General features: G+C 38.0%; 1 protein-coding gene across 1 annotated transcript; it reads right to left on the bottom strand.

Moving 5' to 3' along the window:
* Window positions 1-26,644: 26,644 nt before the first annotated feature.
* On the bottom strand, window positions 26,645-59,802 carry Ets (transcription factor Ets). Its single transcript, NM_001043437.1, is given in 2 exon segments — window positions 26,645-29,509; window positions 58,859-59,802. Coding segments are annotated over 2 exon segments (1,170 nt in total). The 5' UTR covers window positions 59,779-59,802; the 3' UTR covers window positions 26,645-29,259.
* Window positions 59,803-72,089: the final 12,287 nt, after the last annotated feature.

Consider the following 72,089-nt stretch of genomic DNA (forward strand, 5'->3'; position numbering starts at 1 on the left):
TTATTAAATTAACGCTGTTTGTGGGCGACATTCAGTTGGAATTGCATTTTTCTGTAATACATTGCTTGCGGTCATGTTGGATATTTCTCATGCTGCTGTTGCATATGTTCAACAATTGCAGGTGTGAGCCTTAACTTAAGAACCATGTATAAAAGTTTTTTTTTTTTTATTTTTTATTGCTTAGATGGGTGGACGAGCTCACAGCCCACCTGTTGTTAAGTGGTTACTGGAGCCCATAGACATCTACAACGTAAATGCGCCACCCACCTTGAGATATAAGTTGTAAGGTCTCAGTATAGTTACAACGGCTGCCCCACCCTTCAAACCGAAACGCATTACTGCTTCACGGCAGAAATAGGCAGGGCGGTGGTACCTACCCGTGCGGACTCACAAGAGGTCCTACCACCAGTAAAAAGTACTAGAATATTGTCAAAAGTAATGTATTATAACAGTTTTTTTTTATAATGTATAAACAGGTATTGCAAAATATACTACCATATTTTCCACGTCAAGTCATCTCATGCAAGCTACACGCATCTCAGTATTTAATTTAGTAACTTTTTTCTTTATTTATTTGGTTGATACTTAAGATGTTTTAAGCCCATAGACTTTAATCACAATTTGGATACCGCCATCCGCCTTGAAAGTTTAAAACAGCCTCAGTTTTTAAGTTTCTCGGTTTTCATTTACATTACACGCATTATCATCGCGGAAGCTAATGATGAACATGAGCTACGTGCGTATATCATTAGAAAGATTTATACATACGTGCCGGATTTTAACACTGGGTTATTATACCAAGCCTCTTACCTTTGAAGCCACGACAACTTCTGAATATCCCACAAGCTCCCAAAAGTTGATACTCACACTTCTTACATATTTCCACTTCATTACAAACACACGCCTTCGAGTACCCAGTATAGGATAGCAGTGGTTTCAATGCATAAGTCGATGTGGTACAGCGCGCACGGGTAGGCGCGATCCTCCTGCCTATTTTTTCCACGAATCAGTAATCCGTTCCAGTTTTAAGGATAGGACTGTCATTATACTATACAGTTAAGACTTAGACCTCATGTCTCAAAGCGCGATGTGCCATCCTCATTATGATGTCTCTAGCTCGTGGTCACCAATTCATATCAGGTGGAAAGCTTTTCTACGCTTAAACATAAAAAAAAAATGTATTTATTGAAAACCAAGCGTAACTAAATGGCCAGTAGACCCCATCGTGACTCACTCTATTTCACTATAGAGCACTGTTTCGCTCGACACCATTTCGTAGAAGCTGTAGAATGCAAAAAAACTGCGCAATCCAATTGGCTCCAAACGGAAAAAGGGGGAGTGCGGTTGCTCCACAAAAACGTACGGACGACAGCAGGTTTGTTGTTGTTGTTGTTTGTTGACAAGAAGTCGTCGTGGCCTAAAGGATAAGACGTCCGGTGCATTCGTGTTGAGCGATGCACCGGTGTTCGAATCCCAGGCGAGTACCAATTTTTGTAATGAAATACGTACTCAACAAATGTTCGCGATTGACTTCCACGGTGAAGGAATAACATCGTGTAGTAAAAATGAAAACCGCAATAGTAGTAGTAGTAGTATTTTGTTAAAAATGTTCTTTAGTTGTTGATACGATGTAAATCTCAATGAGCTCTCTTAGACCTATGTAACACAATTGAGATCGACAGATTTGAATCATACTTAGCATAACTGGGCTGGGAGCTCTTCTACTCCTTGGATATTAAGTGAAATTGTCCTATGGGCGTTGGGCCAAACAACAAAATTAACATTTTCATAATTGGTGACCTTGAACACTCGTGAACACGTGTACCATTATTTCGCATATTTCTTTCACGAAAATATCATTTGCCGTCCAATTTCAGAGCATAAAAATTTACGTTATCAAAATTGTTCATCGCATAAAAGCTCAAACGATTTAATATGAATAATTCTATTCGACAATCAATGCACAATCATTTTCAATATAAACTAAGTTTATCTATATAACTAGTCAGGTCATAAGTATTGTCACACAGTAAAAACTTTTCTTTTAGAATGCTGGCCACAAAAAAGTTTATTGAATTCGAATTTTGAATTGTTCATGAAAATAAAAATGTATACTTTTAGAATTTTACTCATTTTTAAATATGGAGTGGACGCTCAAACAAGACCGTGTTGCAGTTATTGCGTTGCATCGTTGCGGTTACGCGCCAATTCAAATTTTTAACATACTGAAAAATTTGAATATAACCAAAAGATTCGTTTATCGTACCATCAAACGATACAATGAAGACTCTAGTGTAGATGACAGGTCAAGAAGTGGTCGCCCTCGGTCTGTTAGGACTCCAGCAGTGATAAAAGCTGTGAAGGCGCGAATTCAAAGAAATCCCAAACGTAAGCAGAAACTGCTGGGCCTTCAGATTGGGGTTAAGCAGAACCACGGTGAAAAGGGTGTTAAATGAAGACTTAGGGCTTCGGGCATATCGAAGAAAAACCGGACATCGTTTGAATGCTCGTCTAATGGACCTGAGACTGAAGAGATGCCGCGCTTTGTTGAAGCGGTACGCGGGAAAAAAATATCGGGAAATTCTTTTTTCGGATGAAAAAATTTTTACCGTAGAAGAGAGCTACAACAAACAAAATGATAAGGTGTACGCACACAGTAGTGAAGAAGCGAGCAACCGTATTCCGCGTGTCCAACGAGGTCATTTTCCATCCTCGCTCATGGTATGGTTGGGAGTTTCTTATTGGGGCTTAACAGAGGTACATTTTTGTGAGAAAGGTGTAAAAACGAATGCAGTTGTGTATCAAAATACAGTCCTGACGAACCTCGTGGAACTTGTTTCTCATACCATGTTCAATAACAGGCACTGGGTATTCCAACAAGATTCGGCGCCAGCTCATAGAGCGAAGAGCACACAAGACTGGCTGGCGGTGCGTGAAATTAACTTCATCCGGCACGAAGACTGGCCCTCCTCCAGTCCAGATTTGAATCCGTTAGAGTACAAGATATGGCAACACTTGGAGGAAAAGGCGTGCTCAAAGCCTCATCCCAATTTGGAGTCACTCAAGACATCCTTGATTAAGGCAGCCGCCGATATTGACATGGACCTCGTTCGTGCTGCGATAGACGACTGGCCGCGCAGATTGAAGGCCTGTATTCAAAATCACGGAGGTCATTTTGAATAAACTTTAGTGTCATAAGAATCTATGTTTTGTTAAGTTCATTCTGGTATATGAATGGTTCCATAATGAATAAACTTGTTTCAATTATTTTACATTAAACATGTGACAGAATTTATGACCTGACTAGGTATATATCATAAGAAGTTTATAATATTTCAAATGTTTCAACGGAAACAAACCTTCTTTTTTCAGTTGTACTATGTCTCTACGTAAAATTGGTAGAGTGGGTAGAGTCAGAACTCAATAACGTAATCAATCTAGTGAGAGCATCGACTGCCGACACATTCTTCGGGCAATCATTTCGCGGAGGGGAGGCGACCCTTATTGGAATACGGTGCGTTTTCATTATTGTATTAGACGGGATTGTGTAAGAATCTAGTTTGTGTTTTTTTTTAATAGTTGGACAATTTTCGGTCTGTCGCGTCAGTTTAGCTTGTCGTTACGGGTGGAGTAGATAGCTTTAGGAATTAATGATGGCTCTTCAGAATATATTTTATGTTGGTAGAGTTATTAGTAAGTTATTCTATTTTCTATCTCTCTCTGTCTATTTTCAGACTATCTATTGACCATTAATAAAATTGAATTTAGAACGTCCATAAAAATACGTTGTATTAAATTCCGTTGTAAGTGCTGGTTCATAAAGACTCTGACTCCTGGATTTACGTCAAGCTTTACCTCCCAATTGCTGAAGGTTACACGGAAAGCTTGGTTCGACTGTACAGGCATACAATTCTCAATGGTAGGATTGCTTGTCTACTGCTGCTGCATCTTCTGATACATTACTGTAGTATCCAGGGTACAATAGCATTATTCCAATTGACTCTTGTCTCAGAGTGGACTATAGTTACTGCTCAGACTCAGAGAGCTGATGAAACTCATTTGTTAAAGCTAGCAACATGCTCAAATCCCTTATTACACTGATTGTCTTAAGTATTTTGTTGTGTTACATCATTGTGTTCAGTTTCTGAACGCAAAAATGTCAGAAAGCAACGGCTGCCATGACACTTTCTCTTTCAAATCCAACCGCTAAGAGCAACGCATCAATTTTATATTTCTCTTATATTAAGTCTTTAATTTGTCATATAAAGATAAAATAAATCACTCAAAGCAATAAATACAGTCCACACTCAATCACCGCAACGCAAACAATTGTTTTTGAAGTGAAAACTTCTTTAGAATCGTTGTGATTTCAAACCGGATGCAACGGAAAAAACGACAGGTAAGAGACACATAATACAAAAATGTGTAGGATGAAGCCAGCAAATAATGAGACAGAAATATACATACTATTTAATACAGCGCCATCTGTGAGATTTTTTAATACTAACGTGTGTATGAAAGCTCTTGTAGTGAATTTTAATTTAGGATTATACGTGAAATTAAAATATCAATTCACAGAGGGCGCTACCTTACAATTATTTACTAATGACAAAATTTTACATATACTTAAGACGTTTAGGATAATTGTATTTTAATTTTGGAAGGTTTCACTTCTACCACGTGTGAATTGCACACATTTTGTTTTTTTGCATTTCCAATTGATCAGACATTGGAAACGCACAACTTTCCACAATGATCACTGATTAGCAGCGATCCGGATACCGGCGCGCGTGCAGACAAATCACGCCACCGAGGGTTTCGTGAACGTTTTCGCAAATCAACTAAATCACTCTTGTTTATAGGGTTCAATATTGATTGGCAAAGTCCAAATGAAAAATGTGTGATAAGGCTTTTTGTTACAAAACCTTGACTGCCAGTTAGCATATCGTAAGAGATTCAAATGAATTTCTTTAAACGTTAATAAGAAGATAATTATGTAATTCGTAGTATTTACAGGATCACGTGAATGCACTTTTCACCTCAGGACACGGGTTCGTATTTTTAATTACATGGTAATGACTATTGTCCCACCAATTCAAGCCGAAACTCAAAACTGCTGTGATATAGAAATAAATAGAACAGGAACAATATTGGCTAACTCTTCCTTGTAATCGACGAGTTCAAGAATCAGAACCAGTGCTTCATGAGCCTAAAAGCACAAAAAGCAGATCCGGAGGATCGGACAGATGCTTTGAATAACGGCGGCTTTGCGTTGCTCCGTCATAGAGTCATTATGCAATTTGCGGCCGCCTAAATAAGAGGTTTACTGAGTAACGCCGATTTTTTTAATTTTCTTTCTGACGCTTTCTTAAGATACTTACATAATTAGACAATAATTAGGTCATCGTGAAGATCAACATTCCTCAAATCATCCGGTAGAGTCGAGCGAGTAGGAATGCGACTCGTTCGCGAAATGTACTAACGTGAGAACGGAATACCATCCCACTGTCGAGGGTGACAATAGGTACTTCGGATTCAAGTCCAAGGGGTATGGGCGGACTAAAGATTTCATTGCTATCGTGACTAATTCTAAACGAGGTACTAGCAATGGTGTCGAAAGCGCAACCCCTATTGAAGAATTCTATCCATTTCTACCACTAAGTCGTCGTGGCGTAAAGGATAAGACATCCGGTGCATTTGTGTTGAGCGATGCACCCGCAAAATTATAACTTGCGTAATTACTGGTGGTAGGACCTCTTGTGAGTCCACGCGGGTAAGTACCCTGCCTATTTCTGCCGTGAAGCAGTAATGCGTTTCGGTTTAAAGGGTGGGGCAGCCATTGTAACTATACTTAAGACCTTGGAACTCATATCTCAAGGTGGGTGGCGCATTTACGTTGTAGATGTCTATGAGCTCTGGTAACCACTTATCACCAGGTTTTTTTTTATTGCTTAGATGGGTGGACGAGCTCACAGCCACTTAACACCAGGTGGGCTGTGAGCTCGTCCACCCATCTAAGAAATAAATAAAAAACATCACAGCTTCTGCGTTGCGGTTTGAAAGGTGTATGACAGTATTCCCCTTGTGATGTCTATTAGATCACTTTACACCAGGTAAGCCTACAAGCAAAAAAAACGACCACAAAAATATTAACTGTGAAATACCATCTGATTTTTTTTCCCGAACATACACTCTATCTGCGAATCCCAAACTCGCGTTTTTCATCCAATAGCGCGCTTTGAATTGCGTCGACTGTATCCAGGAAAGCTCTGAAAGCCCTCTATTTCGATCAGTAAATTTCGATTGCACACCCGAACTATAATATTGCAGTGTATTTGTTTTTAACCTTGTCAATATTTGAAAAGTTGAAAGCCTTTTTTTTTCAAATTGTATCAAACTTGTTTGGTTTCACTTTGTTAATTTACTGGTTGTAGGTTTAAAAACCTAAATTAAAACGAGAGCTTACGAATGAAAATATAATTAGCCACCAAAGATGTGTGTGGTCATACTAGCTAATCCGGTTGATACTTCCTATTTATTTGGTTCGTAGTTTATGATGGTTTCTAAGATATAAATTTCCAAGACAGTTTTTTCTAAATTTATTTCCTTAAAACCTTATTGACATGATTACAAACATTCGTCGAAGTCTGGTGCTCGAATCTCATACGCAGATGCCTTTTTTTTCCTACCTGTCCTGATAGCCTTGAGAGGCTATTTCAGCTTCGTCCTAACGTTTGTAGGTGAGCTCACGGGGCTCAAACCGGAGAGTTGCCAACACTGACCCTAGCAAGAGCAGTGCTTCGCAGAATCTACCACCGTGTCGGAAACGCGACCCACTGAGAAGATCCGGCGAGAAACTCAGTGGGCTGTGTCTATGGGTTAGTTCGCCCGTCGAGCCCTTCGTCGCAAGCGACGGGTTCGACTAGGACGGTGACCGGTGCTTGTGGTGCCTAAAAGCACCGTTAATGGATCAGAATTTTTCTAATGAAATACGTACTTAACAAATGGTCACGATTGATTTCCATAGTGAAGGAAAAACATCGTGTAATAAAAATCAAACCCATGAAATTTTAATTTGCGTAATTACTGGTAGTAGGAGTCTTATGAGTCCACACGGGTACCGCCACTCTACATATTTCTGCCGTGAAGCAGTAATTCGTTTGGGTTAAGTGGACGGAGCAGTGGTTGTACTGTAAAAGCTGAGACTTAGAACTCATGTCTCAAGGTGGGTGGTGGCAATTACATTCTGAATGTCTATTGACTCTGGTAACCACTTAGCATCAGGTGACCCATAGCTTGTCTATCTAAGCAATAAAAAAAGCTTTAAAATATTCAAGTCGATCCAGCAAAGGATCAACATTACGGTTTATGTGCAAATATTTTATTGAATTGTTATACGGCAGTTTGTATAGTATTCAATCTTGGAGCACTATTTTATAGTCCATAATCACAAAACTATAATATTAAATATACGAGACGTCAGAAATAGTAAATTGAAAATATAAGCGCAAGACTCAAACTCAAACATCGAATCAAATGCTATTTCTGTAAATTCACAAACCCAATTTTGAGCCAAAACTTATATGAGAATGCAAAATTGAATCGTATTAGCAAGTAACAAATTTAATTTCAAGTTTCAAACGTGTAGGTTAGGTTTTGCAAGACGCTGACTCCGCGCTCGCTGCGATATTGCATAGCAGTTTGCAAACAACGTACTTGTATCGGGGACATTAGCTGTATACCTGTGGATGAATTCTTAGAACATACATTTCAAGTGGCATTTCGGTAGGCACCGGCTTGGCTCTGCCCCTGGCATTGCTGAACTCCATGGGCGACGGTAACCACTCACCATCAGGTGGGTCGTATGCTCGTCTGCCTACAAGGACAATAAAAAAAAAAGTAAGGAAGGAAGGCGATGCACGTTAGTAATTCCATGGGCACATTCAATCCTCTTCTGACAACTGTAGACTTATTTTACCGTCTTGCCCCCGCTGCGGATATATCAGAATTTTATACCGACTTCAGATTTCATTAACCGCCATCGGGTCAGCGTTATCCCGCACGAGTTATCTTAGACAACAAATTCTCCGAAACTTTACATTCGACAAAGAGAGCGCGAATCTTAATAACATTCAACTACAAATCCTTCAAAATGGATGTGGTATGTTACAAGCCTAGCACGGGGTCTGTATAGATGTCAGAAACATACACAACGTCGACTACAAGTACCCTAGATGGTAGAGGGAAATCTATATGAAAAATATATTTTTCAAATCCCATAATCAAAACCCAATCCCGTACTACTGTTATCATATTAACTAACCATTATAACACCACAGAACTGAGCCCTTTTAAGAGTGATGAATATGGTATCTTAAAACAAAATCAAGGTGTTTTTAATTTTCTGCCAAGTCAAACGAATAAGCAGCTCATCTGATGGTGAATGATCACCATTATACGTGGGCATCAGTAATGCCATAGCCAAGTTACCGGCTACCGCTGGAGACTTTCAAAGTTTGAAAAAAGACATGTTATTGGGTTTCTGTTCAATGAAAATGGGTATGACTAGAGGGACAGAAAGTATATGACACTTAAATGGTCCACAGGAACTGCAGTAGTAATAAAATGTCACATCCAATATACAGAGTGAGTCTCTGACATCGTTTGTCTGCGAGGAATAATTAGCAGTTCCCGCCCACCGACGGTGCTACGACCACCGGATAAATATGAGGATCAAGATGTCTTTGTATTTAATATACGACCAACCCAGCTGCAACTCAACATACTACGCTTAAACCATATTTTAACTGACATATGTAGAGTATTTTTGCCAAGACCAGCAGATCGGGTAGATAAATGTGCTCTGTATTTGACGTAAACGATGCTAGCATTTTAAACCGTTCCGTTTTGTATTTGTACAACGTAGCATTATAGAAGTTATCTGATAAGTGATGCGATTAAGTTTTTTATACATACATATAAGCAATCAGGTGACCTGTGGGCCTAAGTCTTATACCTAAATTGTATTTTGAATTCTAATTAATTAGTTTACCACTACAACCAAGAGTTGCACCGCACTTTGTCGTAGCCTTCTTAATATAATCGTCGGCAGCCTAGCGTCAAATAATTCGGTCCTTCTGTCTCACGGTTTAATTAACAGACGAGCTTATTTACTAAATAAAATTAAGTGCAGACCCCTGTGTCGGTATGGCCATACTGCTTTTATTACTTCCGAGAGTATTAGTGCAATATGCCAGTGCAGTCAACCGGATAATACTCTGACTAGGAAACTAGCAAACATTTCTAAATTAACTGTATTAGTGGGGATGCCTGCGTCTCTGAAGGTACTGGGACTAAACCGTATATCAGGAAATAGCTGAACGACCTGCTTTGCGAAATTTCCAACTCCCTTTTGTGATATTTCTGGAGCGCTATTGTGGGTTATCTCTCTTAGGAAGTTTAAGGTAGTACATTAGATTTATAGTGAAAATTCCGACTGGCTTTACAAGCATCCAGAGCCGGTAACAACCAGTTTATATAAATCAAAATTAAAACTTTCAGCAGTGATGGCCCAGCCCAGTAAAATCAGTGGTGGTAAGCTTGGAAAGATCCTAATTCCCCGGGAGTGGTAAATCCTGAAGAGTTATTTGCAGATACAATTTGTACCTAATTTACAGTTCATTCGTTTAATTAACAGCATACAACTGAGGTGGGTTGAATTAACTTAGTAAAAATTAAAACGCTAACTAATGATTTAAATAGTCTTAAAAAACACTTGTTTTTTTTTAAACATCGACCAGTGGTATCTTGGATGAGTGAAATGGTTACTGGAACTCATAGACATCATAATTGGAATGCCAGCATCAATTTTGAAACATGAAACCGTAGTTGTAATTAAGGACTTTTTTAACCCATACTGAATGAAAAATCTGAACTGGATGTATCTCAGGGAATCCAGTTTGATTGGGAGCTGTCGAGCTGATGGAACAGCCAATAGAAATAGCCATACAATAGCCAAGCAATAGAAACATGGATCTTATATCAAGATGGATGGCAACAGCATTCAGGATGGCACCATCCACTTAACATGCGGACGTTTATGAGCTTACACATCAAAACAAAAATAAAGTAATTTTTTTATTTATTTATTGCTAGATGGGTGGACTAGCTCACATCCCACCTTGTTTTAAGTAGTTACTGGAGCCCATAGACATCTACAACGTAAATGCGCCATCCATCTTGAGATATAAGTTCTAAGGTCTGAAGTATAGTTACAACGGCTACCTCACCCTTCAAACCGAAACGCATTACTGCCTCACGGCAGAAATAGGCAGGGTGGTGGTACCTACCCGCGCAGACTCACAAGAGGTCCTACCACCAGTAATAGAGGTCCTAAATCAGTATATTTTCTTCATTTAACCTTAGGTCTTGGATGTTTGTTTAACCATTGTTAAAAAATAACTAACGATTTTATTATAAACCGTACTATAATAAATGTTGAACGTTATAAGCCATTTGATTACGGCTATTAATTAGGTAAAAAAGATAAACGATATTTTTAAGACTTAATTGAATAAGTAATTAACTTGGAATTTCATGAATATGGGCAGTCTAATTAATTGTTATGCTAATTAGTTAGAAGCGGAAGCCTGAGGTGGGACACAAGAAACAGCATACTCATTACATTACTCTCTTTGTACACAAAGTGCCACTTGATACATCTCCAACTTTTGTTCATCACAATTAAATAAAATCAGGGATCTGAACCCTAAACACCAAAACAAATGGTTGCTTTGCGGCAAGAATTAACAGACTTGTCGTATCTACCCGTGCGGGCTCATTGTATGATCTATCTGATAAGTGCGAATGAGCGACCATAGATAGCATGTTGGCCGTTTTCTTAAGAATCCCTCAGTCAGTCGCTATTTTAATGATAACGGGAATACATAAAGCCTTGCTATTGAAAACACACAAATCACTGTCCATTTCAGTTTAATAAGTAACCGGTTTTAAATTGGTAGCGCTAAGCGCGACTTTTCTTCTGCTGACGGAAGCTAAAAAAAGCTTAATCGACTCACTTCCTCGAGTTAATCTCGTCGGGATTATCGCAGCTTTTGTGTTTCCATAACAAACTTAACGAATTTCGTTTATGAGGGAAACGATCCATAGTTGAAAGACGCGGTTTTCATATTTTTGGAAGCCTATTTAGACTTTCATTTACGCCACGTAAAATTGAAGGACACAAAAAAATAGTTATTGCCCTTGTGGACGAGTATGGGGCCCACCTGATTGTGACTAGTTACCGTCGTCCATGGGCTTCAGAAATTCCAGGGGCAGACCCAAGCCGCTGCCTACCATTAAGTACTCTCCACTAGCCTCGTTTGAAAAAGGACACGTCATAGCGCTCGGAAAACACCGTGGAGGGGAGCTCATTTCAAAGCTGGATAGTATGTGGCAAAAAAGTTCTCTGGAAACGCACTGTGGATGAACGCACTGACTTCAGGTAGTATGGATGAACTCTATTTCGGTGGCGGGCGGTGCGATGGTAAAAACGAGATAATGGGATCATCTCAAACAATTCTTCAGAGCACTCCCTATAGAACATACGGTAGAAAATACAATTCAAAAATCTACACCCAATAATTTAAGGTTCTTAGATTATGTATTATATTTGACAAGACGCAGCCACTTCGGACATGTAAAGTTGAACGAGAAAACCCTATATCTCTGTAGTCTGCTGTTCTTAAGTCTCAATTCCTACGCGAGCCCCATCCATCAAACCATCAAACTGGACCTATTTGGCTATTTCATGGCAGATATATGCAAGATGGTAAAAGTAGTCGTAGTAGTAGCTGGAGGAAGCTAGAATCTTCTGCTTAATAGGTCCATATTATATAACGAGTATCATCATCGTACTCAAATATAACATTAAACAATAAGTGCCTATATTTATTTCAATATTTTTCTGACCCACCAAAACGCAAGTAACCTCTTGAACATTAACAATGTCACGGAAATAGCCAAGCCATTAGCTATCGCTGTTGATTCCTCAAACCGTTTTGAAGAAGGATATGTCATCACCCTGAGGAAGGACTAAAGAGGGAAATTCATCTTTAAACCGGAGTTCAAGTGACAGGCGGTGAGATAACGAAGAGGACATATCGGGATCATCTCAAACAACTCCTCGGAGTATAGTATACTCCATAGAGCTATTGAACAAAATACAGAGAGAACAAAAGCTCCACCGCAAACCCAGGTTCCATTACTGCATCTATACCCTTAATAAGACTATGGTCGATGTTTTATTTAATCTGCTGTTGAGCCCCGCCCGATGATCCATCTTCTGCATGGTTTAATAAACAGAATATTAAAAAATATGGGAAAATAACGTTGTTTTTTTTAATAAGATTATATTAGATGCCGACGCTACAGAATTACGTTCTGCTGACGGCTGCAGACAGCTTGAAGACTTTCATATCTGTGCTATTGTGATATGTTAAAATATGTTTCAAATTAAAAGTACTGTTACGCGCCGGGGTTCGATATAAATAAAGTGTTCCACCAAAGTACAAGTTAACACTGTATTCTACACTTAGAACACTTAAAACACTTTAAAATTCTCAATTCGCTTGCTCCACTTCGCTTCAGGCGATCCGTTCGCTGTTTCGCTTCGAGTAGTTCCGATTACTGACTGACTACGTGCCATTTCTGCAACGCTTTTATAGTGGAGACGAAATCCCTAGAATCGTCGAGAATATTCCACAAAGTCTAGTATCGTGTGTTTCCGCTATCTGAAAATAGATGGCGCTGTACTTCTCGAGCGTTCTGGGTGCTACTAGATCCTTCGATATTCGTTTAACTATTTGGCGATAGATGGCGTTACTCTCACCGGCGTAACAGTACCTTAGTAATGAGGGTGTTTTACCGTCAACATGAATGAACCGCGTAGGTTTGAACGTATGGTCCAGGCAGCAACAGTACTGAGTGGGTCTGTGCTCATTGATGCAGAATACTTTCTTCGTATCAAATTATAGTCATCAACATAAGAAAAGCGAGAAAAGCTTGATATGTTAGTGGAACATCAGTTAGGTTCTCTAGTGGAGGACTCATGACGTAGATACGAAATCACAACTGTACACTTCGCAATCACTTTACTGTTACCAAATACCAAATAACTATATATCAAATATAACCGTCGCCATGTCGTCGATACATCACGAAGTTCCTTGATACTATGAAAATTAATTAAGTATCTCTTATATTGCTAAAATATCATAATCGCCGACTTCCCGATCCATGAACGGTGCTTTTAGATACCACAAGCACCCGTCGCTTGCGACGAAGGGCTGGACGAGCGAATTAACCCACATACACAACCCACTGAGTTTCTCGCCGGATCTTCTCAGTGGGTCGCGTTTCCGATCCGGTGGTAGATTCTGCGAAGCACTGCTCTTACTAGGGCCAGTGTTAACAGCACTTCCGGTTTGAGTCTCGTGAACTCACCTACATGTTAGGGTGAAGCTGAAATAGCCTCTAAAGGCTATCAGCATAGGTAGGAAAAGGAAAAAGAAATCGCCGACATATATATAATAGTTTTCAGAAAACTAAAAGTGGTATGTGCCGCTCAGTGGGCTTAGTGCGAGTTTTTTAACGTTCTCGATAGCGTAAAAGTTACCTAACTCAAATTTGTATAGTGTTGGAACGTTTGCCTACGTTTGCCGCTAGGGGCGCTGTTCCAACTGCATACAAATCTATGCCAGTCTCAGATCAAATCTCTCAGATCTATGACAGTTTGGCTAAAAGGACGGCCAAGGTCGCATATTCTGTCCCTGCAAAAAAATCTAACGACTTACATACATATATGTATACTGAAATATAATATAATCTGTAATTTGAGCTTTATGTAACATGATGCTAATTAAACTCCATCGCCCCAAGCTACAGGGTGTTGGATGTTTGTTATGTTACGTAATATTTTTATACGATTTTTCATAGATTATGTGTCGATTATTTTTTTATAGTATAGTATGCATGCAGTATCTATCTAAATCTAGCTATTAGGAATTATAAACAACAAAAAACATAATAAATAATTATGGTACAATTACCCATATATGTAATAAATATGTCAGCTCTCAATATGAAAATTAACTATTATTTCTAAAATTCAGTGCAACTTTTTTTTATTTTATTGCTAGATGTGTGGACGAGCTCACAGCCCACCTGGTGTTAAGTAGTTACTGGAGCCCATAGACATCTACGATGTAAATGCGCCACCCACCTTGAGATATAAGTTCTAAGGTATCAAGTATAGTTACAACGGCTGCCCCGCCCTTCAAACCGAAACGCATTACTGCTTCACGGCAGAAATAGGCAGGGCGGTGGTACCTACCCGCGCGGACTCACAACAGGTCCTACCACCAGTAATTACGCAAATTATAATTTTGCGGGTTTCATTTTTATTACACGATGTTATTCATTCACCGTGGAAGTCAATCGTGAACATTTGTTGAGTACGTATTTCATTAGAAAAATTGGTACCCGCCTGCGGGATTCGAACACCGGTGCATCGCTTCAATACGAATGCACCGGACGTCTTATCTTTTAGGCCACGACGACTTCTATAACTATACATACAACATAATACAACACAAACACCAACGCACTACAAAATCTTAGGCCAAGACACTATAGTTTCAATAGGTCGCGATTACCAATAAAATGGACCATAAGTTTCTTGTCTATGAAATATATTTCATGTAATATCCGAAAAGTGCGAGCAAAAGTATACATAAGATAAATCATGGAGTCACCAAATGTGAATAAGTCAAGAACCATCCGCATAATCCAAGTAAATCCGGGGCCGCAAGTGTGTGTGAACATTGCGTCTAACTTAACCAGAACTAATGTGTAGGGCTGACCTGGATTACATTCTCGACAGATTCTCTTCAATATTTTGTATTCGTCTATCATGTGTCCTCTAGCATATCTCTCCTAAAATTCCCTATTGATACGAATGTAACCACAAATAAATGAAAACAATGAGTGCTTAAATATATTATAATATAATGCTTTTGCAATGGGCGTCCTGATCGCTTAGAGCGTAATCTTCCAGGCTACCGTATATGAGAATGACTTACTTGCCAACTGGTCTTCAGATTGCAATTATTACAGATTGAATTGTAAAATCCATCAAGTCATAATTTTATGGAAGCAATGACGGGATCTATGGGTCTACGGAGTTTTTGTTCTCTCTTTATTTTGTACAGTACGCTCTATGTAGAGCACTCTGAGGAATTTTTTGAGATGACTCCGAGATGTCCTTTTTGCAATCGAATTGAATTCCTCAATTCTATTACTGGATCTATTACTGGTGGTAGGACCTCTTGTGAGTCCGCACGGATAGGTACCACCACCCCGCCTATTTCTTCCGTGAAGCAGTAATGCGTTTCGGTTTGAAGGGTGGGGCAGCCGTTGTAACTATACTGAGATCTTTAGAACGTATACGTGGGTGGCGCATTTACGTTGTAGATGTCTAAAGGGCTCCAGTAGCCACTTAACATCAGGTAAGCTGTGAGCCCATGCACCCAACTAAGCAATAAAAAAAAAACAGTTCTTGTTCAGGGCGATGACATGCTTTTCTTCTGACGATGCTTGAGTAGCCATCAGCAGCAATAACTTGACAGTTCCCGTGCTGTAATCACTGTAATACATCTCAAATACCTCAATATTCAGGTTGTTGCCTCAACAGCCCTATAACATAATAATATAATCAGTAAACGCGCGGAGTAGTATGTTCGCAGTTGGAAACACACACCGGGTAAGCTTTATTTAACGGATAAGCGGATTTGAACTTGATATATTATTCACTTGGCACTAATCGAAATAGACCCAACTAATTAATACATATCTCCAGTACTTGACTGTTGATGAAGCAATATTCAGTGTTACACACTAATGGAAAATGAAATAAGATTGTGAATTTTATTTAAAAAGGGAGTTGAAATAATAAAAAAAAAATTAGAAACAAATACAATATGTCACCATTATTTTTATTGTTCAGATTAGCTATATTGAGTCGTCCTAAATTTATAAAACAAATATTAAAGATCTGGCTACAAATTTAGGGTAGTCTACGGCATCTAAAGAAGAAAGTTATCATGGAATTTTATGAGTAACCTTACTGTGTGTAAGGAGTCAATCATTGATGGTTCCTACCAACACGCTGCATACTACGAAGGACCCTTTTCAAATCTCCTTTGAACGCAGGTTTTTTTTTTTGCAAACAAAATTCCTTATGGGACGATGCGGAGGGGTACCCTAACGGGGAAAAAACGTCCGTAACGTAAGATTTTTTTCTATTTAGTTTGTTATCATCAAAATACGTCGCTGCACATAAATTCAACAATTCCTGAATCGCGGTGACGAGATGTTACACTTGATAGACGTTCTCGTATTTCTCTTGCTAACTCATACTTACCTGGCGTAGGGAATACCGTGATCATGCAGGCGGTTCCCCCAGAGCGAGGCTGCTCCAATGCACTGCGGAGTGGTTAACTCTTGCGATTATTTTTATTTCACGGACGTTAGCAATGCCAGGGGCAGAACCAGGCCGCTGTCTACCGTTTAATAATCTTCACAAGCCTCGTTTAAAGAAGGACAAAACATCAGTATCAACACAAGCACAACATATGAATGTAACAAGCAGTTCAGCTCGTAGTGACTCTGCTTCGCTTATGGAGCAAAGAAGAAAACCGTCAATCCTAATTTATTGGTAACTATAATTTCTACTTTTCTTTCATTAATTTTAATGAATTAATTTTAGATTTCTTTATCTAAATTCGGAGAACTTATCATAAAGAACACACCAGAGGTTTGTTTTATGTTCTCCTCTGAAATTGTAATATGTGTATTGTTTCGCCGGATCTTCTAAGTGAGTCGCTATGCCGATCCGGTGGTAGATTCTGCGAAGCACTACTCTTGCTAGGGCTAGTGTTAGCAAATTCTCTCAGGTTGAGCCCGTGAGCTCACCTACCCATCCGGGCATAGCTGGAATAGCCCCTTAGGCTACTAGAAATATGACATAATTAAACACCAATCACTCAACGATTAGCCTGATCGCGCCTGCATTACCTTTAATAACAATAATAATAATTTTATAACTCTTCATTTAACACCACATGTAAATCGTAAGCATATAACACAAAAATAGTCGGTGACATAAATTGGCAGCCTTATCGCTGAAAGCGATCTCTTCCAGGCAACCTTGCAGGGAGAGGAAAAAGCAAATTGAACGGTGCTATATCTTAATAAACTTACATAAAAATATATACTTATATACACATGTGAAAAATAAATACAATAGCTAAATACAATACCTTTACTGTCATAGCTTTTTTTTGCTTTTTAGTTTCAATGCAGTCTGATTTTTTTGTTTCATTTAATAATTAATGTTAATAGAATCCATTTCAGAGTAAGAGAATCTAAACGAGATTCGATAAGTATACAAAATTAATGTAACATGAACTGTTATGAATTTAAATATGAACATTATTTTGATAAATGAATTTACAAAATCACTAACGCTGCCGGCTCCTTCCTTCATTATATTACCTATTATATTACAGCAAGTCTGCGAGAGCTCGCGACTGACACTCACTTTCCGCTAACATCAATTACACGACGTTAATTACAATCAATAAATTTAATAACGAACATTATAAAAATCTTACAAGCAACTCCGGATCAAACTCCAAGATTATGAACGATCAAAAACAGGCTTCACGTACAGAATTTATTCAATAAATCTCAAGATTCGTAGCGGTTCAGAATTGCAAATAAAAAAATTACAAATTGAATCGTCTTCGAGACATTTATCTGATGACTGAGTGTTCGACATCGTCCGTGTTGGAATTATAAATTATATATTTGAAAACAGATAACATTATACAAAGATAAAGTTTTTTCCTTTGAATTCGCGGATGATATCTTTATATGTATACTGTTAGCTGTACTCGTCCGCTTCGCTGGGCATTTAAAATTAACATTATTATTTCAAACCCCAACAAAGATTCTCATCATTAACGCCCCCTCAACTGGTGTAGGGAGTCCAACACTCATATAAATATTAGCCTATCCATTATGTTAATGTATTTTCTACATGGATACCAAGTTTCAAATCAATCGGATGCACGGTTCAGTAGTTATAACGGAACATCTGTAAAAACCACTATAAATTTATAAATATTAGTATAGATTTCTTCTGTGCGTGTGTGTTGTCACCTCCTAAACGGCTGGAGCGATGTTAATGAAATTTTCTGTGTACCTTCAGGTGGATTCAAGAATGGTTTAGATTTACAAATAAGCCCGGCAGATGGCGCTGCAGTCGGTATCTAAGTTATTTATCTTTCCTAGAAATAATTTTTATGGCAAAACAACGTTTGCCGGGCCAACTAGTTTATTAATAAATCTTGATCTATACTAATATTATAAAGAGGAAAGATTTGTTTGTTTGTTTGTTTCGAATAGGCTCCGAAACTACTGGACCGATTTGAAAAATTCTTTTCCATTAGAAGCCGACATTGTCCCTGATGAACATAGGCTACTTTTTTTAATTTTTATTTTATTTTATTTTTTTGGTTTCATATGTGTTTTAATGTTTCCGAAGCGAAGCGAGGGCGGGTCGCTAGTACATTATAAATACGTTTAAGAAGTAAGCAGTCGATCTCTGTACTGTCTGCACGGATTTAGTCTACCTATTATATAATTTACTTTATAAATATAATTGAACAAGTGCGTTTTTGTTTGTCCGCGATATTTGCGTTCGATAATCGGTTATGGATTGCCTTTGAAACTTGATACCGTTGTTGGATTTCCAAACAAAGCTTTTGGTATAGTAGTATCAAAATACGGCACGTGCCGCGCGGTGCTTCCACGAGTTTTTAAGCAAAACTTAATCGTCTTCAATCGCAAACATTCCCCGTTTATATTAAAATGTCTTTTAAAATGAAAAAACTTTTCATATTAATTCTTATTTTTCTAAATGACTATACAAAAACAAGCTATAGGGATGGTAAATTTATCCATTTTATGTAATATATATTTTGTGTGTTTTCAAAATATTATAATTGAAGTGAAACTTCTTTATCGGCGTTGGAAAAAAATTTACCGTCACATTTTTCGGTTACGCGTCACATTTTTCCGTTACGCGCCATCTGTTTTGTATTCATGTCTATGATAATAAAATCCTTTTGTTTAAACTTTATCTAATTTAACTTTTTGAAGTGAAACTTCTTTATCGGCGTTGGAAAAAAAATTACCGTCACATTTTTCGGTTACGCGTCACATTTTTCCGTTACGCGCCATCTTTTTTGTATTCATGTCTATGATAATAAAATCCTTTTGTTTAAACTTTATCTAATTTAACTTTATTTAACCAATTTCTAGAAAGTTGCATGTAGATCATTTTTCGAAAAATAAGGCCATAAATAAGTTTCACTTCTTACGTGTGTACACTAGTACACGCACACATTTTTTTTTGTATTCATGTCTATGATAATAAAATCCTTTTGTTTAAACTTTATCTAATTTAACTTTATTTAACCAATTTCTAGAAAGTTGCATGTAGATCATTTTTCGAAAAATAAGGCCATAAAGAAGTTTCACTTCTTACGTGTGTACACTAGTACACGCACACATTTTTTTTTTCAATGAATTTTTTTGTGCATTGCTAGCAATGGTAGTAAATTAGCTTACAGCTCTGTAGATGTGTAGTGGTTTCCGTTCCTCATAGACAAAAATAACACTACCCACCTTGTAAGATGAGGTTACTCCCAAATTATTATATATATTTTTTTTTATTGCTTAAATGGGTGGACGAGCTCACAGCTCACCTAGTGTTTTTTTTTTTTTATTGCCTTTGTAGGTAGACGGGCATACGGCCCACCTGATGGTAAGTGGTTACCGTCGCCCATGGACTTCAGCAATGCCAGGGACAGAGCCAAGCCGCTGCATACCGCTTAATACTCTCCACAAGCCTCGTTTGAAGAAGGGCATGTCATAGCGCTCGGGAAACACCGTGGAGGGGAGCTCATTCCATAGCCGGATGGTACGTGGCAAAAAAAATCTATGGAAACGCACTGTGGATGACCGCAGCGGCTCCAGGTAGTATGGATGAACTCTACTCCGGTGGCGGGCGGTGCGATGATAAAAACGAGATGCTGGTATCATCTCGAACAATTCCTCAGAGCACTCCCCATGGAACATACGGTATAAAATACAGAGGGAACCGAAGTCCCTCCGCAGACCCATTAAGTAGTTACTGGAGCCCATAGACATCCACAATGTAAATGCGCCACCCACCTTGAGATATAAGTTCTAAGGTCTCATGTACATTGATAACGACTCCCCCGCCCTTCAAACCGAAACGCATTACTGCTTCACGGCGGACTCACAAGAGGTCCTACCACCAGTAATTACGCAAATTATAATTTTGCGGGTTTTACTTTTTATTACACGATGTTATTCCTTCACCGTGGAAGTCAATCGTGAACATTTGTTGAGTACGTAATTCATTAGAAAAATTGGTACCCGCCTGCGGGATTCGAACACCGGTGCATCGGTCAACACGAATGCACCGGACGTCTTATCCCTTAGGCCACGATGACTTCATATTTTATTAAGGAATTTATTAAGGTACGTATTTTATTAAGGAATTTTATTGACGTCTACGAGATTCGGACCTCGGCAAGGAGACACTGCTTGTATTAAATACACTCGACAAAGTGGTTCGACCAAGACTGCCAGATTAATTAATTTTCCGAATACAGAAAAACATTGATTTCCGAGTTCAATTTCTCTTACATTTTAGCCATATCGTGTCAGTCGTTTCCACGTACCGTATTCTTTACGGTCTTATTCATAATAATTTATCGGAATTTTATAGGCTCGTTCTAACGGCACTGTCAAAAAGTGTTTTTCATAACAAAAATGAATAGAGCCATATGTTGAAGATGTAAACTGCCATAAGCAAATTGTTTATAATGAATTATTACTATTTTTTACAATGATATAACGTCGCCCAGTCTGATCGAACACTGATGAAAATTGAACTGTTCAAAAACTAAAGTGATTTCGTTAATTGCGATCTAAACAATCAGTGCTGTAAGTTCAGTTAGCTGCTGATTGCCAAAAGATTGCCAGTAGATTGTATATTGCCAAAACATCATTTACATAACCCTTTTGAGCAGTTTTCTTGTAACAGGCTCAAATGGAATAAGGTAATACGAATAAAACCTTTTTTATATGTATAAGATAGGTTTTAATACAATGATATTCCGATTAACATTTACAAAATGCATTCTGAAAATACAATTCAATACAATCTTATTAGTAAAATAATAATGAACATTCAAAAAACGTGCCAGCCCTAGAACCCTAATAAAAGCTACGCAAAAAGCTACTTTTTCAATTGCCCAACTTTTTGTTACCCCGTTTATTAGCAATTTGAATAAACACTTAATAATGAGCTTAATAAACTGTGAAATGTTTCATTTTATATTAACGTTTAGCGAGAATATAAATTTGAGGGTTCGCTGGTAACGGGCGATTAGTATTTTACCACCGTAATTTCTTGGTTTCTTGGTTATTGCGAGCGGAAAGCAAAACGAAGGGATACAACAAGTCTTAGGTACTTGTGGCCCCTGTGTAAGGTAAGGCGCGCTGTAAACTTGCACAGGTATCGACTTCCACTCGAGAAATGTCGCCACAACAAAGAGCCATTCCCGCTAGGATACCCGCTCATTCTGACCTGTTAGATCACTTGAAACCTCTAGTCAACTCTAGTGCAACGGAGAAACTTCGCTTGTCTCTGTAATTTGTACCGTCTCCCTGAAATGTCCGCTGAAGGATTGTTTGCGATAATTCCGACAAAACCTATTTTCACTGGTGTATTAACGGTGCAATCCAGGATTCTCCGATAATTTGGCGTATCGCGACGGCCAGCAGAGATTATAGAACCCCGGTAACCGTACTCGTCTAACTCGACAAAGAGGTCGGCGTGCAACCCTACCCATGCATCAGCCCGCTAAGTTTCTCGCCGGATCTTCTCAGTGGGTCGTGATTCCGACCCGGTAGTAGATTCATTTGCGAAGTAATTGCTCTTGAGTTGTTACATATCCTTCGGAGGCGCTCGGGCAGTTGTTAGCAAATCCCACCCCTTCTGGCTGAGCGTTTGCTCGCCCACCTGTCCTGGTGAAACTGGAAAGGCGTCCGGGCCACCAGTAATCTTTCAATCATAAAAAAAAAGATTATAGAGAAACTTGTTGTTCAGGGTAGGGTCAATGGTAAAATATATCGTGGACAAGGCTCCACGTGCTGGACTGATCAAGTAAAAACCCTTACCAAAACCGCACGAGTGCGTGCGCCAAGCCTCGATATGGAGAACAGCTGTTAAGACTTTCATTAACAAGGATTCCACATGACCACGACTGCTCTGCCTAGAGTAACCGACTATGATGATTCTTAATTTTTCGGGTTTCGTAAATATAAATTTCAATATGAAAGAATAATAATAGTAACAGGAGACAAATCACACACGGTCATCTGTGGGCTTAGTGCGAGTTTTTTAACGTTCTCGATAGCGTAAAAGTTAACTCAAATTTGTATACAGTTTGAATAGCGTCCCCAGCGGCAAACGATAGACCTTAATTACGTTAACGTTAATTAGGTTGCATTTTGGAACGAAGTTCCTTACGTTCCTTCGCAGGCTTGGAGGAGATAGGGATTATGCTGCGCGACCGAACTGAAAAAAATGTGATAGTAAAACCGTAAGAAAAAGTCCGTGGAATAAAACCGTTAAATGAGACGTGCGCAGGCGCGACAGTCGTATACACAAGCGAGTAGTGTATAATACCTTTCTCTTTCTTATTCTTTCTTTTCGTTCTCTCATCCCTTCTCTCTCTACTTTGTATTTATTTCTATTTCTATGTAATTTTATGTTGTCAAACAAAAATAAAGAGACATATTTTGTTATTTTAATTGATAATTTGAATTACGATTTTTTTTTATTTTACGTAATTTATTATTTCCTGAAATACTGAATTTCCTAAATACTTTCCTGTACTTAAATAAAAACTAATCAGCAAAATTTAAGAGAAAAATCAAGAAAACCTATATAAAATTGAGCACGATTTTTTTTTTCAAGTTGTGTCGATTCTACATTAGGCGAAGGAACTTCGTTCCTACCTGGTGTCCCACGACACCACATCTTTTTTTAAGCTATACGTTTAATAATTAGAAGGAGTAATTTAACATTATCAACTGTTCATTATAACAATCACAACTCATGGTATAATAAAATCGAAAACAGTTTAAGAAAATATTTTTGTTGATGAAAGTGACATCTAGTTGTCAGGAAATACAGCATTTTGTTTGTTTTGACTTAGTACACTTAATTCTCAACAGGTGTCACTTTGAAAAGAAATAAAAATAAATACTCACAGCAAGACAAGTACTTGTAATAATACTCGCCAGAATTTCCAATTATTTCTTTAAATTAAAATTATTTCATTCTTCTTGTTCATGAGCTATTTATCCAAGGTTGTCAGACAACTGCAAAGGCACAACTACTACAACTTTCACTACAAGAGCAAATCTGACCAGTGTGCTTAGTGCGAGTTTTAAAACTTAACTCAAATATATGTGGAGTTTGAACAGCTTCCCTTCGTTGCCGCTAGGGGCGCTGTTCCAATTCCGTACCACTTTGAGTTAACTTTTACGCTATCGAGAAGTTTAAAAACTCGCACTGAACACACAACTCTTCAACTGCTTGGAAACCGTTCACTTTCAACCCGTACTTGTTCCTTAAGCCACGCCACACCGTCCCAAGGCAATAATAATATATGTCTAATGTTATCATTATTAACTTTATTATTATTTTTGTTATTAAGTTTATTCTTCGAATAATATCATACATTTTTTTTTTAATAGGCCTTGTTCTGCGACTTCTGTTGTTTTTAAATTAAACTTAAAACACCATTGCCATCTATTGTGAACTTTCGGAAACAATCTTGTATGTTGATGATCATGACATCTATTATTAAGCTAATCCACTTTTTTATGGCTTAATATTAATGGAAATAGATGGCGTGCCTTTAAATTTTCAAACTTAGTCAAACAATTTTGTTTTTATTAACGGACTTCGAGGAAGAAGGTGAAACAAAATAGGCAAAGTTAGTCCTAACACAGCTTATTTCTACACTGGTGTAGTAATAAGAGTCTTTGCTGTCTTTCTTCCATTATGAAGGGTATGATGAGCATCTCTCTTCCGTGACCCTGACATTATCTCGTCTATAGTGGCGGTGATTTCTTACCCTTGGGTAAAGCGTAGGCGTATGTACGTAATACGACTAAGACAGAATTCGACCTCATGTCTCAAGACAGGCTCGTATTATTTTTATTGTATTCATATTATTACACCGGTGAAAACAATGCCATCTATCGTCAGATAGCAGAAACGAATATCAAAAGAACTATAGAAATCGAGAATGCCCGATAAGTACAACGCCATCTATAGTCAAGTGGCGGAAACGCATATCGAAAATACTCGACTTGTGAGGATGTTTTCGATAATTCTAGGAATGTCATATCGACTATAAAAGCGTTGCAGGGAAGGCACTCAGTCACCGGTCATCGCTCTCTTCAAACTCGTCGCTTGCGACGAAGGGCTCGGCGAGTAAATTAACCCACAGACACAGCGTTTCCGATCCGGTGGTAGGGCTAGCTAGGGTTAGTGTTAGTGTTAGCAATGACGTCAGCTTTGAGCCCCGTGAGCTCACCTACTACCTACTTAAGGTTACGCTCAAAATTAAATGGTCTCTCAAGACTTAAGTAGGATAAAAAAACACTCAGTCAGTCAATAATCGGATCTACTCGAAGCGAAACAGCGAACGGATCACCTGAAGCGAAGCGGAAGAAGTGAATTGAGAATTTTAAAGTATTCGTTAAGTATTTTAAGTGTTCTAAGTGTTATTACCGTTTCAAGTTGTACTTCGGTAGAATTTTTATTTATCCTGGACCCCAGCGCGTAACAATATGTATTCCGTTAGCACGTCCAAATGAAACACAAACCCTTTTTTAAGGAAAAAAGCAACTATGAAAAATTATAAGATAAAACGTTTGTTTAAAAATATAATGGATTACAATATATTTTAATATTAGGATTGTGTTACACATACGTACATACGAAATCGGTAAGCTGCGGTTTTGGTAAATCCAGTTATGATATTATTATTCGTTTTAATTAACATACTGCTCTGTAAATTTGTTTTAGCACTCGGAGGGCGAACCGTCGATAGATCGACTCTCTGTTAATGCGTATAAAGTTTTTTTTTATGATGGTAGGATTACTGGTGTACCGGAGGCCTTTCCAGTTTCACTAAAACAGGTGGGCGAGCAAAGGCTCAATCTCAATCTGTAACTATACTGGAGACCTTAGAGTATTATATCTCAAGGTGGGTGGCACATTTACGTCGTAAATGTCTATGGGCTCCAGTAACCACTTAACACCAGGTGGGCTGTGAGCTCGTCCAATCATATAGCAAAAAAAAAACTGTGAATTTATTGTGTGCATTGAATTTTGTGTGAATTGTATGAATTGATTCTATAGTTACTTCAGTCATTGTGGGCTAAAGACGCCCGGCGTACATACTCTTTAAGAGCGTGTTGAGATACCCCAAGCCCACTGAATTTCTCGCCGGATCTTCTCAGTGGCTCTATACTATATGACACTATAGTATAGCGTAGTCTGAAAGCAGCTTTAGAGTGCGAGGCCTCATGATACGCACTCCCATCCGCCAGATTTCTAGCCCGTCGTATTGCTTGATGTTTCAACTGTATGATATGACGGCTGTCGCATATCGGAGCACGTGACTGCGGCATAAATACACAGGATCACCATACCTCCCAGTGTGAGGCAGTGTGAGCTCACAGCATGTGCGACCACTAGGCCAATTAAATACAATTTTTGTCCCTTTTATCATTTAAAATTAATTTAGCCCCAGGCTGATGATGCTTTTAGTAGAATATTCAACAACAACTCGAGTTAAGTTAGCGCGTTTATTTAATTTCGTACAAAATTTATCTTGGTTGTTTTGTGCAAGCCTACGTTGTCGCCACTGTAATGTAATGTTATTTTGTTTCCGTAGTTATGCAGAAGGAATAAAGGCGGAAATACTTATCACCTTTTTTACTGCCTAAATTATTGGATGAGCTCACCTATGGTTATGTGTTTACAGAAGCCTGCAGATATATGAATATCGGAACTCACCTTGAAACATGATGCTGAAGTCTCAAATGTGTTGTATAGAGGCTGTCTCAACGTTCCGACCGGGACGCGTGTCTGCTCTGCGGCAGAAATAGGCAAAACAATCATACCCATACGTGCAGGCTTGTTCTAATAGGGTGTATACCACCAGTGTTTAACAAAATTTAAAAATGTTACATCCAGAATGCCCAACAGGCTGTACATCATTTCAATATTTTTTTTAGGTTTTCCATCTTTTTTTAAGAAGTATTAGGTTGTAATTCGATATAATACTTTCTGATATAATTAAAGGATTAAAAAGCTAAGAATATAAAAAAACAATTACATAACAATATTTTTTATTTTTCGTCACGAAATTATTTATCAATATAATAATAATATGAAAACTAAACTATTTACATAAATATCTTTAATGAAAAAAATGTTTATCTTTATTGTTTTCACTAACAAAAAATATGTTTTTTTTTTCAAAATAATTCATTAAGTACCTATATCTTACATCACAGCAACCGCTTGGATTTCGAGCGATTAAAAAAATGACAACTTTTTTCTCTTAAAATATACAAGTTTTTTTTTAGTTTTCCGAAACTACTCTTTGGCCAACAGATCTTTTTTATTGCACGTAAAGCGCCAACATCACTTATTTAAACTAACAAACTAAAACATAATAATAATATATTCATCCTATCACTGAGATTGACGAAAATAATGTGATGTTCCTTTAATGTTCATTTAATTAACCTAAATATGAACTATTTAAGTACATTTAATCATAATACGAGTTTATGGCAACCGCTGTTAAAAAACTTAACCTATGTGTGTGATCCTAATAATAAATCATAAATAAGAAAAAAAATTGGAATGTTTTCGAACTACCACAGACTAAACTATTTACGGTAACAACAAGAATTAAAAAAGATATTTTTAGTTTAATGTTAAATTTAATTATGTACTATAATTAATTACGTTACTAAGTCAGAAAATTCGTTTCTCTTGAACAACCTTGTATTGACGCTAACGTCGATAAATATATTAGAAAAAAAAACAATCTCTATGGACATGTCACCTTTGACAGCTTTCATAATTGACAGGTCAAGCCAGACGTACCGTATGTTTCACCAACAATATAACACGCACATTTTACAACCTTTGTTTCCTCTATAAGATCAAACAGTGAGCTTATATTAATATTACACTACAGACGACCGAACGTGGCACATTTGACAGAACAAACGTCAAAGATTTGACACAAGCTTTACGTATTTGGACTTAATTAATATAAGTACATGTTTATACATTTTCGGTGTCATAAATTAGCAAAAACTCACAGTTAAGTATTTGTTTCATTATAAAAATCTGTGAATCCTGACATATTTTAAATTATATTTATTTTAAATTATAAAAAGTTTACGTTTTTATAGAGACAGCGGTTACGCGGTCTCCATTTGTGAATATCCAATTGAGCGGTGTGTATTTTAGTACATTTACATACAAATTTCGCTGACGTCAGATTCGACTCGTCCTTTTTAGACTATAATATAATACGTATAGTTAATAGAGTTTTGTAAAATATTATGTACATGTAAGTCCAAAAGGATTATTCGGGAAATAGTAAAGGACTACTCCTAATATTATTTTGTTCGTGTTAACGTAATTTAATAATAACTCAAGTTTTTTTTTTGTTTTTGCGTTATATGTATGTTGTATAATTTGCTTATCGATTATACGTCATAGAGAGGTATACAAAATGATTCAAATGATCTCATTGAGACGACTAAAGAATTGACAAGAACAGTTGTACGGAAGGCAGATAGTTGATGGCAGTATACTTGTATACTAGACTTATTTATTATCAACAATAATAATATCATAAATATGCCACGTCACGATTCGTTGACCACCGATTCCAACAACATTTCAGAGAAAAACACCTATCTATGTGCTCATTTCTACATTCTAAGCAATTTAAAAACCATCAGGACATCTCTATATATTTATAATTAATCTTTGACAATTCAAAATAACACTCAGTTTGAGTCGTTTTACTAATAAATGTCAAATTGTGCTGTCAAAAAGCATCACAAGTTTTCAATGGAATTTAAGATAATAATATTTTATTAATTATCTTTTAAATTTATTCGATTTTATAAGAATATTCTTCGAAAATACTTTTAAATTTGTCTCTTTTTTGTCATGGAAAAATTCACTTAAAATGTTAGTAAATACTTAAAAGGACGGTAAAGCAGACGAGACTTACGACCCATCAGCAGAACAGAAACTATAATAATATGCTAAAATTAGAATTCTAGCATATTTTTGGGACTTTTATTCCGTGGAGCAATGCATCATGAGCGGACCGAGTGTCACATTTATAAAATTCATTTAAAAATACATGTATTAAACCTTTACAAAACATTCGTGTGGACGGACATCTGTAAACTAAGCGATACAATTCTGTCAAATGATGAATGCGAAATAATAGGTAGAAATGAGCTAATTTGCACAATTTTATTTAACCTATTTAATGTGTTACTCACATTCAATTAATTTAAGACGATCATCAGTTTAACTATCAACGACAAACTCCAAGCATCACCTCATGAGGCTTGGATAAAACGAACACGCGCATCAGTGACATCGAATCTTTAACATTAGTATCCCCGTTTACGTGCGCAGCATTGTATCGGGCGCCACTGTTTGAATACAACGGCACGTCTTGAGATAATAAGTCGAAATCTTAATTGGAGAGTAACAGTTTTCGAGGATTCAAACCGAAACTGGTGCATCAGTAAACGGGAGTACCAATATATCAATATCAACGAATGCGCGCTGACCATATTTAATTAAATACCTAGCGTTTGAAATTCGATAAAATTTGTACTTTTATTTTATCGATAAACAACATCGATGTTGCTCAACACCTCCCTAAAATATCTTTAACAATTCAAAACGCAGTTATAGTTTTCTTGTTCATTTTCTGATTTGACTTTGATGAAGTTTGGATTGTCCGTCTTTATGTCGGGGCCCTTCGGTCCGAACTGGTAGACCAGTCTCGCGGTCGGGACGGAGACCAGCACGGACTGCCGGTAGTGGTACCGCATCGCTCGGCTGAACTTCTCGAAGGTCATGTTGTCATTTTGCTTCATCTTGCCCCATAGTTTTGCGACTTCGTCCGGTTTCACGAATCTGAGGATGAAACAGAAAAAAAAATATGTTAAAATTGGCATATTACTTGATGTCATACCAGTAACAATGTTATTATAAATTGTAATGTGATACCTGACAATGGTTATAAAAAAAAAAAACGAGAAAAGCATGTTTGATTGTTTGTTTTTTGATCGCCCACCGAAAGTAAAATACGATCAAATATGTTAATTGTATGTAGGGCAATAGGGTAATTTATCTACGCCCAAACTCATGGAAACGTACGAAAATAAATATTGAACAAACCCATGTGTGTATATGTATTTTTTGCTGTTTCGAATCGTAAACAATAAATCGATTGGTGCACAATAAAAATAAAGTCAAGTTGAATGTATTTATATGTAATGTTCACATACAACAAATCAAATGTAATTAAATGAATTCCTACATAGATCTGTGAGTACAGTGTGTTTCTTTCTGCCCGAGTCGCAGGAAAACTGTGTTCAGCACGGCAATGCATGCAGACTTGTATTAAAAACCACTCAAAACTTCTCTGGAGTATCAATAGAGAACGTGAAGGAATCATTTTTGCAGTTCAAAACCTGATTCTATAATAGTTTTGGTGAAAACAACAGCAAAATCCTTATTTTTAGATTGATGACGAAACCCGCCAAGAGTTCGTGAGCTTTCCAAAGCCCGTAGACGCCTCGTGAGGAAGGATCATTTTCGTTGGCTACCCTCCGAAAACGGATAATGACTACATTGATAATATCATTGCTAGCTTGATTATTATTTAGTACCGCCCTGTATAAAGCCGTAGAGCATGTCAAGTTCTCATGCAAAGTGTCCAGATAATTGTGATACGGAGTCAAGGATAACCTCGTCATTACTGCAGGCGGTGGCAGGCACGTCGCTAAGAGGACTGCTCGGTTCTTACGCAACATTCGCGTTAGCTAATGATGGTAACTGTTTGATCGGTATTACGCCGTTATGTTTTTTAGCAAGGCGTGACGTAGCTACGACCGGCTCGAAGACTGCTTTGCCTCTTGCCTTAATAAATTTAAGAGGCACATCTTTCAAGGCTTAGAGTAATTGTAGTGTGGATGTTATTGCTAGATAGGTGGACGAGCTCACAGCCCACCTGGTGTTAATGTAAATGCCGCCACTCACCTTGAGGTATGAGTTTTAAATTCTCAGTATAGTTACAACTTTTGCCCGTCAAACCGAAACGCATTACTGCTTCACGGCAGAAATAGGCAAATGGTGGTAGCTAACCATGCGGACTCAAAAGAGGTCCTACCACCAGACTGCTTTGCCTCTTGTCTGAATAATTTTAAGAGGCACGTCTTACGAGTATTACAGTAATTGTAGCGTGTATAAGTGTATAAGATTTAAAGCACAAATATACTGTGTTAAAGGAATTTTGATGTGAAGCTTTATTTATTTATTGCATGGGCAAGTGGACGAGCTCGTGATCCTTTGGTTACTAAAGTTAATTCACTTTGCGGATGTAAAATTTTTACGATGTTATACCTTCATCGTATAGAAGGGGAAAATAACGATGGCACAAGGCTGGGAACATAACGTCTAGGAAGTCGTCATCTTATTAAGATCTATAATATTACTCGCATTCGGAAGAATTTCAGATAATATCTAAGGTCGTGCTAATCTATTCGTGTCTGTAATTAAGTGATCAAATCTCCGTGATTCAAGATAAGACCTAGTTCATATCGATACTAAGGGTTCCGAATATATTTTCATAATATGACTTTCATTAAATACGAACATTTTAATTTTATTGACGTTTTAGTGACAAGGACATAATTGGCAGCTGTCAAACTGCTTTCAAATTAAGCTTTGTACTGTAATACTCCTCAGTCAGTAGACATTCGTTAAAAATATGAAGGTTTTTTTGAATTTTTACGTGTCTACCCGTAATGTATCCCGTGGAGACATCCGGGACACATTAACTATGATTCCCACATTTAATAATCAAATAATCGAATTTTAGAGAGATGCATGCTTTATAACCGACATCATAAAAGGAAGGGCTTCTCAAATGAAGGCCATTTTTTAAAGACTATTAAAAACTGCATGCCTAGAGGGTACATACATTCACAGCGACTCAGAGGTGATTACGTGCTGCTAATTAAAATCCAGAACCAAAACCTCTCGTTAGATTTGTTGAACTGTTCAAATTTAAAATAATTTTTCAATTATTTTACATAATTAGGTACAGCGGAACCCCAAAGCAATTAAATATGGTGATGCAAAACATCGTAGCACGCGATCGGCCATTGCAGAAGCGTTTTATATTGAACAATCATCGCTGGAGGCCTTACTTGCGACCTTTCATTATCAGGACATTCAAGGTTCAGGCTGCTAGTCATGGTGAAAAACCTAATAAAATCGTACTTTTAATTAAGACCCAAGAATTGCTTTTAAAACTAAGAGCGCACTTCAGTGTTTTTAAAATTTTCTTCCAAAGGGGATTGTTACGTTGTATTAAATGAGAGTGGACTGTATTTATCTGTTTTAATATCTTTATTAGTCCATAGGTGACAAATTAAAGATATATGAATATATGAAATATGAAATCGATGTGTCGATGGGATATTCAACTTTATGCAAATATAGAATAGTTTCATTGCTTTTATTTCTTAGTACACAAACTCGTGTTCAGTTGGAAATAATATCTAAAGTAAATTTACATTTGTTTTTAAGCAGACAACCATCATCTATAAGTTTTATAATTTAATGGTCAAGTTTCTTTAACACGGAATAAATCATATCTGTTCAAGTTCGAAATATGCAATATTGACTGACTCGGTACAATCAATTATCATCTTTATTGATACGTACAGAAAGACAATTTTTATTGATGTAACTAAACTTAACATTACAATGTTCTAGTTTTGTTCTAAGAACATTCTTAATTTAAAATTTTGTTTTATTTCAATGGACCAGAAAGTAGGATCTCATCGAATTATTATTTTGAGTGTCAGCAAAAGTATTCAAATATAAATTGTAACATAATTATTTGATATTAAGTCTTTTTGACTATGTTAGACCTTTTTTTTCCCTACCTATACTGATAGACCTTAGAGGCTATTTCAGCTTCACCCTAACGTGTGTAGGTGAGCTCACGGAGCTCAAACCGGAGTGCTGCTAACACTGACCCTAGCAAGAGCAGTGCTTCGCAGAATCTACCACCGGATCGGAAACGCGACCCACTGAGAAGATCCGGCGAAAAACTCAGTGGGCTGTGTCTATGTGTTAATTCGCTCGTCGAGCCCTTCGTCGCAAGTGACGGGTTCGACGAGATGTTAGACCATTACCGGCACGTACGCCAATGACGGTAAAAATTACTAATGAAAAAACCCAAGAATTAATCATAAAACAATAGTATTTCTATAACACGTTCTGGGTAGTGAGTCAATTAAAAATATTTGTGTTAACCGCAAAAATAAAATGAATAACCGTTACAATACTCTTGACGTCAATGGTCTTGTTAGACTTACAGGCACTGGCCTCTGATATGGTTTAAATTCGCTTGCATTAATAAAATATTAAAGATAAACCGCATCGATCCAGCGGCTATCCCAAGAAACTGATCAATATATTTTTTACAAATCCGCTGACAACAGAGTTATTGACCTTGCGGTAACGATTTCAGTATTCTCATTAAAAATGTGAAATGACGGTAAATTCAGATATTTGTGTTTAGCAAATGAATATTGTTTCCTTTTCAAGTTAGAACTTTTTTTTTTGCTTAGATTGGTGGACGAGCTCACAGCCCACCTTGTGTTAAGTGGTTACTGGAGCTCATAGACATCTATAACTTAAATGCGCCACCCACCTTGAGATATAAGTTCTATGGTTTCAAGTAGTTACAAAGGCTGCCCCACCCTTCCAACCATAACGCATTACTGCTTCATGGCAGAAATAGGCAGGGTGATGGTACCTACCCGTGCGGACTCACAAGAGATCCTACCACCAGTAACTATGCAAATTATATATTTTGCGGGTTTAATTTTTGTTACACGATGTTATTCCTTCACCGTGGAAGTCAATTGTGAACATTTTTTGAGTTCGTATTTCATTAGAAAAATTGTTATCCGCCTGGGATTCGAACACCGGTGCATCGCTCAACACGAATGCACTGGACCTCTTATCCTTTAGGCCACGACGACTTTACTGTCTTTTTGGGTTGAGATTAGTTAATGGCTGGAACCTGAGATCCGTCGGGTCGGGGCACACTACTACGTAAGCACTTTAAGTACAATGCAATAAACTATAACATTAACCTTGCGTTTTAGGCTTGAAGAATAAAATGTGATTTTGGATGCTTGATGCGTAGAAGCGAGGTCAGGGCCTTGTCGTGTATCAGCTGCATCAGTGAGGCCAAGGATGGACAGGAATTACGTGACGCGAATAAAAAAAAAAACAGACGGCTCAGTGAAATTATGACAATTATTATCTTACTGCGGCAAATTATGAAGGAAATGTAGTATTCGTTCGTGAAGAGGACTTGAATTAGGATCTCGTGGATGCCAAACGGATAATGGAAATTGGGATGTGTAAAAATGATCGAAGAGTATAACTCCGAAACAGTATTTTTTTATTGCTTAGTTGGGTGGACGAGCTTACAGCCTGGTGTTAAGTGTTTACTGGAGCCCATAGACATCTACAATCTACATCGCCTCTGGAATACGCTTACTTGGAAAATTGATGCGTCTCAAGAAGGAGCTAGGCTGTTGGAAGGGATGCGTATTATTTTTGTAGGGGTTAGGCTCTGCGGTCCGCCACATGGAAATCGCCAGCTACCTCGTTAAAAGAAGCACTCCCGATCACACTATAACAACGACTACTACCCTATTATTAATTAGTTAACAAACCAATGGTCCCCGCGCGTGTTGATAAGCTATCATTAAAACAACGAGTGTGCTTTGACCCTACTGATAAAAGTTCATATAATCGCGCTAAAGTTTTAATTAAGTTCGAAAAAGCTTTTAAAAATAACATGATATTTGTTCTGTATATTTTTTTTATAATTTATCGGAGCAGAAAATTGTCGAAATTGATATGATGATATTAGAAGTACTCATGACAAAATAGTGTAGGTCTAAATGGATAATTAGGTCTTGTCTTTATGGACAGAAGCAGCAGTTGCGATATGAAAATCTCCTTTTTTTTAAGGGATTTTATGACCTGGTAACTAAGACCTTTAGGTCAAGTCTTATTTTCATTTTTATGAAAAATGATAATATGGAGTGAAATGAGATGAGATGATATGGGATGAAATATCTCAGTAAAATGGTGGTTATTTACTACCGAGACTTTTTCAATGGGCTTTTTGGAGGATCCCAAGAAGCTACGTCCAGCGGCTTTGTTTCATTTTCCCACATTTGTGCACTTTCACAGATATTAAAGGAGAAGGAATTCTCTGAGGAATTGTTCGAGATGATACCGGCATCTCGTTTTTACCATCGCACCGCCCGCCACCGGAGTAGAGTTCATCCATACTACCTGGAGCCACTGCGGTCATCCACAGTGCGTTTCCAGAGATCTTTTTTGCCACGTACCATCCGACTATGGAATGAGCTCCCCTCCACGGTGTTTCCCGAGCGCTATGACATGTCCTTCTTCAAACGAGGCTTGTGGAGAGTATTAAGCGGTAGGCAGCGGCTTGGCTCTGCCCCTGGCATTGCTGAAGTCCATGGGCGACGGTAACCACTCACCATCAGGTGGGCCGTATGCTCGTCTGCCTACAAGGGCAATAAAAAAAATATGCAAATCTTCCCCATGCGACATGTCATAGTTTCAATTGCATTGTAATAATAGTTTTAGTGGCCTTAAAACAAGCGCACTATTTCTTTGAAACAAAGCACAGGTAAGGTGGCGATACGGCCACCAGGCAACACGATACTCCGCACCTATAACCATTATAGATAGAACTAGATTCGTATTATTGCAGAAAAAAGAACTGCAAAATAACAAAACAAGATTCTTGGAAATCAGTACTAAAAACTAGTTCTAAGAAAAACGCGTGTGTAGCGAGTCGTTTCGAAAATCAGTTATTTCGTGAAAGAACAGATTCGTCTATTCAAATTAAAAAGAATCAAAAATTAAAAAAATCCTTAAAAATACAGTTTAATAGATATTCGAGTGGAAAATTTGCAAATTTTAACATCATTTACTTTTTTAGATGAAATATGTTGGACGTTATTTTCCAAAACGATATATAATAAGCCGACTGAAATGTCTGCACTCTTCGGTTTTTGTGCATTATAAAACTGCATTAAAAAAAAAAATTATTTCGTTGTACGGTTGCACTGTCTGCGGTTCAGACTTTCTTACAGTGCAATAAAATGATGAATCATCATTACTTGACTATTCATATTATACATCTTTCTATTAAAAACGTTTCAGGTGCAATATAAATTGCATTTATTTAATTAATAAGATTTTTTAATTTAAATCGATTAATAATATTCAGTTTACAAACGATACTTTTCAATTAGTAATTTAAATTCGTTCGTAGTCAGGGACACAGTCCGTTGATGGTGTGTCTAGTATTCAAGCCTCGGATTGAAGGAGGACACGTCATAACATAACGCCTGGGGAAACACCGACTGGGGATTTCACCTTCATAGTACGCGGGAGTAACGATCTCTATATACGCACTATCACAAGTTTCAGGTAATAACTCATTCAACAAAATGTAAATAATGATGCGGGGACACGTTGATATGTGTGTACTGATGTGCCACGGTCTACGTACAGTAACTACCAAAGCCCAGACTGAAACCTCAGCTCTGAATTAAATAGAAGCAGAAATTACCTTGCCCTTCAAACCAAAAAGCGATAGAAATAGCCAGGGCCAACAAACTAGACTGCAAATCATGAGTAGTCGAACCCGCGTCGGTACACACCTGCACCACTTTCAATAAAAAAACTATAAACACTAGACACTGCTAGATTTGATTCAACCGTGTGCCAATTCGCTTCCAAGAATCTGAGAAGCCGTTACACAGTGACGTCACCACAGACCTGTGTGCTTTGTATGGAGTTGGAACGTTTGCCTACGTTTGCCGCCAGGGGCGCTGTTCCAACTCCATACAAATTTGAGCTAACTTTTACGTTATCGAGAACGTTAAAATACTTCCACTAAGCACACAGCTGTGTTGGTCTATCACGTGACCAAAATTATTCGTCTTAATGTAGAATGTTATTATTTTATTGGTTCATAGTCAGCTTGATGTTTAGCAATTACTTCATCTCTTAATGCAGGTGGCATTCACATTGTGGACGGTAGTCGGATGGCTTAAGATCATGTGAGTCTGGTTTGAGGATCTACTGTAGGAATTCCTTTAACGGGCAAACATTTAAATGATATTTTAATTTTTTTTCTTAAACAATTAGTAAGTGTGCATTAAGCTAGTTATACTAACTATGGTAGACCATTAAATTATTATACTACCATTAGTATATAATACACACAAATCGACTTCGTAGTTTGAACACACAAATAATTACTTTATTCCAAACTCTAGTATTTCTATTGCTTGATTTAGTAAATAATTTCCGGTTTTAATAATTCAATTTGGGTTAATAGTGATTTTAGTTTACAGCATATTGTATTTGTTAACACAGTTAGATATTAGTACAAGGTTGTTTACACGCATATGGTTTTTTACTGGTGGTAGGACCTCTTGTGAGTCCACACGGGTAGGTACCACCACCCCGCCTATTTTTGCCGTGAAGCAGTAATGCGTTTCGGTTTGAAAGGTGGGGCAGCCGTAGTAACTATACTGAGACCTGAGACTTATATCTCAAGGTGGGTGGCGCATTTACGTTGTAGATGTATATGGGCTCCATAACCACTTAACACCAGGTGGGCTGTGAACTCGTCCACCCATCTAAGCAATATAAAAAAATATGGATGGGTACGTGAGCTGAACTTGAGGTTAAAAATCGGGAGAAAAGTATGCCTTCAGACCGAAACACGTCGCTGCCGAATTAGACATAAGGAGGTATGTACCAGGTGTCGGATCGTATTAGCAGTGCTGTATGTTAAATAGCAGTTTATGATGTCCTCGTAATATTTAAAATGAACATAATAAATGGTATTTTAAACTAGTATTTTGAACAATGTGATTGGAACAGGTTTTTCATCTTAATAACTCGTTATACTTAATTACTGCATTAAATAATTTATGATTCCAAAAAATAACAAACCGACACGCTTTGCTAGGCTAATTAGGAGTAATTTTATATATATGGATGAACAGACGAGCCCGCCAAATGTTAAGCGGCTACTGGATACATCACAGGGAAGTCGTGTGAGCTCATGCACGCTTTTTTAATCTTATAATCAGTCTGTTCGGACCGATTCATAGTTGTGACGTAGCATCGACCCCGTAATCTCGTCAGCACTTGTGATAGCGACGATACAGATCGCGGTTTACTATTTTGTTTCACGTTTTCCTCATTGCGTCCCTCTCGCGCCGCCCGCTAATTGATGTAGTGAAACCGCGACGCGATGTGTGTCATGCGGCAACTCGGAAGGCGGGTTTTTCGTAATAAAACGATTTAGCTGTCAATTGATTGGTTTGTTTACTTTTTTTTTGTTGACATTTTTATTATAGATGTATTGAAGTAATATTATCGCGTCCGTACTTTCATCTATTGATTCAGATTTTACTGGCATAACATTATGAGGCTACCTGTGTGCTTAGTGAAAGTTTATTAACTTCTCGATCGCGTTAAAGTTAACTAAAATATGTATTGAGTTGGAACATTTGCCTACGTTTGCCGCTAGGGGCACTGTTCCAACTCTATACAAATTCGAGTTAGCTTTTACGTGATCGAAAAGTTAAAAAACTTTCATTAAGCAGACAGAACCGATGGATGGCCTGCGGCGTATTGACGCGGACACCTACCGGGTTAGCATCGCGTGATTTCTTCGCTGAAGAAGTCAGCGGAATTCTACTTTAGTGGATAAGCATTAGGGTTCATAATTACTTAGAAAATTCGATCTCTGTCCCAGCAACGGTCATAGTTACATAAGTCCGAAGAACTAAATGCTAGACTAAGATGCTTTAAAGTTAATGGAAAGTACGTGAATTGTACTGAACATGGCTAAAGAGTCACAAGTGAGGGTTCATGTAAACAAATCGTCCAATTCAAATTTTGTTTGTTTGATTGGTTTTTACGCTTTCGCGTCTAAATTCTTCAGAGCCGATGACCTTTAAAAATTGCATACACACGTTTTCAGAAGCACAAATAAGGGCAGTGTATCTTTCATCCAGAAAAAAGTATTATATAATTAATCCCGGAGTATATATGTTTTGTTTTATAATCATTTTTTTCTAAATTTGCGCAAGTGAAGTCCCGCATAAAGATTAGTGATAAATTAATTGATTACATGCGTACATAAACAAGTTATATATTTTTTCTCAATAAAAAAGTTATAAGCTCTACGCACTAGAATATTATGTACATTTCCAGTTATAGAGAACGGCACCTAATGCCAGTTTTAGTAATTAGTATTGGCACTGATATAACAAGATATGTCTATGTACATACTAGGTGTTTCCTGTGGTTCCGCTGTATTCGTTTTCCGATAAAAAAAAATATGGGAGCTCACTTTGGCAAGTCCTTTCAACTACACTGTTGTAACTGTTGTCCTTTCAACTACACGGTAGGCAGCGGCTTGGCTCTGCCCCTGGCATTGCTGAAGTCCATGGGCAACGGTAACCACTCACCATCAGGTGGGCCGTATGCTCGTCTGCCTACAGAGGCAATAAAAAAAAAAAAAAAATTGATCATCATACACTGAGGATAATTTACTTAAAAATTTAAAGGTCCAAGGCCATATCCTCCGATATTAAGACAATCAAGGAATATCTCTTACCATAGCTCGCCTCTAGACAACTGAAATCGATGGTAAGGTGAGTTAACAAAGTGCATCATCAGATGTAAGTAAATCATAAGTCTCAAACACAGAAAACTCTTCATCAGAAACGTGCCAGTATTTGCGCGATGCTTGAACTTACAAACATATAAACAAACGCATAAACACGCGACTATTCGCAAAGCGTAGATACAACGTTACAACGCAAACAAGTTTTATGAATATATTCAACAAACAGACATAGCTCTAAGCTCTATTACAGTTTAACGCCTATTTAATATGTATAGATTGGTTCCCATAATTCTCACATCAGTCATTGTAGTTCATACAGGTCTCTGTGCTATCGCTGTAGATAATATTTGTGTTAATATGATTCATATCATCATATGACAAGTACATTACGTTCAAGAACGATGACATAACGTATCAAGATAAACACATATTTTTTTTACGCTTATAAATATTCAGTTTTTACTTGAGATTATAAACTCAGAATCAGTGTTATTGAGTCAATAAAGAACCGGATGATTATTGTGTATCTATACAAAACTCGGCCGTACGCAACTTCCTTACGTGTGACGTCATTTGTGGCCTAAACGCCTCGTGACGATCGGGAAGCGCTTGTAAAGGTCAAATTAAATAAAAACATTTAGATTTAGCTATGACTGCCTACCAAGACTCACACATCACACCCGGGGTAGTCACCAAGCTACATCTTGGTGCGAAAATGCTACACTTATTAGATTTTATCTAGACCTTCAAATATAATTATTGATGAATTGTTTTAATATAACTATTTCATTAACTTTACTATTTGTGGATTTATTTATTACTGGCATCCATTTGTCTGTTGCATTGCGAAGTGGTCATACCTCCACTAATCTTGTCAATCAGATGTAGCTTTAAGTTAAAAACATTAGTAGCCTGTGCTTGTATACTACTTTGGTGGGGACCGCCTCAGGCCACGGGGCCTTATCACTAGTGGGAGTGAAACACGTTGTTGTCTTATAAGTTATAATGGTGGGGCGGGTTTGGACAGGACCCCTATGGGCTGTATCTACTATCTCGTCTAGTATACGGTTTCAATAGATGGTAAATACTACAATAGACGTTTTAAGGTAAACAACCGCAATCACGTTGTTGTCTATGCGCTCCGCTGAACACAACATCAGACAGGCCAAAGATTGCTCAAAAAGCGACCTATATATTATCCAGATATCTTACCTGTACTACCTTGAACCGTCCAGCCAATATAATCGTTAAAAACCTTGAAGCGATAGTATGTTACATAAATTACCATCCTATTTGAAAAAGTCGTAAGCGGCATGAGCTGTGTATTGAAACGCTCATGCTGTTTGTTTAGATACGACCTTATGATGATTCGCTGTTTAGGAACATCCTTGTAGCGGTCAAACACCTTTCATTGAATGTTCGTGTTGTTTATTTGTGTTTGAGATCAGCAGTTGCACTGGTCGCGTAGTTTTTTTTCTTCTAGCTATTCGCTGGTAGCCTCAGAGGCTATTCCAGTTACGCACGGACGGGTGGTGAGCTCACGGGCTCAATCTGAGAGAATTTGCTAACACTAGTCCTAGCAAGAGCAGTGCTTCGCAGAAACTACCACCGGATCGGAATCGCGACCCACTTAGAAGATCCGGCGAGAAACTCAGTGGGCTGTGTCTATGGGTTAGTTCGCTCGAGGACGGTGACGGGTGCTTGAGAGGCCTAAAAGCACCGAGAATGAATCCGGAGGATCCGACAAGACTGTAGATGTACATACGGGATCGACTTAAGACATGAGACATGCTCCAATAAGAAAGCAGTTCGTTCATTAAGCTTGAGACGGTGTGTACTAAGTGCTCATAGTAACTATGTTTTAGTATATTAATAACAAATTGCTCGGTAGCAAATTTAGCAATATTAGACACTGTACTAACAACACTGCTATTAATTTTAATTTACGTTCCACAACATGACATTATCTAAACGCCTTTTTTTCCTATCTATTCGCTAAGAGTCTATTCTAACTACGTCCTGAAGGCTAGGTGAGCTCACGGACTCAACTTAAAAGAATTTTCTAAGCCCCTATCATGGACGGCTGGACATCTAGTGACTGAAAATCTTTACAGAAGTTGTGATAATGATTAAGTAAACGTGTTACTTAAATATGTTTCATTAGAAGTACATTTTAGGTTCACTTATGACAGACGGGCTATATAAATAAATTTTGGAAGCCGATTTATCAACCCCTAACTACATTTGCATTGAAGTGTACATTTAAAGTTTGCGAGTCGATCCAGTCGATATTAGAATGATATGATACCCTTGGGTTGGTCTGTAACGTCCCACCAGCACCTTGCTTCCAAAGAGTAACAAGTCTGAAGCTCAATAAATTTCTAATGAATATGGATAATTACCTACCAAACGCCAGCGAGAACAAAATAGATAAAGTATTACATTAATTAAAAACGCACATTGTTTAAATATCTTTTTAAACTATATATATCGTATTAATTAAATACTTATTATAAATACAGCGATAAAATGATTATGAGTCATTTAAATGTTTATACATCTCATCAGAAAATATTTTAATTTGTTTACATATCGATATACATATCGTATAGATTTATTTTGTATTTGCCCGAATTTCACTCGAAGAAATCTATTATTGTTCTAATCTCAAACCTAATTAATATAATTACTTGGTTCCATAAGAAAAAAACCGTCTGTTCTATAAAGACTGCATTTATCAGAACCTTACATTGAGACGTATACATGTGTGTTGGCTCCGACAACCGCTTGACACCACGGTTTGAGGTCACCCGTCTATCAGTCGCGAATAAAAAACAAGTTTTTACATTGTATGTGAAATAAATAAAAAAGAATCCTTGACCTTATCATACAGTAAATTAACTTAACGCTACAACCAGTCGGAATGCGCGGTGACTGCGAACAAGGTAGACTTGAAACAATCAAAATAAAAAAGCTAGGACTACATTACATTAAGCATTTTGTACTCCAAGATCTTCATAAACAGCTCGTAACATTTTTTATTCTGAAACTAGCGACCCGCCCTCGCTTCGCTTCGGAAACATTAAATTTTATTATTGATAGCCGAGTCCCGCTATCTTACCCGTGGTTATTGTCGTAGCGCGGGTGAAGCCGCAAGGCAAAGCTAGTATAAAAAACTTTGCCTAAGTTACTCCTTATATCATCAGCTACCTGTCAGTGAAAGTTCAAAAAAATCGGTCCAGCCGTTTCAGAGACTAGCCGGAACAAACAGACAAAAATTGTAAAAAATGTTATTTTGGTGTATGTACCGTATATAATATATAAAAGCGGTTATTTCAATATTACAAACAGACACTCCAATTTTATTTATATGTATAGATAACTGAGAGACGTGTAAAGACAAGCGTGGGCGATTGTCAGACTGTCGATATATAATGTATGTACAACGTTATTGGACGCGAGTTGTTGCAATAGCCACTCTAGTACTAGACGCTTATAAAAAAAAGCAAACGCGATCCGCGATCGAATCGATCCATGCAGTGGATCCTATGCGTTATAAAGGCCACTAGTTGTTTAATTACTATTAGTCGAGGCGTCGCCGAGACGCGACCACAATAATTAGCTACGTTTTATATAAAATAGGACCAAAACGTCTCAAAACTTAGCACTCGCCCCGATGTAGCGATGCAGTTCGGTCAAAATGTCAAACCAAAAACTTCAACAACATAAATTCGAATCTAAATTCAAATTTTATTTAAAACCGATGATTTTGGATCGAATTATAACTTTCAGATACACAAAAATCAAGCTATCTCACTTTTTCGTCATACATCGAAGAAGTATTTCGCTTGTGTGAACAGTGCAGCTATATTTTTGTATGCGTGCCTCATTATAATGTAGCTCTACCTTAATTCGTAATTTATGTTGCAGCGAAATTATGTTTTCCTTGAAATCTTTAATATTGTGACGTAAGTGCTTCTCGTCATTAACAAACTAGTCTTTTCGTTTCGCGTCCGATTTGCATAACTGGCTAGGACATGCTTCGTCATCGCGCACCGAGTGCCAACTCGCGCGCATTTATAAACGAGCGAATGTTGTTTGTCACGTGCGTGTGTGCGTTAAGGCGCCGTTTCGTGTTGTTTCATAGAGTTTATGAACAAAGGTTTTCTTCAACTGAAGGTAAACAGGCGGATGAGAGGTGGATGCTTAAATTTAGGGATACTCAGTTAAAATATTTAATGTAGGTTTATTAGAAGATAGAATGGTAATTTGTGTTTTGCTCAAAATTATAAATAAAAATCAACAGTTTAACGGTATAGCTTATGCTCATTTTATTCACTTAATATGTGAATAAACTGAACATAATAATTAGAATAAATAAAACAAAATAATAAATTATTTGTTGTACGAGTAGAAAGTAAAATGCTGATATCGTAGTAGTGTAAACTCAATAGGTACTATTATTTGTTAATAGAATTTACTAATAGCTTCTTTTTTGATCAAATGCTCCACTGAGCCTAGACACATCTAGAGTACTGAAGGTAGGTCTAAGAGTACACTAGCCGTTGTGGACTTTTCTTCTATATCGTTCCCTCACTACTGAGGATCGCGACCACATGTGACGTTCTTCCACTGTGTTCGATCATGGGTGGCATGGACCGCATAGAGACAAAACAGACATCGAGCACAACATTCGCCTTAACAATAAACGGCACACAGACGCGTCAACAACGTATCGAACGCGGGGAAGCCCGCGTTGTGAAACTCTGTAGGTTGAGAATTAATTTATAATATTAGTTTCTTAATAAAATGAGATCCTAACTAAAACCTAACTTTCAAATGGTTGAAATCGAAAGTATTTTGACACTTGAACTTATTTAGCTTATTTTATTGCATACTGATGACATCGGCCATGGACCTTATATAAGACACCACAGCAACTTTTTTTTATTGCATGGATGGGGTACACCTGGTGATAAATGGTTACCGAAGTCCATAGACATTTACAATGTAAATGCTGCCACCCACCTTGAGATATGAGTTCTGATATCTCAGTTTTTAAAGTACACAGGCTGCCCCGCGCTTCGAACCGAAACGCATTACTGCTTCATGATAGAAATAGGCAGGGCGGTGGTACCTACCCGTGCGGACTCACAAGACGTCCTACCACCAGTAATTACGCAAATTATAATTTTGTGAGTTTGATTTTGATTACACAATGTTATTCCTTCACACGAATGCACCTAACGTTTTATCAAACACATTGATATGCCCAGTAATCTCTATTCTATGTAAAACTATGATGACTATATTTCTTTTTTTCATTGAGATCTCCGACTACCTCCATACCTGAATGGGTCATGGAGCTGTTCCTATTTCCATTACGATCCTACAGCAATTGGATGAATGGAGAATGTATTGATGCGGGAAGCTTTGACAGGATTTTGATTCTAATTTGAAAATTCGATAATTGGTAAATAAAAAAAAAATATTAAAAAATTAAGAGTGTACATTAATGTTCATTGTTTAGTAGTTATTCTGTACAACTTAACTGTTCTACTGGTGTAACAAGTACGCTAAATAACTTGAACTAAAAAGTACAACGTTATGAAACAAAGAAACTCGAAAGAAAATATAGGAAGAGACAATGTACCCGGAAGCGTAGCTTACTAATCAATATAATAGGACCCACTATGAAAAAAATATATATGTATACAACGTCAGGTGCAAGCGATTCTCGACTTTACGCCGCGAGAAATAAAGCGTTCGTACACAATCGTGGAGAGCACGAGGCCGCCCTAGTTATAAATAGATTTTCACGAAAAAGAAATGTTACAGGGAATTTGGTGCAAGGCCCGCGCAGATTACTGTTGGCACAGAGACATCTTTTGACAAAAATCATTAGTTTTAGTTCATTATTTGTTTTTTAACACATTTTTGTTTTCTATTAATGTGTATTTAATTTTTTAACATAACATTTAATTATGTGTTTTTGCATTCTTGAAATGGCCGTGAGCAATGGCGAGCAGTGAAGGTCTGGTGAGCCGTAAGATCAACTGTCTCCGACGAGAATCAGTCCTGATTCGGATGGCGCCAACCACCTGGGGATTTGAGCTCATAGCATGGCATAAAAGATCTATCGTCAAGTATTGTAAGCCCACACCTTCGTGACAGACCCACAGAAATAGGCAGGATGCCGAAAGATGCCTGCCTATTTCGCAACGCAGTCGCATGTTCCTTTTATAGGATTTAGACTTGAGAAACAGGTAGAAAAATAGGTTCTATGTCCTAGCCACCTTGAGCTATTTCTTCTTCATCATCAGCAGTAATATCATGCTTTCTTCCAACCTAAATTGTCTAAGGCCTACGATTCTCAAGCAGTAGTGATATCACGCAGCAGCCCATCCATAGACACAGCAGAACTATAATACTATTATACATATAAATACTAAGAGTTAGCGGTGCAAGTTATTTGGATAAGCGCAGGAGTACTGTATTCGCAGGTTAATTTTTTTATTTTATTGCTTAGATGGGTGGACGAGCTCACAGCCCACCTGGTGTTAAGTGGTTACTGGAGCCCATAGACATCTACAACGTAAATGCGCCACCCACCTTGAGATAAGTTCTAAGGTCTCAAGTATAGTTACAACGGCTGCCCCACCCTTCAAACCGAAACGCATTACTGCTTCACGGCAGAAATAGGCAGGGAGGTGGTACCTACCCGTGCGGACTCACAATAGGTCCTACCACCAGTAACTACGCAAATTATGATTTTTGCGGGTTCGATTTTTATTACACGATGTCACCGTTGAAGTCAATCGTGAACATTTGTTGAGTACGTATTTCATTAGAAAAATTGGTACCCGCCTGCGGGATTCGAACATCGGTGCATCGCTCAACACGAATGCACCGGACCTCTTATCCTTTAGGCCACGACGACTTTACTGTCTTTTTGGCTTGAGAATAGTTAATGGCTCGAACCTGAGATACGTCGGGTCGGGGCACACTACGCCGTAAGCACTTTAAGTACATTTTATTTTATATTACATATTATATTAAAGCATTTCCTTTAAGAGAAGTACAACCATCAATCCTGTTCTCGTAATGATAATATGTATCATTACGAATTAAATTGAACGTGTATTGACGGATTTGGTTTGTGGTCAAAGGCTCACGTCTGAGTACAGGATAAATAGCGACGTGTCGCGATATTTAAACGATTCACCCACCTCCACAGGACTAGTACTTTTTTTCAAAACTGATATCCTATTATAAATTACTAGATATTATTTAGTATCTATAAATTTATCTGTTATTTTATTTCGGGGTGTGCGTGTCGCATGTGACGAGATGCCGAGGATCGCGTCTAGAGGCGTGCAGTTGGTAAGGCCTATGACCAGCACTGAACTGTTATAGGATGATGATGATGAAGTATCGTATGTACTATAATTTCGTGTGTACTACTTATTCTCTAAGATGTTTTAAGCACATGTCAGTTGGATACTAGTTCTAAATATAAGAATTTTAAATAAAATTTAAACCTAATAATAGTTTTGACATAGACAAATTATTCCCATGGGTTTTACCACGTTGATTTCCTTGTGTGTTTGTTTATTGAGGAAAATTCTATTAATGTCTAGTTTTAGATAATTATTTGTTACATTTTACCATTGTTTCGGATATTTTACTGATGTAACACTATTTATTTATTAAGCTACTATTAACTAAATAATATTTTATTTTTTTCTATATTTTGCAATTTCTGTATTTATTTACAAATAAGCCCTCATATTTTAAAACCTTTCGCGGTTTTATCGACTCTGCTAACGAAGCCTTAAATAGAGCAAATTTTCAAACGTTTGAGTCCAGATTTATTGAGGTAAAGCATTCACGTGAATATAAAAAACGATAAACTACTTAAACGTCTCATTTGACTCGTTGAACTTCTAGAACAAATGTCGCAAGTACATGACAAGTTATTGGAAAACAATAAACATAATTACCAATATTAAACCCGTACTGAAACAGAACTGCGTCAGCGTATACCACAATATGTCGAGTTATGTGTTATAATTTTTATTATAATATCATTTCGTTAGTTAATTAACACTTCTGTATATTACTAATTGGCATATAAGTGTATCGGTATTATGAGAACAAGGTCGGTTAATTGAGCTTATCATACGTACAAATATTTCTAACTTATGGACACTATTGTTGAGTTATTAAATGTTTTTGAAGCTTATTTAAATAAGCTTTTCTGGGTAATTTTCCTTTGTTTACATGGTTTTTGGTAGAGATCGATAAATCTGACTTTTACCACCAATATTCACGGTAATTTTACTTTTATACTGGATTCATTAAATACACGTAAATATTTTGTCATAACTATTGACTTAAATGCATTAGATTGGTCTCTATCACCTAGAAAACACAGCGTTGGTTGATACACTAAATAATTGAATGGTATTCAAAAGTTTGCCTTTTTTTTTTTTTTTTTTTTTTTATTGCTCTTGTAGGCAGACGAGCATACGGCCCACCTGATGGTGAGTGGTTACCGTCGCCCATGGACTTCAGCAATGCCAGGGGCAGAGCCAAGACGCTGCCTACCGCTTAATACTCTCCACAAGCCTCGTTTGAAGAAGGACATGTCATAGCGCTCGGGAAACACCGTGGAGGGGAGCTCATTCCATAGCCGGATGGTACGTGGCAAAAAAGACCTCTGGAAACGCACTGTGGATGACCGCAGTGGCTCCAGGTAGTATGGATGAACTCTACTCCGGTGGCGGGCGGTGCGATGGTAAAAACGAGATGCCGGTATCATCTCGAACAATTCCTCAGAGCACTCCCCATGGAACATATGGTACAGAATACAGAGGGAACTGAAGTCCCTCCGCTGACCCAGAGGCTCCAAACGATCCGTGAGAATGGGATTATCGACAATCCGAACGGCCCTCTTTTGTATGGAGTCAAATGGAAGAAGCTGGTATTAGTATATAAGCTGCCTTTTCCTTTTTAACTGTTTTTCAACGTGTTAAAATCACGATTCTTTGAAATTTCTTTATTATTGCTTAGGTGGGTGGATTAGCTCATGGCCCACCTGATTTTAAATGGTTGCCGGAGCCCATAGACATCTATCGTAAACGCTGCCACCTACCTAGAGATATGAGTTCTAAGGCCTCAGTATAGTTACAAAGGCTGTCCCATCCTTGGAACCGAAACGCATTACTGCTTCACGACAGATATAGGCAGAGCGATGGTACCTACCCGTGCGGACTTACAGGACATCCTACCACCAGTAAATTTCTTGCCTATAATATAAAATGAATATATCTACTGCGCACGAATTCCCTAGCTGCAATGTTTAGAATTATTAAGATTACAATATTTGTCCTTTTAAACTAATCAAGTTGTATTGAAATGTAATTGTGTCAGTAATATTGCATTTCTTAATTTATTAATCTATACTAATATTATAAAGAGGAAAGATTTGTTTGTTTGTTTGTTTCGAATAGGCTCCGAAACTACTGGACCGATTTGAAAAATTCTTTTTCCATTAGAAGCCGACATTGTCCCTGATGAACATAGGCTACATTTTTTTATTTTTTTTTTGTTTTGTTTCATGTGTGTTTTAATGTTTCCGAAGCGAAGCGAGGGCGGGTCGCTAGTTTAATATTATAAACAGAAACAGAAGAGCATTCTATTAGATTGTAATGCAACCTCCGGCTCCAAATAAATTCAACATTTGATACATTAACATTTAGACGTAGAAACGTCACTATCAGTATTATAATTAATTAATGTAAAAACAAAGTTAAATTTTAATGAACTGAACGGTTCGAGCGTTATCCTCCAAAATTAATGTGACGTAGTTTTTGTTTATAAAACATCTGTAACGAATATGTAAGGGACATTACCTATTATCTAATAAGCTTCTAAATTATAATATTATGTCATCGATAAATCTCATTGTAGATAGTAAATGTACCGAAAGCAGAAAAAAAGTTGAACTCTCTATATCCTGCACTAACCTCGCTCTAATTTCTCTGGACCACACTCACAGACGCAATTAAGCCGCGTACACGAGCTGTCGGTGGGCAGGGGCGGGGGGGCCGCGGCTTGCACGAGTCACCCCCCTCCCCTACTATAGAGAGGGGGCGAAAAAAACGCGTGGAGAGAAAAAGAAAAATGCGGAAAGCGGAAACAAGTTCCCGCGACACGTGACTGGAGGCTTCCCGGGCGCGTCGCCATGGCAACGGAGCAGGGTTGCCGCGTAACGCGTACAGAAGAAGCGTGTGCCTACAAGATTAGTGTTTACGTGGTTTATGTTCTGTTGCTTTGTTAATTCGTCTCGTCCCTCATCAAAACTACAATTTAAGTCAAGTTAAAATATCATTTTGATTATCTGCAATCAAAACATCCAAACTTGTTTCTTTATAACCAATAAAACAATATAAAATTTTCTAAATATCATTACGTTGTTGTCCATCAAAACATCCAAACTTGTTTCTTTATAACCAATAAAACAATATAAAATTTTCTAAATATCATTACGTTGTTGTAACTGAGCAACGCGTATACTCATCTTTTTTGCATTATCAAACTAAATATCATTCTATTAGAATTCAAAGATATCAATCACATCCGAGAAAATTACTACAAAATACAATACTATTTAGGAAATAATATTTGAATATATCAATTTCGAGTTAATTTTCTAAGTCTTTACACAGGAACGCCGTTTTGAATATAATTAAAAATACAGATTAGTGTCTATCCAAGTGAATAGTGAGAAAACATGTCATCTACATGTTTAAAATATAATAACTAAATATTTTCTCTGCAAACAACTACCTATCATTTTATGGCGGCGTTGTGTATAAGCTATTAGAAGAATTAAACTTACTAATATTTAAACTGTCGATTGTCGCCGCGTCTAGTTATTCATTTAATAACTTCTGAGTGTTCAATACCTCACAGTTTTTATTAACATAGACTAAGCGAAGCCTTCGCTAAATTTTCCGGTTTTAATCGACAAAATATTGTATACATACATCGCGCAGACAGTCTAATATAGATAAAAAGTCTTGCAGTATCGTTTACCGTTCATAGATTTTTTTTCAGGTACTTAAATTTGCCCGAATATGTTTTGCATAAGCCTATATATTGGTAGTTAATAAATAAGCCTTCCTAAATAATTTAATTACAATCAGTGAATTTATTATCATAAAATGAGTATTTAAGTAAATAAACTTCTTAGCGAAATATACGAGCTAATCAGTTTAAAAAATGTAATTATCTCATAATTAATGTTCAAGATAAGCAAAAATACAAGAGTGGATCTCTGTTAGCAAATCCCACCCCTCCTGGCTGAGCCTTTGCTCACCCACCTGTCCTGGTGAAACTGGAAAGTTCTCTGGGCCACCAGTAACTCAATGGCCCTCATTCATAGTTAATAAAGTGGATTAGTTAATGTCGAAAATTTAGAATTTGCCATATACTATGCCGACGGCTCTGACACACTAACAAAACATTTGTCGGGTAGGTACCGAGAATGATTAACATCGCAAGCAATTTGCCACTGCTGTACGCTGCTTGAGAAAACATTTCTATTTTTTAATGAATTACGAACTACTGCCTCTTCTACACTCAATCAATTCAGTGTATCACTATCAATTATGCTAAAAACTTAATCAAAAACTTGGCTCAAATTAATTAATCACTCAACAACGTTTTCCCATATTGAAAAGTGAAAATGAAATATGTAACCAAAATACAAAATTAGCGTTACATAGGCATACACGTGCCGCCTTCCCGGTTCTCGGAACTCCCTAAAACCGGGTAAGTTGCACGTGTCGGCGCCGGAAGTACCGGGAGCAAAAAAATCTATAATAGTAGGCAAGGGCGCCCTAGTTTCCCGCTGTAAGGTTTTTCACCCGGTTTTTTTATCCGGATAAATTGTTTAATTAATTTAACTTTTTTTTTTTTAAATAAGATTATTGTGGATTATTACTTAGTTACTTTCTCGTGAATTACGTTTGCTGTGTTTGCAAACAAACATGCTTTTAACCCTATTGCAAAGATTTTAAGGTCGTTTTTCGATTCAGAAGAGAAACTACGAACTCGCATCTGACAAGGCTGTGTGTTTCCGTGATATACCTATGGACGCCAACAAATTAAAAATATTGTCATACCATTTATGGTTGTATAGATTTGCAGGCCAATACGCCCCGCCACCACGACACCGGTTCTATAAGTTTACCATCTAAATATTGTATATACATAATATGAAAAAACACGTATCTTAACAGCAAAAAACTACAGACGAGTACATTTATATCGAAAGAGGAAAAAAAAGTTTTTTTTCGAAATTTTTAACCCTTACGATTTTATGTGAAAATTAAGTTAGAAAACTCGGCTTGCTTGACAGTTTGTATAAATTAGGCCTAGAATAAGATTTCGTGAATATCTGAAATATGCACTTGTTGTCCAATCTGCAACATCATGATCACGACGAATTGAGAAATTCATTAAGCCGCTGATCATAAGGGCTTCGTTAGTAGTAATGTTTAAAAGGTTTAAAATAATTTCATAAATCAATCGTACATTTTGTACCGGCGACGACTAATCGTATCGCGACGTGTTACGCAGATTCGTAACACGTTTTTTGAGAATCGCAATAAAATGTAATTTTCAAAGTCTCGTGTCGAAATATGACGTCAACTGTTCGAAAATTAATTCAAAAATGATCACGTTTTGGGTTTTTTGGGGGTTTGATATACCAATATTATTATTTTTTTGAAAGTTAATGGTAATGTGACCGTTTGGTTTTGAAATAAAATAGTTGAGTTTTTAAGATTGATAGAAAGAGTTTTTTTTTTATTGCTTGGATGGGTGGATGCGCTGACGACCCACCTGGTCTTAAGCGGTTACCGGAGCCCATAGACACCTACGACGTAAATTCCGCCACCCACCTCGAGACATGAATTCTTAGGTCGCCTTTGTAGATAGATGAACATTCGGCGCATCTGAAGTTTACTGGCCGCTGTCGTTCCAGAACGCAATTAATGCTACGGAGACAAATAGGCCGCCAAGTTGTTATTCAGAAGCTATCCGAAGCTAGAACAACCACCCTTTTTTTCGGATAGAAGGCCGAACCTCCTACGCGATTTCCGCGCCTAGGGGGCACGCGAGGTATATCGGACTCGACGACTTGATCTTGGGAGCGGCCCACAGGCTCAAGGATGTTTTAGGGCCCTACCGCACCAAACGACTAACCAACCGCTGCAAGACAAGTTGAAGTTATTCCTGAACAACAGATATCCGATCCCTCAAACTGTTTGGTAATATGTTCCTTAACAACAGGGCCGTAAGCTCGGTCCAAATTAGATATTTAAATTGCAATTGCGACAATATTATATGTTTTGATATGAAAACTTTAGTCTCGTGAACAAATGTATGTATGTATTGTAATGTAGTTTACACCACGTTATATCTCTTTCATCCAATCATCCTTCACACACGACTGACAGAGACAAAGCACGTAAGAAATTATCGTTCGTAAGAGCAATGGTTATTTATATCTAAACATCTTTGTTGCGATTATTTACTTGAATAATTTGAAGGTCCGAACTGATTATCCCGTCACATTAGCGATACATCGACAATAGCATAATGGGTGGCTAGCATAATTGACTAACATAGTCGTAAAATATAGTAGATTTTCTGACGCAAAAAACTGATTGCGAATTAAAACACAGACTTCATACAAATATAAATTCCTTGCACCGCATCCCACGAGCTCGATCAGCACCGATTTCTACGATAACCGCCGTAATTGCGCTGGATATAAAGCTCATAATTCTATCACGAGTAACTTTGATGATCATAAAGAGGTAAATATATAAATCGACCTTTGTAATCCAGACATAAGGCTGTTTATCGCTTGTATTTATATTTAATGGTTAGCACGTGATCACTGAGGCCAAACTGGTACAGCAAGGTTAAGGCAAAACAAAAACAAACATGCCCCACGTCCTTTGTTGAGCGAAAATGCTAAATAACGTAAGGGACCGTGTCTTTGAACCTTCTAGACCTAAATTCAGGTACCAAAAGCGCGAACGCAGTTGAATCACTCGCCAAACATTTGGCGCTTATTCTTGGGCGATGATTTTGAGTTTTTGTGATATTTGAACTCGCCTGGGCGCATGAGTTCACAGGCTATAGACACCAGGAGAATATTTAGCATTGGAACATGAAGTCAGAGTCTTGTTGCGGTCCTGAGTGATCCGGTCGTATGACTGCGTCGTCGTAGACATTGGAAGCTCTAACTCCCTCCTGGTAAGCTAAGGTCGCATCTAATATTAAGACGACAATAACACAGACATATCGTTTCACAATCTGAAGGCAATCGAGTCGGTCTCACCGGAACGAGTTTAACTTGATTTTTTGAAAAAATTATGAATAAAAAACGATTAAGTTGAAAAAAAAACAGGTAAGACAAAGGTCAAAGACTTTTTTTTGGTATTTCGAAAACCGTAATTACATAATCGTAATGCTTATTATGTTTTTATATCATCTTTGTTTAATTATTTCGTTTATTCGTAACAGTCGTGTTGTGTTCATTAGGAATTGCATTTAGTAATTGAGTTACTATATACCCATATTCTCTTCGTATGTAAACAGGGTCGGCGCGACACGTATTTGCAATTTAAATTATATAATGAAAGCGATTTGCGTACAGTTAGACAACAGATCGTCTGCATGGTTTTTTACTGGTGGTAGGACCTCTTGTGAGTCCGCACGGGTAGGTACCACCGCCCCGCCTATTTCTGCCGTGAAGCAGTAATGCGTTTCGGTTTGAAGGGTGGGGCAGCCGTTGTAACTATACTGAGACCTTAGAACTTCTATCTCAAGGTGTGTGGCGCATTTACGTTGTAGATGTCTATGGGATCCACTAACCACTTAACACCAGGTGGACTGTGAGCTCGTCCACACATATAGGCTATAAAAAAATATATTTAAAAAATGGTGTCAACCCTCCGTAGACAAGGCAAGCCGTGAATTTGAAAACGGAGATATTAATTATTGGTGCATTTAAGTTACCAAAAAAGTTTGTAATGAAATTGTCGGGTAGTAGTAATAATGATTACCAGTTAGATCTTTAATAATTTCTCAATTAAAGCCAATGGATAATCGTGCTTTGAAGTTTTAACACACCCCTAACACTTTTCTTCGTTCAAAGTTATTATAATTTAAACTACCGCGCAATTAGTAAATACGCTGTTAGCAGCTAATCTCAGTTCGTCATGTTGCTGTGATAGCATTCAGATAGCAATGTTAATAAGAAAGGTGTTGACACCATATTCCGCAATATACCGAGTAAACAATAATCATCGTCGTTTTAGAAAATCAATTGATAAGATTGCATTCAAGCCAATTATTTCTATAAGCACCTACTATTTATCACAATGGTCACACCAACTTAATTTAAAATAACGAATATGCTTGAGATATTAAATAACAAAACGGCTCGCCAGTATAATAACAAACCAACGTTATTATTGTTGATGTTATAAACTGTGTATACAAAGTGATTCGACTTGAAGGTGAATCCCAGCGATAACCGATAAGTATTTGCTCTAAAGTATCCCGCGTGGCTTTTAATCAATTAATACGAAAATTAAGCAGACATAATAATGATTTTTATTTGTTGATCATATTCCTCTTCTTCCTGTAGACTTCGTTTTAAGAATTTAGAATTTAAAAATATAATGTCTATGGTTTGAACGGAAACATTTCTATTTTGAAATCTTTGATCGATTCGACCACGGCGTTCACAATTACACTTACCAACGACCATCGTTTAAGTTGTATTTGTTTACTGATAAATAGATATATGTAAGATAAGCGTTAGTAGCGTATGTGCGGACTAGTCCACGACTGTGACTGAGTATTCACTACGAACTTTCACGCGTGTTTAATCGTAAACAATCTCTTTTGTAGCTTAGCCGGAATTTTTACAAATATATTTTTAATATTAGACAGGTGAACGGACTCTTGACCCGCGTTGAGTAGTATTAGCAAAGCCCATAGACATGTCATCCGTAAATTCTGCCATTTCTTATGTTTTCATATGATTCCATAAAGCACAAAGAAGTGTAACCAGAGAGGAGTACCCAGTGATCAAATTATTAATGTTCAGTGTGGGTACTTGTGCTGCATCATGTGAACGCACACAGACAACATCTTGAGAGGAAACGTCGTCTACATTTTTAGTCCAGAGAACCGGGTTCCTCTGCGCACCATATGAAATTTTTATAACGTACCGCTGCCATATCTTTGAAGAGCTGCGGAAGTCCAGAAATCTAATACAACATACTCGTAGTATAAAGCCCGTAATTAATCAAACAAATAAGTGTTCACTCAATTGTTGAAATTTGATCACTATGTCTGATAATTTAAGATTTAGATTCATTTTATGTTGTTGTATTCATGTTGTTTGGCTATTGACAATTTTCTCAAAAATTTGGCCGAAAAAAAGATTGAAACATGCTTTTTCCCGGAATAGGGTATTGTATATGCCCACATACTACGTTTTACGAACGTTTTTATCATAGCAGATATACTATGCGCAGTCCGGATCACCATCGCTATGATAGAAAGTATCCTATCTGCTGTTCTGATTTATAAGCTGTAAAAAATCTGTCCAGTAGTATTTGCTTGAAAGAGTAGCAGATATCCATTCAGTGCCGTGGATACTTTTCGCAGCAACAAGACAAAATATAATCCGATATTTTGGTACGCAAAACGTTTCATTGAAACAACCACAGTGCTTTTCATGACGATCGAGAGAACAGATATACAAATAGATTACAAAATACTTAATTGAACAAACACAATTCAGATACAGTTTCTATTATGTTATTAATTAATCGGTTTTACATTAAAAGGACAAGGGAAGAACGTAGATCTCTCCTATGTAACTGTGTCAGTGTGATTATTTCAACTCCTGCGTAGATGGGTTGACAAGCTAACGACGCACCTGATGCTAGGTGGTTACAAAAGTTCGTAACCGTCGAGAAAATAAGTAGGAGTACGGTCCATACTTGTACAGAGAAATTAGCTTATGAGTTCTTCATGATAACAGTTTAGAAATCCGGTTATCACGGGACATGCTGACTTGTATCACTGGTTTAATGAAGTCACTGCCTATCTCTGTAATTTCTGTAGGTGGTAGATAATTCGAAGCTCATATTAGTGGGCACACTGGCTTATCCAATCTTGCCGGAACAATGACAGTTAGACCTCACGTCTCAAAGTCGGTGCCCGCATTCATGCTTTGATCTATGTCTTGTTAACGACTTAATGTCAGATGCCCCGTGAATCCTTACAGCTACATATCATTCTCGAAGAGCCCAATTCATGCCAATAATCAAGTTAGTCGCGAGTTCCTATGCAAGCCAACATAAAGGTAGCCGCGTATCAGTTACCTTATCTCCGACTGCCAACATATCCTTGACTTCAAGGAGACGTTTGTCGCCATCATGAAGCCAACAAGTAACATATTTCAGGTATTTAATTAATAACGATGTTATTGACATTGACTATAGAAAACAGTAGTATTTTTACTAGCTTCCCATCGTGTCCTAAACGCAACGGCTTATTCGAGTGACAGTGTGACAAGATTTGTTTATTAAAATTTCCCCATTATTTGTTATATCTATGAATCCATTTAAATTAATTTGATACTATTTTTCACAGCTATCTTAAAAGTTAGCTTAAAAATGAATCTTAAAAGGATTGTTCATTTTATATAAATTATCGAGTATTCACAAAATCTCGAATTTGATTAAGTGATTTGTATCAGATATATCGATGTACGATTTGTCTATAGCAAATAAATATTTCACAAACCTTATCAGAGTCAAGATCGTATTTAAACCGGGACATAAAAGGACAGACCCTTGAAATAAGCGCGACTCATCCGTTTTATTAACTCGTTTACACTTGACATCATTAAAGAAAGAATTAACAACAAACCTTCTTAATATCATATTTAAATATAATCTAAGAAATATTAATAATTCTTGTTTTTTTCCAGTCAGTTCAAACTACATAGTTGTTCTGAAAATTTTCTGTACGCGTTGTTCATTCAACGCACGCGAGTAATTTCAAGTAAGGTGCGTATTTCATACTAGACTATTATTTCGCAATTGTTGTAAATTGTTATTAGTAGACTTTTTGTCTATTCGTCCGCGCGTTTGATAGAAATCTCAGCAATGGCTGAATCGAATTCGGTATGATTTTAAGTGATATATTGAAGAAAGTTCTAATGTATTGAAGTCTCGTCTTTAATGTATTGAAGTCTCCGAGCTCTTGAGGAGGCTCTCATGTTGTGATATGACAGGGAACTTTTTGTTGAGTCCGAAAAACTTGTGCCGAGTAATATATCACCAAACTTACAAATTACTCGTTAAAACAAATGTTCCTGAATTTTCTCATTATTCACATCATAATACTAAAACTCTACACATTATTTTACAGCAGCTAAAAATCCGTTATCTGCTTATGACCTGGTACTAGCGGGAATCTGGACTCTGGGGCCCTGAATATTTGTCATGAGCAGTTTAATGAATGGACCTGGATAATCTTTCTTGATAACTTAAAAGATTGTGATAATGAAGTCAACCGGATTGTGATATATGTAACATATTATTATACGCGTATGATATCACAGGACGCGGTCAAGGCTCGTAAATAAGTCTATTTATTGATGTTTTTATTGGCAATCATGCCTCAGTTCAGTAGAATTATCTATTGTAGAAAACTACACGTGTCGGTGTATTGTTTGTAGACGTACAGTAATCTCGACAGCAAAACCATATAGCATTCTCGTGCTCGCTTCATTTGTTTGAAAGAATTGTAGCACGTGTGTTCTTGAAGTGAGGAAATATGTAAATACGTAATATATAATAATATACGTAATATATAATAATATGTAGATACATTGAAAGAGCATGAAAAAGTAAAAATAATTTCTTCATTCATTGGTAGGTAGTTCGGATTGACTGGTTTGACTTTAAGTATTCTGTGAGGAAAATACACAATTGAGTGAACTTGGCTGAGGATCGCAAATCAGGAGTGAGCATAATGATGAAGGGAAATGAAAAGATTAGATCTGTTCTGTACAATTTCATGCTAAAGTTTGGGCAGATTTTTCATATTTTTATTTCAATAGATATTAATTAGTTAGTCTAACTTGGTTAGGCGACCAAAATTTTCTTATGAAAGTACAACAACATGCAACATGTATCTACTATTTTAATTTAATTTTGACACAGTTAAATTCGAAAAATGGCACACTCACTTTTGAGGGAAATCTGTTTTTTTTTTTTGAATATTTTCTGATAACGAAGAACTATTTTACTTAAGCTAGCGCTTGGAATAAGATAACTCACCTGAACTTTCCTAATGCGTAGTCTTCCCATTTGATGATGGACGGGCAGTATTTGGGATCGAACAAGAGATTCCTTAAGAACTCCGGCACGGAAACGCTTCTCGGTCGCTTTATGGATGTTTTCCGGCCGCTGCCCCGCGGTCTCCCCGGTGGCCGCTTCGACATTTTCCTCTTATCATCCTCGTCTCCTGATTTACTGACGTCGCTTCCATACGAGTACTCCGGGGAGGCTGTCTCCTCAGACCGGAAAACATCTTCTGCGTCATCACTGGAGTCGCAAGGTCCTTGCAGTAATGTCTGGTCGTTTGGTTTATAATCTGAGGCGTACATTCTGTTTTTGTGGTCTGCGGCGTCTAGATCTAGCATGGTCTGCTGCTCGTGATGGTAAGGCTCACTTTCCGCATATCTAAATATTGAAGATTGTCTGAACATATCTTCATTTAGTCTAGTGTGGAGTCTGTCGAAAATGTTATCTCCTATCTTCCTCGAAGCGACAGGGTCCATGCTTGGATGGGCCATCCGTTGGACGAAGTCTTCACGCTTCATGTTCCGTAGATCCAAGCCAGTCACTCTGTAGTTAAAGAACGGTATATCGTATTCACTGATACCTATGCTCTGGGCTGTGTCGACTATCCACGAAACTGTATCATCTTCGGTCCAATCGACCACCACTTTGTACTTCCAATCATCTCGGTGGTACTCTCTGCAGCTGACGAGGGTGTGGTAAACATTGGCAGCATTTTCAATCTCAGGCTCTTCGTACGCGTCGTATGAAGGATTGGAGTAGTAGTTTCCGTATATGTGAGAAGCGTTTCCTCTCCTGAAGACTTGGAAGTCGTCGAGGCGGGTGGGCGCTGAGGTCGTCTGGGTGTAGTAGATGTCGCACGTGCTCTGCTCGAAGGGGCGCGCGTAATCAATCATTTTGTTATCGTACGTGCGTCGCGGCCGACGTCTCGCGACGGAATGGCGTCCCACAGTCGCGCGCCTATTTATTAACTAACCACGCTTCGCTGTTTTGTTTATGACGCCGCGCGCTCGTATCAGTGCGGCCGGCCTACAGCTACAGTGGCGAGCGCGACAATCATTCGATAACAGCTTCAGATGATGCGATTTTGTAAGATCAGTGTCGTTACACTTTTTCGTCAACGCTTTCTATGTGTGCGATAATGCATATAATTATACCGGCACTATGCTTTACATTTACAACTAGTACAACTACTTCGAATTTGCTGTTTTGCGTTTTGCGTTTTTGTTAGGAAATAAATTGTTTTTCCATTTTTTTAAATAAAAATATTTTTATTGAGCTTCCCGAAAATTTGATGATCATTACTTTCAACGACATTTCCAAATGGGAACCTTTTGAGCACTCCTGAACACGATAGCAGAACATAGACTGCGGCTATGTTTACATGATACGTGCATAAGCACAAACCGACGACCCTATAATCAAGTTTACTCAAAACTATGCCGATTTGCATAACATAATAAACAACAGAACGTCATTATGTTAATTATACTTACCTATGTGTTAGTTATATATTAGGCTACATATGTAATTCATGTGAAGGAGAGCTTGTTGCCTGTCCACGATAAGCATCGCTCTTGAAGAAGATGTAAATAAATTATAATTTCAACTCTGCTGGTTTATCGAGACGGTTTTACCGACTACAAAATAGGACTAGGCACCGATTCATTTGTATTTTTAAAATACTAATATTTTAACCGTGATTGGGCAGACGATCTCTTGTTCCACCTGACGATAGGCGGTTCTTCTTCTTCAACTTTATTGTTCCCAAACTAATGAGGATCGTGACCATAAGCACCAAGTCAATAAAGTATCGGGTATGAATGATTTGTTAATGGTTTCAAACTCATTCTTTTTTGTGTAGTAGTTAGGTTGGCACAACTGCTTTTTTTTATTGAGTTTTGTTGCATCTGTTATTTATTAAATACAGTGCTGCTTTCAGTTATCCGACGAAACCTAAACCAAGACACCACGCCAAGTCAATCAAAAGATTCTTGCTAGAAGGTCAAACAGTAAATAAATATATTATTTGAGGATTATTTGGCGTTCAACAGAGTAAAATCAATTTAAAAGGTCAGATTTATGGAAAAAAATCTCGGATTTTGCACCATAATAATGCACCTTCGCACTAGGCCATTTCCATTAACGGTGCTTTTACGCACCACAAGCACCGGTCACCGTCCTTGTCGAACCCGTCGCTTGCGACGAAGGGCTCGACGAGCGAATTAACCCATAGACGCAGCCCACTGAGTTTCTCGCCGGATCTTCTCAATGGGTCGCGTCTGCGATCCACTGGTAGATTCTGCGAAGCACGGCTCTTGCTAGGGTTCGTGTAGCAACGTCATGTTGAGCCCCGTGAGCTCACCTACTATTTAAGGTTACGCTGATATAGCCTCTCAAGGTAACTTAGGTAGGTAGGTATAAGAAAAAAAAAATGAACAAGTCCATCATTATAAATGAATTTTTGGACAAAAACCCAACATGTATCGTCGAGCAACCACCTTATTCACCAGACATGGCTCCATCCGACTTCTTACTTTTTCATAAACTCAGATTCACATTTCGTAGCACGCTGTTTTCATTTGATAGAAGACTTATAGCAGAATTTGCGCTGAAAAACTGGACTTGATTCCGGAAAAAAAATCGCTTAAAAAAATGTTTTGACGATTGAATTATTCGTTATTCGGTATATCGTTTCTAAAGAAGCACTCAGCACTCTTTGAAGGTGATAAAATAAATTTGTATGAATAACTAACATTTTGTATATTATTAAACTTTTCCCTGTAGCTCCTAAGCAGAGTTATAAGATTTATCTACATCTGATAAGCGCTTACTAGAGCCCATAAACAAAAAACTCGAATACTGCTAACGGCTTGAGGTCGCACTCTCCACTATCAAATCACTAAACCACTCTCGCGGCAGAAATAGACTAATTGCTATGGAACACAAAATTCAATCTATGGTTAAAGGGAATGGAAGGATGCTATTAAAATAAAAACTAAAATTACAAATTCGAAGAGTCCAGAATGATAGCTACTTTTGTCAAACAGGCGAACAGATTAGTAGTTAGTAGGCATAGTAATGACAGGTTCCGTAGCTATAGAGAATTTTCACGGTCAAAATAAAAAGTAAGTCATCAACGCCCGGTACATTCTTATCGAGTACCAATTGCCGTAATGACGAACTGTATACGAAATCCTGTCAATTTCTGCTGCGAAACGTCCTGTGTCTCGACATTCAAAGATGGGCTAACAGTTCAGCAATACAGATGTGATTTCGATTGAGCGTCCCGGGATGGATGGCGACAATCAAGCTTGTGTTCTCGTCGCTTCGGTAACTCCGCAACAGGATATGTATTTTTGTTATCTCCTACCTGTTCGCCGGTAGCCTCAGAGTCTATTCTGACGGGTAGGTGAGCTCATGGGCTCAACCTGAGGGAATTTGCTAACACTAGCCCTAAAAAGAGCAGTGCTTCGCAGAATCTACCACCGGATGGGAATCGCGACCCACTGAGAAGATCCGGCGAGAAACTTAGTGGGCTGTGTCTGTGGGTTAGTTCGCTCGTCGAACTCCTCGTAGTAATTAACGAGTTCGACGAGGACGGTGACCGGTACTTGAGAGACGGTGTAACCTTTCATAGAATATGATCAAACCAAATTTCATTCCTCACATGACAATGTCCCCTGACTACGGAACCCAAACTACTTGTGACGATAGCTATTATTTTCCACAAAAAATCATCCAGTCATCTAGTTAGATGCATTGATTCTAACAACAGGTTGTATAACAAAAACGAAGTTATAAGCCACGTGTGAGCACGCACGCTTCGATCGAGACGAAATGATCCAGCCAACCTCGCGCGGCAACGTAGTGATTTGATAAATTTAATGGATTATCCATCGTTGGCATGAATCAAGATATAGTAAAAAATTACAAAATTAAAGCACTGTTGCTAATTTTAAATAGTAAACACATGATTAAGACAACGTGTGTGTACAAACGTCCTAACCTATATAAGTAGGTATATTAATGCCTGAAGCAAAAACGTTGCACCCCTTTTTACGAAAATGGCACGGACGGAGGAGTATGAAATTTTTCACACCTACAGAGAGTATAGAGAAGAAATGCAGAATGCTAATTTTATTTTTTAATTATGCATAAAAAATACATTAAATCAATAGAAAAATATTACACACATTACCATGTACTAGATGATGACCGAGCTTTGGTCGGTTTTTTTTTATAACGCCGTCTTGTTGTGTCTTTAAAGCGGTTAGTTGCCCTCAATTAAGAAAAATAGTATTATTATTCGCCAATAGATGTCGGGAAGAGTGGATTATTGAAAACATGAATAAAACAACATTTTCTGAAAATAAATCGTAGCTCGATCGATTTATCGCCCCCGAAATCCCCTGTATACTAAATTTTATGAAAATCGTTGGAGCCATTTCCGAGATTCAGATTATATATATTATTTATTATACAAGAATTGCTCGTTTAAAGGTATAAGATTTGACAACACACACAACGCATATAATTTATACTTTTGTTTATTGTCAAACTTTTTTTATTGTCTAGTCTGTAGTCAAACTGAGAATAGATTAATATTTTGGTCTTTAGTATTAGTTGTCTATAGTGTACTGCTTACAGTAAACACAGTCGGTAGTCTGGCGCTCCGTTTACAACAGGATTTTTGAACGGAACTTGGCGCCAGATTCTACCGAATCTGTGAATCGGCGAAATCTGTGATTATAGAAATGATGTATTTGACAATAGAATCATAATAATGTACAGTACAAATAGTTACATGTATTATGATACATATGACTAGGTCTCCGTCCGCGACTCCGTTCGCTTGGATCAGACTTACACTTAAAATTTGGTTAACCATCGTTAGCTACATAGCCGTGCGAAAACTGCGCTATGAGGTAGCCAGTGACACTGACAGTGACCGGTATTGCCCCTGGTAGTGCTTACGTCCATGAGAAACGGTTACCACTGACCGCTAGATGGGCCGTCTGTTCGTCTTCTAACAAAGGCAAAAAAACAGCTTTGTTTATTTAACACCGTCATTGTTCAGTCATTCGATATATACTCACAATTCATATACACACATACACAATAATTCTTGGTTTATCTCTTACATTATCTCGCTCTATCTGTTAGTGGAAACCGTATCAAAATCGGTTGTGTGACTTCGATAAGTAAACGGAGAAACAAATTTATTCAAAAAGGGAAAATTTTAACTTTATATTTAAGAAAATTTATATGTTTACGATTATATTTTTTACTGGACGTCCGCACGGGTAGGTACCACCGCCCTGCCTATTTCTACCGTGAAGCAGTAATGCGTTTCGGTTTGAAGTGTACGGCAGCCGTTCCACTGTTAAAAGTGAGACCTTATGACTCGTATCTCAAGGTAAGTGGCGGCATTTACGTTGCCTATGGGCTCCGGTTACCACTTAACACTAGTTGAGCCGCGAGCTCGTCCACCCGTCTTTGTTATAAAAAATTAATAAATTAGGAAATAAAATAAATCTAAATATCTAATAATAATATTTAGATTTATTTGATTTCATTTATAAATATTACATTTTATTTGATGAATGTTGTTTTTTCCTGATGTATGTATTTTTGTAATTGTAATTTAAAATTAATAAAGTAATAGTCACATGTTATAGATTTAAAATTATGAGACAAATATGATGATTTAGTAGGTATTTATTTCAGATGATTTTACAGGTTTCATTTTAATACACAGTTTTGTCAACATATAAACCATGGGCACGTGCCCAGTGGTGTCTCTTCGTACAGCGCGTACAATAGAGTTACATCCGAATAACTGTTTTCCAACCATTGAAATCTAATAGGGATATCTGAGAATCTTAAGTCCGCACGGGCAGGTACTACCACCCAGCGTATTTCTACCGTGAAGCAGTATGCGTTTCGGTTTGAAGGGCGGGGCAGCCGTTATACTGTAAAAACGGAGACTTAGAACTTATGACTTGAGGTAGGTGGCGCCATTTACATCGTAGGTGTCTATGGGCTCCGGTAACCACTTAACACCAAGTGGACCGTGAGCTCATCCACCCACCTAAACTATAAAAAAAGATTTACTCTGAGTAAAAAAATCTGATCACTGACAGGCAGCAGTGTCAGTGATGTAAAAAAGAGCTGTGTCTCTGGGATATACAACTCGCCTGCCCGCCATAGAGATAATAGGCCTTTCCTCCATGACAGATACATAAAAACAACGGCCCCTAGTTCCCGGTCGCCCTAGTCTTCGGTAGGGCAGAGGGTGCTAAGAATCTCCGGGTTACGGTAGACTACCATAAACAATTGACCCTTGAGACATATAACCAGTGCGTCCTACCGATAATGACTTAAGGAGAAGAGGCATGGACATTCACAGTGCGGCTATTCCGTCGGGTCAAGGTCGCTCAGCGAGCCATGGAAGGAGTCATGCTTGGAGTTTCCCTGAAGGATAAAATCAGGAATGAGATTATTCGACAGAGAACTAAAATCATCGATGCAGCTCAGAAAGTCGACAAGTTGAAGTGGCTGTGGGTTGGACATGTGCCGCAGAAGCGCCGATCGCTGGAGCAGGCAGGTTCTTGTGTGGGGACCGCGCAGAGGCAAACTTAACGTGGGAACTCCCCCGGCTAAATGGTGCGATGACCTTTGAAGAGTGACCGGCAAGGATTGAATGGGGACAGCCGAAGAACCGGGTTCAGTGGTGTAGATTCGGAGAGGTCTATTTCCAGCAATGGACGACTATGATGAAGATGATGATAAACCATTCAAACCGATTGTATAAAGCGCTATTATATATGCCGATAAAATGCGTGTTGGAAAATCCGATATTCATGGCAACTTTACAAATTTTCCCGCATACTGGTCATATTGTGTTAAAATGGTTATATGAAGCTTTTAGTGAGAACGCGAAAGATGCCGTTGTAATATATTTCAATATTTAGTCAGCTTACGTTTTATGCAAAATGAAACATGTAATGATAACTGCTTGTTAAAATGATAAACGCTGGACGAGAACTTTTCAGAATGGGTTCTTGAAAATGCTTTGGCTGCTTACTCTCCCAAAACTGAAAAAATAGATGTTATGTTACATAAAATAATTGAAGAACTGGCTATGCTTCTGTGTCAAGAATATTTTTGATGGAATGTATAAAATTTGTTTTACTAATAAAATGTGTTTATTAGAAACTGAAAATGGCGTAAAAATAGTACATTTAGATGATTGATTACTTACTATTTCTTTAATTTAAATAAAAATAAAATATAACCACGTGTTCATACACATTATTGGTTTGAAATCTTTACTGTAATGTTAGGAATAAAACAGAAATATGGAAATAGGTTAGTTCGGACGCAACCCACATGTCCAAGGGAAATAAAAATCGGTAAAAAAACTTTTAAGTTAAACGGTTTTATATGCACTGAAAACTACAAAATAAATAAATAGTTACTTACCTATCAACCTACGTAGGTGATCTCGGTCATTAATATCTTTGATGGTAGTGGTTGTCATAACATGAACCATGTCAGCGGCCGAAAGGCAGTTCATGAAAGAACGCTAACACCAGGGTTTGCTTGGTAGGTAAACTAAGCAGCCCACACTATAACAAGTAGGTATTTTGACCTTCTAGTTCAGAAATATTTTAGTACTAGGCAGAATAGCTTTTAGGCATATCAGACTAAAATAAAAACGTGGGGCCCCTCTGAAATTATACCTATGGCAGAGCAAATCTTATACTTTGGTAGATCATGAGCTCGGCGCTCGCTGGTGAAGCCGCCACGGCTGGTTATTGATGGTCAAAACCTCCAGTTACGATTATAGTAAGTCGATTCAGCGGGCCCTGGACTCCGGAGCTATGAGGTTTCGGATGCGACCGGGATAAACCGCTAGGATGATGATGATGACGATTATTATAAGTCGATACAATCCACACTTAGTATAGTAGAAAGTAATACAGAAATAATAATGGGCCCCACGTTTTTATTTTAGTCTAATATGCCTAAAAGCTATTCTGCCTAGTACAAAAATATTTCTGAACTAGAAGGTCAAAATACCTACTTGTTATAGTGTGGGCTGCTTAGTTTACCTACCAAGCAAACCCTGGTGTTAGTGTTCTTTCATGAACTGCCTTTCGGCCGCTGACATGGTTCATGTTATGACAACCACTACCATCAGAGATATTAATGACCGAGATCACCTACGTAGGTTGATAGGTAAGTAACTATTTATTTATTTTGTAGTTTTCAGTGCATATAAAACCGTTTAACTTAAAAGTTTTTTTACCGATTTTTATTTTCTTGTTTTTAGTATTTAGTGAAATTGTCTACCAAATATTCCTCATTCTATTTAATTCATTCAGTGCATCATTATTACATGGTTTCTTACCTGATAATTTAGTACAATCTAATTCCTCAATACATAGATAGCCCTTCCAGAGACTTGACTCGACTTAGAGCCACGTATGCTTGTCCTTCCTCAAACAATTTTGAGCCCAAATATACTACTGCATGGTCGACGGTGCTGCCCTGCATTTTATGGACGGTGAATGCCCATGACAAAACTAAGGGCAACGTCCTTCTTTCAGCCGTACCATAATTGAATTTTGCTGGAAACTGTATGGCTTTAGGGTAAATAACGTGCATGCCGTTACATTGCACGCCGGAAAATCCCGAAGTGAAAACGCTGTGGTCACCTTGATGCCATGAAGCCCGAATAATTCTAGCAACGTCATTAATACTAATGAATACATTTGGAATTTCAATTCTTTCAGGCTCGCCGTTTTCAGGTATATCTGGCACACTAAGTCGTATTAATTCTTGTTCACTAATCTGGACATTTTCATCAATGCGTACATCTCTATAAAGCGGGTTATTTCTAGTTAACCATCTTAAAGCGCTGTAGACTTTTTCGCGAGATATTGTGAACTCTCTTGTGATGTTCAAATTCTCCAAACGTTCTGTAACTACAACGATACCCACCTGGCTGGAAGATCTTGGAAGCATATTAGGTAATCTTTCACTGACCTCAAAGATATCTTGGGCAACAACACTGCTTGTCCGCGGAAACCGTACTGCCCGTATAGCCCAGTAAATTTTACGATTTTAACAAACGGGATGATTCTACACAGCAAGCGCTGCTCTGCTTGCGTCAGCGTTTGAATCTCATCTGGTATTGAACGTGGATCCAGATTATTCCAATACGCCTTTGATGGTGTTATTGTTTTATTACTGGTCACATGTGTTTGGCAGCGCGAACATAAAAGTAATGTTGTTTTTGAAGACAGTTCTGCAGGTAGATATCCTAATGCAGCTGTGTTGTAACGTACAGTATGAATTTGGTTAGGATAACAATGCCTCGTGCAAATGTCACAAACGTGTATACACGATGTGTTAATAGCATTTTCAAACGCTTGTACATGATTTTCAGGTCTGCGTTGCTGTGCACGCTCACGTTGGTTATTTCACCTGTCGTGGCGTTGCTCAGGTGTTTCTGAAGCTCCTAACTCCTTTCGTCTCTCACGCCGTCCTGTTAGCCTGGCCTCGTGTTGCTCAGATGTTTCTGACGCTAATAGCTCTCTTTGTCTGTTACGTTGTAATCTTAGCCTGGACTCATGACGCTCAAGTGTTTCTGACGCTATTAGCTCTCTTCGTCTGTCACGTTGTGATGCTAGCCTAGACTCATGACGCTCAGATGTTTCTGACTCTAACAGCTGCCTTTGTCTCTCACGTTGTGCCATTAACCTGGTATCATGTTGCTCAGGTGTTTCTGTTGCTAACCGTTCTCTTCGTTTCTTGTTCTCTTCGTTCTTTTTCGTTGTGTAGCAGTTTCGTTTTTATTTTTGTTTGCTTTTTTATTTATTGTTACCATGTTGTTCCCACGATTAAGGGGGATTTTGACGGTCGACCCCCCCAGAGGTCCAGTAAAGGGGCAAGGCTTAATATACAACAAGATGCGCCCAATCTTGAGGGGGAAGCGCTTACGACATTACATTTTTATCCACCCTAATGCCATACAGTCCTCGGCACGTTTTAACCTATTATTTTCATCGCCGGATCATCATGCCATCGTCTTTAGTGACTGTGGTCGTAATCATCATGGATTGGATTGGAAGACCCCCGAGATTCCCACCCTCCCGATCGTGGCCGTACGCCGGCGAAATTGGATCAGTAGATGTTTAATGTCTGTTTCTGATGTTGAATATAAGGGAAGCCAAGGGAGCGGACTCCGGGGGAGAAACAGACGGGCCTGATCTACACCCTCTCCGCTGGACTACTGTGCCAAGCTCAACCAACGCCGCCCCCCATGACGGACGTCATCTGATTGAACCTGGTACAGTTCATATGCGATTCTCTCAACACTAAGATTGTAACAGTCTGCAGTGTCGGTTCCCGAAGCCCGATTATGGTCCTCAACTCCTTAAAAGAAGCCAGGCTCCATACTCCCCTCCAAGATATCGTGCACGAAGTGGCTCGCACGCACTCAGCTTTCGGAAGTCCTAGTCTACCTGCGACCAACTCAACCAGCTCCCCGTGATTCCCGTATTTATTACGTTTCTCACGGTGGAGCTCATCAAGCGACCGCTGGCCCGAGACGACCTGCACGTCCACGATCATTCCGACACCATCCCTGGAGGCGATAATATCCGGCTTACGGAGACCCACCGATGCTCGTAGCCTAGGCTCCAGCTCAACCGTCCACTTGTTCTCTTCCATAGCTTTCGCCACGAAAGAGACAATCTTGTTATGTCGTAGAATTCGGCCGCCGTGTGTTCTGTGACACTGCTGTAGGATGTGAGCCGTCGTCTCCCTGACCCTGCAACCAGCACGGCAGGTCAACGCCGACTCACTCCCACCTCTACGCCCTTTCGATCCGCGAATGCGGGATGGGAGGGCGTTGAAGTGCGTGTGCACGAACTGCACGAAGTCCCGTCCGGTTATCTGCGCGCATCGCTCCCTCATCCATTTAACTTGGGTGGTATAGCTACCGCTTACTAACGAGGTATCTAATTACCTAATTTTTTTTATCTGCCCCTCTAACGTCACACAATCTTGGACGCAATCTGTTCAATCTGTTCTCGACACGACTAATCATGCCCCCACCTAATACGCCATTTTGTAACAGCGTCCATCTTGAGTTTGAAATTTTGACATAATGACAGTATTCTGCTAGTGTAGTCCTATTATTTGATACCCATATTGTGGTGGTTGTGGAAAAATATGTACCTAGTCCGCCATATTGGAACGGCGTCCATCTTGAATTTTAAATTTTGACATAATCATCGTGTTTTACTAGTGTAGCCCTTTCATTTGATACCCATATTAAGGGGGTTAAAGTAAAATATGTAATCCGCCATTTTGTATCGGCGGCCATCTTAGATTTATAATGTCATTGATTTTATTATATTGTATTGTCATCTAAATTAAATGTGTGTACCAAATTTCAGATCAATCTGACAACGGAAAGGTGCTTAAATTTCAATTTCTAATTTTGACCCAAATAAATAAAAAACAAATTCCGTACGGGTCGAGCTAAATAAAACCGTTTAAAAACTCAATGAAACAGGATAAATTAACTTATTGAATTATTACTGTTGGTAGAACTTGTCGCGAGCCTAGTCTAGAACAACTGCCCTGCTTCTTGATGCTGAAAATCTTTCAAAATTTCATTCAATATTGAAGGGTTGGTTAGTAGTTATTTCATACGCTCTTCATAACTCAAGATCGACTTCAGGTCTAAGATGCTAGCAGTCTGTCCGGCTGTTAATCTAAATATCCTGGTATGCAATAGGTGACCTCCTTGACCTTATTCTGCATCTTCTTGTAGCATCAGTTTGTAGTTGTGTTTGTCCTCAATACAATTCGTTACCAAAATGTTAGTTTGCCGGTTGGACTGATAGAATAGTCGTTGTTTGAAAGAAATCCCCAGATTTCCCGTAACTGCTCAACATCAGCTCTGCGGTTCAATCAAGTCATAAATGAAAAATTATTTATTCCTCTCATAAAACGTTTTGTTGTCCGACTCACCCCTAATACCTCGTCCCTCTGTGATCTCTAACCAATCTCCACTTTCACTTTTTCGCCGAGAAAATAGATATGCTAAACTTCTTCCTAGTCGGTATTGACAGAGTGGTCAAGGTCATCACTTCAGGCATTGGTAGCAAGCTTCATAACACGCCGCCACTCCTGTCTGAAGGCCCCCCTCCTCATACATTCGGTTAATGATAATGAGCCATTTAACACTACTTTTATCTGGTCAGTTCACCTCATGGGCGATCATCCCTCTTTCTCCCTGAGTCGCATTCCTCATTACTGAGGGTCGTGACCATCTTTCCCCATTATCCTACTCTGGATCTCATTGGATTACAGCCACCAGATCTTTTGCCTGCAATCTTGCCAGCTACCATCATTTTTTCAAGATTTACACCGCTCTTTCTGGCAATTCTTCTAAACTATAATTAATTGAATTTCATCAGTACTCGCGTCTGGCTACCATTAAATATATTTCTCGTTCTCTGACGGTTAGGGTTGGAACCCGTTCGGAACCAGTTTAAAAAATGATGAAGAGCAGCATTTTATGCCGCCGAAGCACGTGTTCGTACCATTGAGAACGTATGATACAAAACTAGTTTTTTAACTTAATCCCCAACAAATTATTATACATACATACATTTATCAGACAAGTTATGCAGTAAAAAACGGACGATCTTCCGATACTGAGAGCTCGGCGCGGGTATGCTTGCGTTTAAGGAAAACAAAAGTGTAAATTTTTTTTTTTTTTTTATTGCTTAAATGTGTGGATGGGGTGGCCCACCTGGTGTTAAGTGGTTACAGGAGCCCATAGACATCTACAACGTAAATGCTGCCACCCACCTCGAGTCATGAGTTCCAATGTCTCAGTTTTTAAAATACACTGGCTGCGTCGCCCTTCGAACCGAAACGCATTACTGCTTCACGGCAGAAATAGGCAGTGTGGTGGTACCTACCCGTGCGGACTCACAAGACGTCCTACCACCAATAATTACACAAATTATAATTTGGCGGGCTTAATTTTTATTAGATGATGTTATTCCTTCATCGTAGAAGTCAATCGTGAACAATTACAAAGAAGTATTTCATTACGAAAATTAGTACCCGCCTGCGGGATTCGAACACGTTGCATCGCTAGATACAAATA

This window comes from Bombyx mori, chromosome 17 (genome assembly GCF_030269925.1).
Source record: "Bombyx mori chromosome 17, ASM3026992v2".
NCBI lineage: Eukaryota > Metazoa > Arthropoda > Insecta > Lepidoptera > Bombycidae > Bombyx > Bombyx mori.